Source organism: Notolepis coatsorum (assembly GCF_963971535.1).
Source record: "Notolepis coatsorum genome assembly, chromosome: 2".
NCBI lineage: Eukaryota > Metazoa > Chordata > Actinopteri > Aulopiformes > Paralepididae > Notolepis > Notolepis coatsorum.
In genome coordinates this window covers 142,014,875-142,084,453 of record NC_140166.1, presented here as the reverse complement: position 1 = coordinate 142,084,453, position 69,579 = coordinate 142,014,875, and the positions used below count along the sequence as shown (strand labels likewise).

Sequence of the window (69,579 nt, the reverse complement as noted above, 5' to 3'; positions counted from 1 at the left end):
AGACAGATGTGGATACACAGTCAATTTTGCAGAGACAATTTTACTCAAAATGTCAGTTTGAGTAAAATGTGAGTAAAATATATATATATATACAGTAATAATAAATACGGTATATGCATTATTGTACATGCTATATGTTGAACTATAATCAGTTATAATACAGCAGTCAGTGTGGCCAGAACCCTGGGGGAGCCTCAAGTCACAAAAAGTATAGATTTGAGGGGAAGTGAGCTATATTCATTATTATTCACACAGGCAGTTTGAATACCATAACCCATTATGAATGGGAATAATAAAACAGTTCAACTCTAATATTTACATGATGATCCTTGTAAACAAACCTTTTACATCCACAAACTTCATGATAGTAGTATGTGTGCATACCTTATGTTTCGTCAATAATCCAATGTACAGTTACCCCCCACCCCGCCTATACCCAACCTCCTCCAATGTACAGTTTCTTCCCCCTCAAATACTCTCTTTTCAGACTCCTTTTGTACACATAAACAGTACTGTATATTTGTAGATCTGGTATGTCATAAATGTCTAGATGCAACAGTACTGTCTACCTGTATGTCATGTATGAATATGTTATGGTGAATTCAAAATGGGGGACCCTGATGTAAACAAGACGAAAGTCTTTCTCTGGTCTGCATCCTTTTAACAATTGTGTGTATTGAGCCGTACTGTATTGTACCCATTCTGCAATCTGTTAAATAAAGTTTTCAATCAATCAATCAATCAAACTACAATTCCCGACAGTCAGTAGTGCGACAATGTTGATGACGTCACACGCAGGGGCTCCCGTGTCCGCATCCTGTCATCACGTATGTATGGGCTGCCTTTGTGTTTTTGAGAAATCGATCACTCACTGACTGTCCGATTAGCGATTGCATATTTATTTTTCAGATAATCATCTGCTCGATTGTTGGGGGAACATCTAGTGATGGCGTCACCATTGAACGTGTGCATAGTGGTGGGCTCTGGCAAGTGGCGAGCTGTCAAACTCAAATGATGTCAAATGATGTGCATACTGGCATCACGCAATCCGCTAGAGGTGCTAATTATGCTTATTAATAACGTTTGTCTGTGTACATGTCTCTTTCTAGAGGGTTGTCTGTCCTGCTGTACCTATCTGTCTGTGTAAATAGATGTATTTATTGAAAATTGTATTAACAGATTGCAGAATGGGTACAATACAGTACTGTAACGTTCTGGGTTCTCGGGTCTGGTTGACCTGAGATCCCGGCTACCATCCTGTCACCTGTCACTTTCGGCTGCCGGGACGGGGGCTACAGGAAGTCTTTCGTCGGAGGATGTGGCTTCCAACAGCGAAGGAGGGCGATCGTTTCCAGAGGAGGTTCGGGAGCCGAGGCTGACGCCGCCTGAGCGCTACGGGGGAGCCCCGGAGGGGTGTCGAGAGTTTGTCACCCAGTGTTCGCTTGTCTTCCAGCTCCAGCCACGGTCATTCCCTTCCGCCATGTCCCGGTTGGCCTACATCATCACCCTTCTCACCGGCCGGGCCCTCTCCTGGGCTATGGCAGAACGGGAAAGCAGGTCGATGATCTGCCACGATGCGGACGCCTTTACCGGGGAGTTAAGACGTGTGTTCGACACTTCCTGTGTAATTTCCATTTATGAAGCCGGTGGGTGGCTTATCGCTTGCCGGCAAGGCCTCCGCACCGTGGCAGATTATGCCATTGATTTCCGCATTCTGGCCCGGGAGGCGGCCTGGCCCGAAATACCCTGCAGTGTTCTGTTTGTCCAGGGGCTCTCGGTTTGCATGAAGGATGAGCTGTCAGTTCGCGAGTTGCCGGAGCACCTGGATGGCATCATAAAACTAGCCATTAAGATGGACAATCGGCATCGGGAGAGAGGACAGGAGAGAGGATCAACAGCGTCTCAGCCTCAGGTACGATTCCCTTTCTCTTCCGGTGCCGATCCCATTCCGCGATACACAGGCGAACCACTGGGTGACGAACCAATGCAGTTGGGAGCGCTGTCGCTCTCCGACGCCGAGAGGAGGAGGTACGTGGAGCAGAAGCGTTGCTTCCGGTGTGGGCGGACCGGTCACTGCTTCGGCAGTTGTCGGGCTGAGTCGGGAAACGGGAGGGCTCGCTAGGCTCCGGAGAGGCTTTAGCAGGTGGGCTCCTTTCTCCTTTCACGCGGGATTTGCGCACATTTTTTGAGGTTACTGTGGGTTGTGGGGAGACTTTCAAAAGTACCAGAGCATTGGTGGATTCGGGGGCAGCGGGGAATTTGATTCATGTGGGGTTGGCTGAACAGTGGGGTTTAGCCTTAGAGACATTGCAGGTACCTATTCCGGTCTAGGCGTTGGATGGACAGCCACTGGGTGATGGGATCATTACCCAGAGGACGGCGCGATTACACATCCAAGTGGCCGGTGGGGGTGGGAATGGGTACAGTTTTATGTCATCAGATCTCCCCAGTGTGTTGTTGTTTTGGGTCATCCGTGGTTAGCCGAACGTAATCCTGTCATTAATTGGGCAACGGGTGAACTTTTGGTGGGGAGCGGCGTCGAGTCGTCCGCCCGGCGAGGGTTTACCCACCCCTTCTTCCTTATTGTCTCCCTCTTCTCTCTCCAGGATGGTGGTGAGCGTTGCAGATTCTGTCATACCTCCTAATCCTGATTTAATGGGTGTGCCCGAGATCTATTGCGACCTTGCGGACGTTTTTAGTAAAGCGTGTGCTAAAGCACTACCGCCTCATAGGTCATACGACTGCCCCATTGATCTTCTACCCGGCGCCTCTCCACCCTGTGGGCGTATGTTCTCCCTCTCTTGCCCTGAGACTGTGTCTATGAACGATTACATTCAGGAGGCATTGCTCGCCCGTCCACATCCCCTGCCGGCGCTGGCTTCTTTTTCGTTGCTAAAAAGGATGGGGGCCAGCGACCGTGCATTGATTATAGGGGATTGAACAATGTTTCCATTAAAAACCGTTATCCCCTACCTCTCATGGACACCGCCTTTGAGTGCTTACAGGGGGCACAGGTCTTCTCTAAACTTGACTTACATAATGCATACAATCTGGTCAGGATTAGAGAAGGGGACGAGTGGAAGACTGCGTTTAATACTCCTAATGGGCATTATGAGTATTTAGTCATGCCCTTTGGTTTGGCTAATGCTCCAGCAGTCTTCCAAGCCCTGGTCAACGACGTGCTGCGGGACTTAATTGGGGTGTCAGTTTTTGTTTACCTAGATGACATCCTGATTTTCTCTCGCGATATGGTGCAACACCAACTGCATGTTCGTGAGGTGCTTCGCCGTCTCCTTGAGCATCAGCTATTTGTTAAGGCAGAGAAGTGTGTGTTTCACGCTGACACTGTTTCCTTCCTGGGCTTTGTGTTGACGAAGGGTGATCTTCGCATTGGATCCAGCCAAGGTGAGTGCAGTCTTGGATTGGCCACGGCCTTCGTCGCTCAAGGAGCTGCAACGATTTTTGGACTTTGCAAATTTTTACAGGCGTTTTATTCGCAATTTTAGCGCCTTAGCCAATCCGTTAACAGCTCTCACTAAGTCCTCTCTCCCTGGCTTTGAATGGTCGCCTAGGGCAGAGTCGGCCTTCTGCGACCTCAAACGTCGATTTACCTCTGCCCCTGTACTGATCCGCCACGATGCAGAGGCTCAGTCTATTGTGGAGGTGGATGCCTCTGACATCGCGGTGGGGGGGGGGGGGGGGGGGGTGATCTCTCAGAGATGTTTAAAGGACGGTAAAGTGCATCCTTGCGCTTTTTTTTCTCGCCGGCTGTCTTCGGCCGAGCGTAACTACGACGTGGGTAATCGGGAGTTATTGGCAATCAAATTGGCACTACAGGAGTGGAGACATTGGTTGGAGGGGGCGGCACATCCCTTCATTGTTTGGACTGATCATAAGAACTTGGCTTACATTATCCTTTTTTTTGTATTTAATTTTTTTATTATTTTTTAAACATAACATCAAATTAGACACACAAGCATTAACAGTAAACATCCAATGAAATCACCATTTGAATCATTATAAATGTAGTATACGAGATATATACTTGGCTTACATCCAAGGGGCTAAACGCCTTAACTCTCGCCAGGCCAGGTGGGCGTTATTATTCACTCGATTTCGATTTACCATCTCCTATCGACCCGGTTCCAAAAACGTTAAGCCTGACGTGTTGTTGCGCCAATTCGATCCTCCGGGTCGAGAGAAGAGCCCCCATCCCATTATTCCACAGGCCTTGATTTTGGCACCCGTGTCTTGGGGCATAGATAAGGTGGTAAGATCGGCTCTGGCACGGGAGCCTGATCCTGGTGGGGGTCCTCCGAGACGGCTGTATGTGCCCAAGGCTGCACGCTCACGCCTGCTGCAGTGGGCACATACTTCTTCACTCACCGGCCACCCTGGGGCCACTAGAACCCTGGAGTTTATCCGTAGGAGGTTCTGGTGGTCGACAGTGGAGGGGGATACGCGTTCCTTTGTGGCGGCCTGCCCGGTGTGTGCGCGCAGTAAGACCTCTCGCCGTGCACCAGCAGGTCTCCTCCGGCCTCTTCCTATTCCCAAACGTCCCTGGTCGCACATATCCCTGGACTTTATTTCAGGCCTACCCTTGTCAGATGAGTTCACTGCCATTTTGGTGGTGGTGGACCGTTTCTCCAAGGCGGCTCACTTCATTCCCCTTCCCAAACTTCCCTCGAGAGACGGCTGATCTGGTGGTACATCACGTCTTTCAGGTCCACAGGCTCCCAGTGGATATCGTGTCGGACCGAGGTCCTCAGTTCGCCTCCAGGTTCTGGAAGGCGTTTGCCACCAGTCTCTGCACCTCCGTCAGTCTGTCGTCTGGGTTTCACCCGCAGTCGAACGGGCAGACGGAGCGCATCAAACAGGATCTGGAGGGGATCTTGAGGTGTTACGTTTCCGGGTGTCCGGCAACGTGGAGTAGGAGGTTGGCCTGCCCGCGGTTCCTCTGCCTCGGTTGATCGGGGGTCAGCCGGCCTACACGGTGCGGAGGATCCTGGGTTGTAGACGGAGGGGTAGGGGGTTTCAGTTTTTGGTGGATTGGGAGGGGTACGGGGTAGAAGAGCGTTCTTGGGTGCCTCAAAGGGATATTTTGGATCCCAGCCTGATCGTTGATTTCCAGCAGCTGCATCCTGAGGCCCCTAGGTGAACGTCGGGTGCCGTTCATTGGGGGGAGGTACTATAAAATTCTGGGTTCTCTGGTCTGGTTGACCTGAGATCCCGGCTACCATCCTGTCACTTGTCACTTTCCTCTCCCTTGATTGTATTATTGGTTGTCACCTGGTATTGGCTGTCACTCTGTGGAACGTGTGGAATGTCTGGTATGTTGCCCTCAAATAACTCCTGTCCTCTCTGTTCCTCGTCGGCTCTTCACACAATCTCCAGAACCAGTATGCGGCGGTACCAAGAGACAAGTGCTGCAGTAACTAGCATTCTATCCTTTTGTTCTCTGTTGATCAGTACTCCTATTTACCTAAACTGCTCTACGGTTGTTCCTAATAAAGAGGATACCCGATGTAGGAGCCAATTTAGGACTTAGGAATGTCATGTGAGGAATGTCAGAATGTTAGGAATGTCATGTGCTTAGCGTCAGCTGGGTAGCAGGGAGGGGCAGTTTTGTGAATGGAACCAGGGTAGGGAGTAGCGTTATAGTTTTTTGACCATGCGAACAGCGATTTAACATGTTATGTTTTTCTTTTATTTATTAAATGGTAAACGGTACACTGTGGTCCTGTCGTGCGCGTTCAGACTCCCGTTAATGACCTACTCTGCTTCAATGGTGTGTGAAACTCAAAGACCGTCGGATATTACACCTACACCCGAATTGTGAAGAACGAACCTACTCTCCGTCTCCTTATTGCCAACCACTATTGGGACTCTACACTCTTACCTGGTGCCATCATAACACAGTACGGCTCAATACACACAATTGTTAAGGGGATGCAGACCAGAGAAAGACTTTCGTCTTGTTTACATCAGGGTCCCCCATTTTCAATTCATAATGACATTTATGACATACATGATGTAGGCCATACATTTATGTGATGCCTCGCCTTACGGCATTGGAGCGGTGTTGTCACATACATTTCCAGATGGCTCAGAGAAGCCAATAGCCTTCGCCTCAAGATCATTGACTAAAGCTGAGCGCAACTACGCTCAAATTGACCGAGAGGCCCTCAGTCTCCTATGGGGGGTCAAGAAGTTTAACCACTACCTGTATGGTCAAAGGTTCACGCTTCTGACAGACCATCAGCCTCTCATATCTATCTTCAATCCCCGGAAAGGCATTCCGATAATGACGGCGCAGCGGCTACAGCGGTGGTCACTCTTCCTGGGGGCATATCAGTATGACATCGAGTTCAAGGGGACGAAACAGCATGGGAATCCTGACGGAATGTCACATCTACCCCTGCAAACCGCAGAGACAGCCGCAGCTGTAGACCCAGCAGAGGTGTTTCACACCACAATCGTCAACCAGCTGCCAGTGACCAATGCTCTCATCCAAAGAGAGACACGCAACGACCCCACACTGTCACAGATCTATGACATCACTGTGAAGGGGTGGCCACGACACGGTAACTCAATGTATCCAGCATTCTCAGCGAGGAGAGAGCAACTGTCAGTGTGCCAGGGAATGCTGATGTGTGGTTCACAAGTAGTGATTCCGTCCAAGCTGCGCACCAGAGTGTTAGAAGCATTACATGAAGGACACCTGGGAACCTTAAAGATGAAGAGCCTGGGCCGCAGTTATATGTGGTGGCCAGGAATCGATAAGCAAATCGAGGACATGGCAAAGAGCTGCCCCCCGGATGTCAGGAGATGCAGAATGCACCACCACAGGCTGCTCTACATCCATGGGAATGGCCATCATCACCGTGGCAGCGAGTACACCTTGATTTCGCAGGACCATTCAAAGACTCAATGTTCTTGATCGCTGTAGATGCACATTCAAAATGGCCGGAAGTGATAAAAATGAAGTCAACTACATCTGAGAAGACCATTTCTGTGCTGAGGACTGTGTTCGCCAGGAATGGTTTAGCACAACAGATATGCACGGACAATGGATGCCAGTTAGTTTCGGATGAATTCCAGATGTTTGTAAAGAGAAATGGAATCAAGCACTTCACATCTGCACCATACCATCCAGCCACGAATGGCTTGGCAGAGAGATTTGTGCAGACATTCAAGAAAGCAATCAAAGCAATGGATAATGAAGATCTACCGATCCAGCACAAAATCGACAAATTCCTCTTTGCATATCGCAATGCCACACACGTTACTACCAACCAGACGCCAGCGATGCTGTTTTTCAAAAGAAGCCTGAGATCTCACCTGGACCTTCTCAAACCAGATGTGCGACGTGACGTCAAACATCTCAACGACAAATCAACAAGGAGCTTCAAAGTAGGACAGACAGTTCTCGCTCATGATTATCGGAAGGACAAGTGGAACACCGGAACAATCACTTCACGTGATGGACCACTCATGTATACTGTGGACATGGGAGATGATTTATGGAGACGTCATGTTGACCAAATCCTGGACACTCAGGTACAGAACAGTGTGTCACCTGGCCTGGACTCACCTGAGCAGGAAATGGACAATCCAGTTTTCTCAGCACCACCCACCACAGCGCCGTCCGAAACTGAGAGCTCTAGTGCTGATACCTCACCACCTGCGATGTCTCCACAGCCTGGTTCCCCGCTCTCAAGCGAGCCAGTGAGACGCTACCCAGAGAGGCAGCGTAAACAGCCTCAGAGACTTGATCTGTAGCCTAAAGGCCATGTTGTTGTTTGTGTGTTCAGACATAGTGTCATAATGTCATAGTTAATAGACATTTGGTTAAGGGTTGATGTAGGCCATACATTTATTGTGGAAACATTTATTGTTATTACTTGTGTTTATATAGGCCTACTGTTAAGCTAAAGGGGGAGGATGTGTAATGTATGGAGTTAGTACAGGGACTACTTAACGTTAGTCTACATACGCCCCTCTTGTCATGCATGCTTACGTTATGCACAGGTCATATGAATGTACTGCCGGGTTGGGGGTTAGGGTGACCAGGTGTCCCCCTTTTGGTTGTACTGTCCCACCATTTGACCAAATGTCCCGCGTCCCTCATATTGAGAGGATGTCCCTCTTTTCGAAGCCAAAAAAAAACATGCGTCTAAAAGCCCCTCCCTACAGACAGTAAACGTAGCAACCCGCCTCTTGTCCACACACATTGCTCTGATTGGTTATAGTACTTTAGCGCGCTGCTTGCCTGCTTGTGACGTGACTGAGTCGTGACGCTACCTCATATCGCAGATCTGATTGGTTATAGTAATTTAGCGCACTGCTCTGCTCGTGAGAGTTGAACTTGTGACGCTACCTCATATCGCAAATCTGATTGGTCAAAAAAAACACAACAACATTACAAGCGAACTAGTTCAAGATGAAAAGCAGTAAAAAGAAACGGACCTGCAGTTACAAAAAAGACTGGCAAACGACACATGACTGGGTGAGGCAGATGGCAGGCAATCCGCAGCAGGCTTTCTGTGTTTTGTGTCATAGTTCGTTTTCAATTGCGCATGGAGGAGAATACGACTTGAAGCGCCACAGTGGACGTGAGTCTCACTTGAAAGTGGTTCACCAAAAAGAAACATCCAGATCTATGGATACGTTTATTTTTAAACCAAACAATGATAGCCAGACGGACAAGGTCACTGCAGCGGAGATAACAAGTGTCTATCACACAGTACAGCACTCCCATTCATACAGGTCAGCCGACTGTGGTATGAAACTAGCTCCTGTCATTTTGCCAGACTCAGTTATTCTAATAAAAAAATTTACATTATCTATCTGTCCCACTTTGTCCCACCAAAATCTTACTGTTGTCCCACTTTGTCCCACCAAAATCTTACTGTTGTCCCACTTTTGGACTTTTTGCATCTGGTCACCCTATTGGGGGTACGTCATTAAAGCCATGGGTTCAACGCTATCTCCATCTCCGTGATTCTTGTAGTTGTGTAATTAGACAACATACACGACAACATGACATACAGATATACAAATACAGTACTGTTTGTGATACAAAAATACTTTAAAAAAGAAAAAAAGAAGAAGAGAGTATACATTTGACGAAGAAACTGTACATTGGATGAGGTGGGGTGGGTGGGGGTGGGTAGGCGGGGGGGGGGTAACTGTACATTGGATTATCGACAAAACTTTACTTGGTCCAAGAAGAGAGTCTAGATTCATCTAGATTAATTACAGAAAATTGTGAGATTAATTAGTTAATTTTTTTTTAATCTATTGACAGCACTAGTTTATATATATAGCGTGTTGGACACTCTCTGGGACACAGACAGGATGTGTATATATATATAGCGTGTTGGACACTCTCTGGGCTCACAGACAGGATGTATATATATATATATATATATATATATATATATATATATATATATATATATATATATATATATATATATATATATATATATATATAGCGTGTTGGACACTCTCTGGGCTCACAGACATGATGTGTATATATATAGTGTGTTGGACACTCTCTGGGACACAGACAGGATGTGTATATATATATAGTGTGTTGGAAACTCTCTGGGACACAGACAGGATGTGTATATATATATATAGTGTGTTGGACACTGGGCTCACAGACAGGATGTGTATATAATAAATATAGCATGTTGGACACTCTCTGGGACACAGACGGGATGTGTATATATAGCGTGTTGGACACTCTCTGGGCTCACAGACAGGATGTATATATATATATATATATATATATATATATATATATATATATATATATATATATATATATATATATATATATATATATAGTGTGTTGGACACTCTCTGGGACACAGACAGGATGTGTATATATATATATAGCGTGTTGGACACTCTCTGGGACACAGACAGGATGTGTATATATATATAGTGTGTTGGACACTCTCTGGGACACAGACAGGATGTGTATATATATATATAGTGTGTTGGACACTCTCTGGGACACAGACAGGATGTGTATATATATATAGTGTGTTGGACTCTCTCTGGGACACAGACAGGATGTGTATATATTATATATATAGTGTGTTGGACTCTCTCTCCCTGCGGGGGGAGGCAGCCGTCAGCTGCTCCTTATGGGCCCATCGGTGCGTGAGGCTGTTCTCCACAGTTTTAATGTGATTATGTGATTTCAAGTGGACCAAAAAATTGCCAAATAGGTTTGTTGTTGTTTTTTTTAGTTTTGTTGATTGATTGATTGATTGATTGATTGATTGAAAAGTTTATTAACAGATTGCAGAATGGGTACAGTACAGTACAGCTCAATACATACAATTGTTAAGGGGATGCAGACCAGAGAAAGACTTTCGTCTTGTTTACATCAGGGTCCCCCATTTTCAATTCATCATAACATATATGACATACATGACATACAGATAGACAGTACTGCTACATCTATACATTTATGACATATCAGATTTGCAAATACAGTACTGTTTGTGATACGAAAAGAGTCCAGAAAAAGAGTGTATACATTTGACGTAGAAACTGTACATTGGAGGAGGTTGGGTGGGTGGGGGCTGTACATTGGAGGGGGGGGGGGGGGGGTTGGGGTAGGGGGGAATTGTGATTACAGTAGTATTCCCCTCTCCCACTCCTCTGCTGCCCTCTCCTCCCCCTCTCCTCTCCACCCTCCTCCCCTCTCCTCTCCTCCCCTCCCCCTCTCCTCTCCTCCCCCTCTCCTCCATCTGGCCATGTTTTCTTCCCTCAGGTAAAGAGTTACTATGACCTGCATTTTTATCCAAGAATTAGGTCTATACACACACACACACACGCGCACACACACACTATCTCTAATCCTCTCTCTCTTTCCATACATATCTTTCTCCCTCCCTATCACTCTTTTTCTCCCTCACTTTTTCTCTTTCTCTTCCTCCCTACCTCTCTTTTGCTCTCCCTGTTTCTGGCCTTACTTCCCTTCCTATCGCTTTCTCCCTCTCTCTCCTTCCCTACTGTACCTCTCTACCCCCCCCCCCCCCCCTCTCTCCATCTGTGTCTCTCTCTCTCTGTCTCTCGCCTCTATCTCTCTCTGTCTATCTCTCACTCTCTCTATCTCTCTTCTGTCTCTCTCTGTCTGTCTCTCTCTGTCTGTCAATTAAATTAAATTAAATTCAAATGGGGTTTATTGACATGGGAAACATACGTTTACATTGCCAAAGCCAAACAAAACAATCAAACAGAGAAATCAGAAGAAATCAGTACATTACAGAAGGATTCTTTTTTTGTATGCTTGACAGTCTTTATGGTGGTTGTATTCCATTGGACGTCCTTTTCTTTCACAGCAGCTCACAAATCTTGCTGCTGTGTTTGCACATTGTTGTATTTCACCCAGTAGGTATGGGAGTTTTGAGTTATTTTTAGGGCTGTCAGTTTATCGCGTTAATTAGATTAATTAATTACACAGCAAATTATCACGTTATGAAAATGTACTCAAAATTGATTAAAATAAATAAATAAATAAAAATGTAATACTATTTTTTTTGTATCTCATTTCATTCCATAAGAACGTAGAATACACATTTACAGACTTTTTTTAATATGGTCCATTTGCATGTTCTTGGTATCTGATTCTAGGGACATCTATGGATCTCAGGGAATGTATTCCCAGTGTCAGAAATACTGTGGGCTAGATCCACAAAGAATGGATTGCACGGTGCAGGTTGCACCCTTAGTTACAATTCATTATGAATTGAAAATGGGGGACCCTGATGTAAACAAGACGAAAGTCTTTCTCTGGTCTGCATCCCCTTAACAATTGTGTGTATTGTATTGAGCCATACTGTATTGTACCCATTCTGCAATCTGTTAATACATTTTCATTCAATCAATCAATCAATCAATCTGCGTGGTGATTGAATGACATTTTTATTTTGAGTAAATTGTAGGCTAATCTTTGAATGTGAATAACACCATGCTCAAAAATCTAAGCAAATTAATAGATGGAAAGATGATTAAACAGAAGGTTTTGTAGATACAGTACTGAATTCTGCCATCCGGACACATGCAATTTGAAATATGATTATAGAATATAGAATATCAGGCATAAAATGGTTATGCGATTAAAATGCGATTAATTAGATTAATTAATTACAAATCCTGTAATTAATTAGAAGAAAAAAATGAATCGCCTGACAGCACTAGTTATTTTCCATGTTTTCAAAGTCTCTTTGTGTGTTTGCAATTTGTGGGAAGTATATGTCTCTGATGTCTTGGTATAGTGGGCAGGTTGTTAAGAAGTGGAGCTCGGTTTCCACCTCTTCTTGTGAGCAGTGGGTGCACAGTCTGTCTTCTCTTGGGAGCCAGGTCTGCCTATGGCGGCCTTTCTCGATGGCTAGGCTGTGCTCGCTGAGTCTGTACCTAGTCAAGGATCTCCTTAGTTTTGGGTCAGTCACAGTGCTCAGGTATTCTGCCACTGTGTACTCTCTGTTTAGGGCCAAATAGCATTTCAATTTGCTCTGGTTTTGGGTTGATTATTTCCAATGTGTCAAATAGTTTTCTTTTTGTTTTCTTATAATTTGGTTTAGTCCAGTGTGGTTTCTGTCTGGTGGCTCTGCTTGTGTTTGTGAGCAGATTTCCCAGAACCAACTGGCTGAGTGGGCATCTCTCAAGGGTCTCTCTGTAGGTGAGGGCTTTGTTATGGAGTGTGTCTGGGTCACTTTCTTTTAGGTGATTATAGAATTTAAATGCTCTTTTTTGGATTTTGATAATTAGTGGGTATCTTCCTAGTTCTGCTCTGCATGCATTATTTGGTGTTTTCCGCTGGGTGCGGAGAATGGATTAGCAAAATTCTGCATGCAGTCTCAATTTGGTGTTTGTCCCATTTTGTGAAATCTTGGTTTGCAAGTGGGCCCCAGACCTTGCAACCATACAGGGAAATGGGTTCTATGACGGAGTCTAATATTTTTAACAAGATTTAAATTAGAATGTGTAGCTTGATGTTCATTTTGATAGCATAAAAAGCACTTCTTGCTTTGTCTCTCAGGTCATTCACAGCTTGGTTGAAGTTCCCTGTAGCACTGATGTTTAGGCCGAGATAGGTGTAGTTTTTTGTGTGTTCTAGGGCAATTGTGTCTAGGAGGAATTTGTGTTGTTGTAGGCTGGGTCTTTTTTGGAATATCATAACTTGTGTTTACTTATTAACTGTTTAATTTTATAAACTGGTCAACACTGCTCAAAACGGCTTTATTTCCGGCGTTGGGTGTCTGATTAGCATGCGCTGTGATCACAGCGCAGGCGCATCAGGCAGCCAGAGCCGGAAATAAAGCTGTTTGTCTGTCCGAAACCCTTGTGCAACTGTGACTACCTTTGACATTTCTCTGCAATACTAAAGATAAAGATAAAGATAAAATAAAGACAGACTTAATTGTAGGAATTTTACATGGTGGGATAAGGGACTGTGTATTCACTCAGTGCATCACAGTCACGAAAGGGGCTACTGCTACGGATGACGCAACCGCAGGGTGGGAGAGGCCTTCGCCAAGGCGGGGAAGGTGACGACGTGTTGTTCTCATTCATATCCATATCTGTCTGAATATCCCTACTTATACACCTGCATTCATACGTATATTATGCCGTCTCCTCTTCTCCTGGTGCCCTCTGTGTACAGCTGTGTATCGGATCTGTTTGGAGGGGAGACCAGAGCCACCCAGAGCACATGTGAGCCAGGAGGCCCACAGGGTGGGGGCAGACCTGGGGGAGCTTGTTTTAACCTACTGGCAGCGAGAGATGGGTGGGGTTTGCGATATAGGACAACACAATGAGTACCAGAAAATGCAAACGGTTTGAAAGTCAGCTGAACTGACACTGCCTGAACTGTCCTGATGAGACCCCACCCATCTGGAGCGCCAAGCGGCATAAAACAAATGCTAAGAATATCAGCAAATGCTATTTGACCGGCGGTTTTGACAGGAACCATCCCAACCCTATAGTCTTCATTCACAACTGGCGCAAGACTGCCACCTTGTGGCATCTGGCAGTATATCATATAAAACACACTCACTTTAAATAAACAACTCACTGTAGCACCCACTTTATATTTATTGGTAAAGAGATTTGCACTACAACTCATACCTCATTGCACCTTACCCTAAGTTGTACCTCATCCCATTTCTGCAATCCGTATATTGTATTGTAACTCAGTTACTTTTTTTTCTACTCTGCATTGTATATTGTATATTTTGTTTACATACTTTTGACTTTCTATTTTATACTTATCTATTTTTATCTATCACACTCAGGAGCTAAACAGAAAAAAGCATTTTATATAAAAGTATTCTGTATTTTTGTATGACAACTAATAAAGAAACTTGAAATTAAAAGGTAGAATGTCTAGGTATCCCCTTTAAAAAGGTAGAATGTCTAGGTATCCCTTTTAAAACGGTAAAATGTCTAGGTATCCCTTTTTAAAAAGGTAGAATGTCTAGGTATCGCCTTTTTTGTGTGCAAAAGGGACAGTGCATATTAATCAACATTAAAAATGTAAATACGCCAGAAGGCTAGATTTCATTCCACTTTATTACACATGACTTTATTTACATATGGACTTTAATGTTTAGATTTCTTGTCTGGATTTCTTGAGTTAATACATTTTCATTTACATTTAGTCATTTAGCTGACGCTTTTATCCAAAGCAACTTACAAGTTCTGTACGACAAGACAGCAAGAAGGGTACAACTCTATCAGCTGAGTAACAATGTTCATCAAAGTGTTGCGTGTTACAGTGTAGGTTAGTTTATTAGGACAAGTGCATGACAGTAAGGTTAGTCAGGGTTAGATTTTTTATTATTTTTTTATTATTATTAATCATTTCAGATAATGGTTGAAGAAGTGAGTCTTTAGTCGACGGCGAAAGATTGGACGGGATTCGGCTGTCCTAAAACAGCCTCTCCATAAAACAGGGACACGTCCCCAAGGACTTCAAAATTGCGAGGGTGACCCCTCTGCACAAAAAGGGCAGCAAATTAGACCCAGGCAACTACCGCCCTGTTTCTATTCTCACCTCCATCTCGAAAGTCATGGAAAAAATAGTCTACGAACAGGTCGAAAAGTACCTAGCGGAAAAAAATCTAATCTACGAATTCCAATCTGGCTTCAGAACATCCCACTCCACTGACACATGCCTTCTCTATTTGAATGACCACATCAAACAAGAGGTGGACGCAGGCAAATACTGCGGCATGGTCATGCTGGACCTACAAAAGGCCTTTGACACGGTCAATCACTCCATTCTGATTGACAAGCTAAAAGCAATTGGTTTTGATAGTCTATCAGTGAGCTGGATGCAATCCTACCTTGAGGGGAGGGAACAGATGGTGGAGGTAAACGGTACCCTATCCCCCCCCCTCACAGTGAGCTGTGGTGTTCCACAAGGAAGCATACTAGGACCGCTACTGTTCCTAATTTATGCAAATGACATGTCGTCAGCTTGTGACTGCAACTTGTTCCTGTTTGCGGACGACTCAGCCCTGCTGGTCTCTGACAAGAACAAGTTACAGGTTGAAAAAACCCTCAGCTCGGAACTAGGCAGAATCTGCATATGGCTCGCTGATAACAAACTATCATTACACATGGGCAAAACAGAGTCCATTCTCTTCGGTTCAAATAACAAACTCAGCAAGACCGACGGCTTCTCAGTTACAGTGGGTGACAATATTGTCACAAGGAAAGATGAAATTACCTACCTGGGGTCCATCCTAGAGGCTAATCTCTCCTGTGACAAAATGGCATCCAATGTAATAAAAAAAGTCAACCAACGAACTCGATTCTTGTACCGGATCTCCTCTCTGGTAAACAAGAACACCCTGAAGACTCTGGCAGGAGCACTCATTCAGGGGTACTACGACTATGCTTGCACCTCATGGTACCAAAGCACCTCAAAGGCGCTAAAAACAAAATTACAAACATCTCAAAACAAACTGGTCAGACTACTGCTTGACCTTACTCCTAGAACCCACCTCACCCCTGCCCACTTCGACAACCTAGGATGGCTTAGAGTAGACGACAGAGTACAACAACTTGCAATGGGCCTGGTCTACAAGATACACTACACGACCAAGGTACCCATGTACATGTTAAAATACTTCCCAAAGGTCAGTGAATACCACGATCACAACACCAGAGGGAGCTCCACAAATCATGTCAAACCCAGATTCGGCTCAAATAAGGGACTAAACACGTTTCGCAATTATGCCACATCAATGTGGAACGCCCTACCCAAAGCTGTAAAGGAATGTGGATCACTACCCACTTTCAAAACCTCTCTCAAGGGACACCTACGGGAGACTGCAATTCAACACTGGCCCCTGTAAATATCCTAACCCAATCATTCCAACCCCCTCCAATGTACAGTCATTTACCTAGTATGGTTTTGTCAATAGTTCAATGTACAATTGTGTTTGTTTGTACAGTGTCTCCTCCCCCCCCCCCTCAATGTACAGTGTTACTTGTTTATACAGTATGCCCCCCGCCCCCCCCCCCCCCCCAACCACCTCCAATGTAAATTACCCAGTATGGTTGTCAATATCCCAATGTACCCAACCCCCCCCACCCAACCTCCAATGTACAGTTTCTACGTCAAATGTATATACTCCCTTTTCTTGACTCCTTCTGTATCACAAACAGTACTGTATTTGCAAATCTGGTATGTCATAAATGTATAGATGTAGCAGTACTGACTATCTGTATGTCATGTATGTCATATATGTCTATATGAATTGAAAATGGGGGACCCTGATGGAAACAAGACAAACGTCTTTCTCAGGTCTGCATCCCCTTAACAATTGTATGTATTGAGCCGTACTGTATTGTACCCATTCTGCAATCTGTTAAATAAAGTTTTCATTCATTCATTCATTAACTGGGATGGGTAGTTCATTCCACCATTGTGGGGCAAGGACTGAGAATAGGCGGCTTCTCTTTGATGACCCTCCGGGAGCTTGGATAGGAGTAGGTCTGAGGCGGCCAGAAGATGCAGAGCGTAGGGGTCTTGAGGGTGTGTAGTTAGAGACCATTGACCGGAGGTAGGCGGGAGCGGTTCCCTTTGCCGCACGGTATGCTAGGTCGAGGGCCTTGAAGCGGATACGTGCAGCAATGGGGAGCCAGTGTAGGTCCCTAAGAAGTGGGGTGACATGGGCCGACTTCGGTAGGTTTGAGATCAGGCGGGCCGCTGCGTTTTGAATGAGTTGAAGAGGCTTGGTGGCAGTGGCCGGGAGGCCAGCTAGCAGTGCGTTGCAGTAGTCGAGGCGGGAGATGACTGTTGATTGGACGAGGAGTTGGGTGGCTTCTTTTGTCAGGAAGGGGCGTATCCTTCTGACGTTGCTCAGGAGGAATCTGCAGGTTCTGGTTGTCGCTGCGATGTGAGCAGAGAAGTTCAACTGGTCGTCGAGGGCAACACCAAGGTTCTTGGCGGTCGGGGACGCGGTCACAGCTGCATTCTCGACTGTGATGGAGAGGTCGGTCAGGGGGGAGGATTTGGCCGGCAGGTGGAGCAATTCTGTTTTGCTTAGGTTCAGTTTGAGGTGGTTGGTCGTCATCCAGGCGGAGATGTCGGACAGACAGGCCGAGATCCGCTCAGAGACGTGGATATCTGAGGGAGGGAAGGAGAGGAAGAGTTGAGTATCATCGGCATAACAATGATATGAGAAGCCATGAGACGTGATAATGTTACCCAGTGATTTAGTGTAGAGGGAGAAGAGAAGGGGTCCTAGGACCGAGCCCTGGGGGACACCCGTCCGGAGGGGGCGGGTGGCCGACAGAGTCCCTCTCCATGACACTTGGTAGGAGCGGTCGTTGAGGTATGATGTCAGCCATGTCAGCACAGATCCAGCCACTCCCATTCCTGCGAGGGCCGCAAGGAGGATCTGATGGTTGACTGTGTCGAAGGCTGCAGATAGATCTAGGAGAATCAGGACAGAGGAGATACAAACGTCTGGTGCAAATTTCGCTTGAATACGCTCATTGGAAATACATTTACTGAACAAAATGTTGATGTGTTCAATACTTATTTCCCCCATTGTATATAACAACGCTGCTTCAGTTGTCAGGTAGGGACGGATTAATCTAAAGTTACAAAGACCAAACTTCACAGTATGGATTACCTTCTTAGTGTGCTTTTTAAATGATAAGTTGGCAGTCTAAAATGAAACCAAGGTACTTAAAATCAGAAACAACCTTAAGTTTTTCGCCATTGCACAGTACATCCGGCAACTGGGCGTTTGGAATCGTGTTGGTTTTAGAGAAAAACATACAAACGGTCTCGTTTACATTTAGGTGTAGGCATGACTGGGTCAGCCAGACTGATACATCATACATTGCTGCGGATAGCTTGCAGGCAGCCTCTTGGTGCCGTTTTGTGTGGACATAAAGAACCGTATCATCTGCGTACGTTTGAAGACTGGCCGACGGACATGCAGATGGGAGATAATTTATATATAGGCTGAAGAGAAGCGGGCCCAGTATGGATCCCTGAGGAACCCCTGTTTCCACTGTAAGTGCCGGTGATAACGTATCTCCTATGCGAACAACTTGTGTCCTGTTGGCTAGATATGAGGCTATCCAATTGATAGCGGAATTGGAGAAATTGAAGTTAATAATAATGCAGACACCAGCACAGAAACCATGTTGGAGAAAATGTGGACAAGAAGTAGCGAACCACACACACATATTCTGGGGATGTCAGAAAATAAGAAATTATTGGGAAGAGATAGGAGAGATAATAAATGAAATGGTAGGATATGAAATACCCCAGACAGGTCAAGTACTATATCTAGCGAACTTATCACAGAAAGGAATTCAGGGGGAAGACAAATACCCGATTAAGATATATTAGAATTTTCAAATATTCTGTCTTAACACATTGTTTGCCAAAAACGTAGATCTACATGTCTGTCGCTGTATTTCTTTTATTAGCTATTGCCATTCATAATTCAGCGGGGCACCTTGTGCATACTGTTCTGAGTGTCTGAGCTGGCAGACGGTCTTATACCGCCCTCCGGCATTATTGCACCCCTTTAGAAATGAGAAATGGGTTAGTTTATTTTCCCTACCGAGCTGCGGCGTGGGGCGGGTCCTAAACACTCCGGCAAAGCACACGCTTGTAGGGATGGTTTGGACTACTGAACCCGCCCGCCCGTTGAAGTGCAATGCCCAACAACGTCCGACAGGATCGCTGTGGATAACTGGAATGGCAATGAGATTATTGGAGTCTTTTTTTTGCATTACTTCAGAGACCAGGTAAGGACACCATATATGATCTGATATTTATTTCTACAGCTATTGAAGCTATCTGTGTTTTATGTATATGGCCGTTTGCCGTTGGGTTGCAGGAGGGGGGGGGGGGGGGGGGGGGGGGCGGTCTAAATCACATTGGATGCGTGCACGACGAAGGATAATAATGATGATCTATCGTTGATTTCAGGAAGATCCGATAATCAGGCGAAAAATTGCGTGTTTATTGAATTACACAAAAACGCTAATTTCGTGTCTTTTCCCTGGAATTGCTCAGAAGTGGCCGGACTATGTTCATATTCAAAACGGTATAAAACGGAAATGTACGGATGAAAAAAGAATCTGTTTTTTTGCACGTTGACCAGAAGCAGCTCACTGAGACTCGAGGGAGTTATTAGACCCATAGCTATACTATAAAATATAGGTTTAGCTCTACAAACTACAACTATGTTTACATGGGTTTAATGGGCGGCACGGAAGGGGTCACTTCCCGGAAGGGGCGTGGCACTCAATGTGTTAAGAACAGTAGACTATTCGAAAATGATTCGTCAGTCATGCACATCCCTAGTTATAAGGACAGATCATATGGACACATACAAAAAAAATATTACCACGACACCAAACAATCCAGGATGTTTTCTCTTTTTAATCTTCGGGCAGGTTTAATTTCTTATTTTTTTGCATTTCATTTCATATTGTATCGTATTTCAATAAAATAAAAAAAAATCCTGTACAAATCCAATACGACGACAACAAAAAATTACAACATTATTGACATTAAAAGAGAAAACGTACAATGGCATTGACAGGAAGGTAAACATCAAAGGCTCCACGGAGGAAGCTAGAATATTATATTCATACATTCGATGACCTGCTGAATGTATTGGTTCACGTATAAAACAGGGTTCCGGCAGATTCTCGAATGCCTACGTTTAATCAGAATTCTAGGCCTTAACCCTTTCACTACCACACTACCAAAGGGTTAACCCTTTCACTGCGACGATACAGAAGGTTTAACCCTTTCACTACCAAAGGGTTAACCCTTTCACTGCGACGATACAGAAGGTTTAACCCTTTCACTACCAAAGGGTTAACCCTTTCACTGCGACGATACAGAAGGTTTGACCATTTCACTACCAAAGGGTTAACCCTTTCACTGTGACGATACAGAAGGTTTGACCCTTTCACTACCACACTACCAAAGGGTTAACCCTTTCACTGCGACGATACAGAAGGTTTAACCCTTTCACTACCAAAGGGTTAACCCTTTCACTGCGACGATACAGAAGGTTTGACCCTTTCACTACCATACTACCAAAGGGTTAACCCTTTCACTGTGACGATACAGAAGGTTTGACCCTTTCACTACCACACTACCAAAGGGTTAACCCTTTCACTACCACACTACCAAAGGGTTAACCCTTTCACTGCAACGATACAGAAGTTTGAACCCTTTCACTACCAAAGGGTTAACCCTTTCACTGCGACGATACAGAAGGTTTAACCCTTTCACTACCACAAGACAAATGGCTAACCCTTTCACAACCACACTACAGAAGGTTTAACCGTTTCACTACCACAAGACAAATGGCTAACCCTTTCACAACCACACTACAGAAAGGGTTAACCTTCTGTAGTGTGGTAGTGAACGGGTTGAAAAAGTATGCTTTTGATAGGTCTTAAGCGTGTATTGGATTAGGAGGTTCTACGTTGCGACAACCTGTCTGTATCACATTTGAATGTGTTGGGGGAACGTCTAGGCTGCAAACAGTACAGTAATAGCCTGAACCCATAATCAAACTTAAAAAGTCTTAAATTTAACTTGTTGAAACCTGCAGGAACCCTGACAGTCACACACTACCATTCCAACGAGGTGCTTACAGTAGTGTTGTAGATCTGGGATGGGATGTACTGTATAGCGTCAGTCACATTCTACACCACACCCTGGCATAGATATATATATATAACTAGATGGTGCAAGGCGGAGTCTCCAGCGTAGTTCACCAGCGGCCATCTTGATCTCGTCACAGGCAGCACGCCCACTCATAACACGAATGTCTATAGTGAGTGTACTATTTAAATATTGATTGATTGAATAGTTTATTGATTTAGAATGGATAATCACACATATACATTTGATCACAATTATGAACAGGTATACATTTCTCCATTTACCAATAGGTAAATGACCATAGCTTGCTAAATCTTCAAAATGATTCACAAAGGGTTTGGTTTATTACAAACGTTATTAACGTGGCTATGATTCAGGACGCTTGGTCATGTTGAAATTATTTTCATATGAAAGTCCATTATATAAGTATGCAGTATGATAACAGCATCTCTGAAGTTTATAACAAACCGTTTGAAAATCGGTTGAAAATGTAGCAAGCTATGGTTATTTCAATAGTACTACATGCACCATAGACATTCATGTTATGAGTGGGCGTGCTGCCTGTGGCAAGATGGCCACCGTGTGGCAACGTCGGTCTCCATTGGCCAGCAGCGCGGGTGAGTCATCTAGCCTTTATAACATGTCTATGCACCCTGGTGGCAGAAGAATTATTTTCAACATAAGAGCCGTTTGGTGAACGTGAGTCTTTCCAAATCCTTCCACCGAATCAGTCCAGACGTCTGAGGTGATATGACAAATACTGTTCCCTCCACTTGAAAAACTAAACTAAACTTTTTGTTCCAAAGCGAAAGCAGCTATTGGTTGAAAGGTTGCTCAGATTATTATGGGTATCATAGTAGCAGGGGTGTGAAGTACTTGAGTAATTGTACTTCGTTACAATACTTAAGTACCGTTTTTGGGGATTTGTACTTTACTCTAGTATTATTAGGTTTGTATACTTGTACTTTTACTCAATTACATTTCAGAGAGAAAAAAACACTTTTTACTCCTTAACATTTAAATGCAGACCTACAAAGTACAAATCTCACAGGTCCAACAATTTAAATTAGTATATTTGTTTCTCTGGCCGAACTAACGTTAACATTATTAATCCTGCTGCACTTTATTTAAAAACAGCCAATCAAATCCCCATCAATGGAAAATTAACCCGCCCATACCCATGCTGATTGGTCCTTGTGCAAGACTAGAAAGCGGGGATCTTTGAAAAAAAGTTTTAACTTTTACTTTTTAGTAATTAAGTACATTTAAAAGTAGAAACTTTTAAACTTTTACTCAAGTGTGTTTTTAGCCAGATACTCTGACTTTTACTTGAGACGGTACCCATACTTTCACTTAAGTATAATTTCTGTGTACTTTTTACACCCCTGCATAGTAGTTGTCATGGAAATGTCACAAGCAGAAAGTAAGGGCTCAAACATTTCACAACCGATGACCATTAATTACAGGAAGTTACTAAATCGTTCTTTCTACTCGGGAGAGGAAAGTGACAGGAAGGAACATTGTTTTGTAAATTATGAGGAGCTTATTGTGAATGAATGGTGTCGTGTTGTCGGACAGACTGTGAGAAACGGAGAGGAAAGACTTCCAGCACCAGAGTTATCGTGTGACTGACATGCCCTATTGACCTATCTCTCAAACCCCTGCCCTCTTCTCTTGATCCTCCAATCGCAACCGTTGCTTTTCCTGAGGAAAGCAGCGGTCGTGATTGGAGGATCAGGAGAAGAGGGCGGAGCTTGAGAGATAGGTCACTAAAGAAGAAGAAACAACAGGAAGGGAAACCTGCGCCTTCGTTTACAAATGGATGTCAAGTCGTGTGTTCAAAAAGAAAACAAACATTATAAAGTAGGAACATTTCCCCATAATATGACAAATGCTTGGCTTAGATAAGAGGGGAAAAAAACGACTAAAAATGCTAAATGTGGAGATGTCCCTTCGACAGAGTCTATGTGGTGAAGTACAGGAAGTACAGACCATCAGGTTGGATCAGCGCTCACCCTTGTGTTTTCACAGTGCGCCGCAAGAGACACTCAGTCCTCGTCTTCGTCATCGTCTCCGAACGAGAGGAGGCTATTGCTTTTCACCTTCTTTAGAGACTTCTCCTCCCTCTTCTCCTCCTTCTTCTCCTTCTCCTCCTTCTTCTCCTTCTCCTCGCCCTTCTCTTCCTTCTCCTCCCCCTTCTCCTTCTCCTCCCTCTTCTCCTTCTCCTCACCTCCCTCGCTCTTCTTCTTTTTGCTGGAGCTGGCGGTGATGCCCTGGAACTTGTCCGAGGAGGAGCGTTTGGCCGGTTTCTTGAACAGGATCTTGCCGTCAGTCGGAGGTTCATCCCCTGTGGAGAAGATGAGAACAATGTGTCACACAGGAAGGAAGCAGTGAGATGTGTCACACGGTGTTGTGAAGCAGTGAGATGTGTCACACAGGAAGGAAGCAGTGAGATGTGTCACACAGGAAGGAAGCAGTGAGATGTGTCACACAGGAAGGAAGGAGTGAGATGTGTCACACAGGAAGGAAGGAGTGAGATGTGTCACACAGGAAGGAAGCAGTGAGATGTGTCACACAGGAAGGAAGGAGTGAGATGTGTCACACAGGAAGCAGTGAGATGTGTCACACAGGAAGGAGTGAGATGTGTCACAGGAAGGAAGGAGTGAGATGTGTCACACAGGAAGGAGTGAGATGTGTCACACAGGAAGGAAGGAGTGAGATGTGTCACACAGGAAGCAGTGAGATGTGTCACACAGGAAGGAAGGAGTGAGATGTGTCACACAGGAAGGAAGCAGTGAGATGTGTCACACAGGAATGAAGGAGTGAGATGTGTCACACAGGAAGGAAGCAGTGAGATGTGTCACACAGGAAGGAGTGAGATGTGTCACACAGGAAGGAAGCAGTGAGATGTGTCACACAGGAAGGAAGCAGTGAGATGTGTCACAGGAAGGAGGGAGTGAGATGTGTCACACAGGAAGGAAGGAGTGAGATGTGTCACACAGGAAGGAAGGAGTGAGATGTGTCACACAGGAAGGAAGGAGTGAGATGTGTCACACAGGAAGGAGTGAGATGTGTCACACAGGAAGGAAGGAGTGAGATGTGTCACACAGGAAGGAGTGAGATGTGTCACACAGGAAGGAAGGAGTGAGATGTGTCACACAGGAAGGAGTGAGATGTGTCACACAGGAAGGAGTGAGATGTGTCACACAGGAAGGAAGCAGTGAGATGTGTCACACAGGAAGGAAGCAGTGAGATGTGTCACACAGGAAGGAAGGAGTGAGATGTGTCACACAGGAAGGAAGGAGTGCGATGTGTCACACAGGAAGGAAGGAGTGAGATGTGTCACACAGGAAGGAAGCAGTGAGATGTGTCACACAGGAAGGAAGGAGTGAGATGTGTCACACAGGAAGGAAGGAGTGAGATGTGTCACACAGGAAGGAAGCAGTGAGATGTGTCACACAGGAAGGAAGGAGTGAGATGTGTCACACAGGAAGGAAGCAGTGAGATGTGTCACACAGGAAGGAAGGAGTGAGATGTGTCACACAGGAAGGAAGCAGTGAGATGTGTCACACAGGAAGGAGTGAGATGTGTCACACAGGAAGGAGGAGTGAGATGTGTCACACAGGAAGGAGTGAGATGTGTCACACAGGAAGGAAGGAGTGAGATGTGTCACACAGGAAGGAAGGAGTGAGATGTGTCACACAGGAAGGAAGGAGTGAGATGTGTCACACAGGAAGGAAGCAGTGAGATGTGTCACACAGGAAGGAAGGAGTGAGATGTGTCACACAGGAAGGAAGGAGTGAGATGTGTCACACAGGAAGGAAGGAGTGAGATGTGTCACACAGGAAGGAAGGAGTGAGATGTGTCACACAGGAAGGAAGGAGTGAGATGTGTCACACAGGAAGGAAGGAGTGAGATGTGTCACACAGGAAGGAAGGAGTGAGATGTGTCACACAGGAAGGAGTGAGATGTGTCACACAGGAAGGAAGGAGTGAGATGTGTCACACAGGAAGGAAGGAGTGAGATGTGTCACACAGGAAGGAAGCAGTGAGATGTGTCACACAGGAAGGAGTGAGATGTGTCACACAGGAAGGAAGCAGTGATATGTGTCACACAGGAAGGAAGCAGTGAGATGTGTCACACAGGAAGGAGTGAGATGTGTCACACAGGAAGGAAGGAGTGAGATGTGTCACACAGGAAGGAAGAAGTGAGATGTGTCACACAGGAAGGAAGGAGTGAGATGTGTCACACAGGAAGGAAGCAGTGAGATGTGTCACACAGGAAGGAAGCAGTGAGATGTGTCACACAGGAAGGAAGGAGTGAGATGTGTCACACAGGAAGGAAGGAGTGAGATGTGTCACACAGGAAGGAGTGAGATGTGTCACACAGGAAGGAAGGAGTGAGATGTGTCACACAGGAAGGAAGGAGTGAGATGTGTCACACAGGAAGGAAGAAGTGAGATGTGTCACACAGGAAGGAAGGAGTGAGATGTGTCACACAGGAAGGAAGGAGTGAGATGTGTCACACAGGAAGGAAGGAGTGAGATGTGTCACACAGGAAGGAAGCAGTGAGATGTGTCACACAGGAAGGAGTGAGATGTGTCACACAGGAAGGAAGGAGTGAGATGTGTCACACAGGAAGGAAGGAGTGAGATGTGTCACACAGGAAGGAAGCAGTGAGATGTGTCACACAGGAAGGAAGCAGTGAGATGTGTCACACAGGAAGGAAGCAGTGAGATGTGTCACACAGGAAGGAGTGAGATGTGTCACACAGGAAGGAAGGAGTGAGATGTGTCACACAGGAAGGAAGGAGTGAGATGTGTCACACAGGAAGGAAGAAGTGAGATGTGTCACACAGGAAGGAGTGAGATGTGTCACACAGGAAGCAGTGAGATGTGTCACACAGGAAGCAGTGAGATGTGTCACACAGGAAGCAGTGAGATGTGTCACACAGGAAGCAGTGAGATGTGTCACACAGGAAGCAGTGAGATGTGTCACACAGGAAGGAAGCAGTGAGATGTGTCACACAGGAAGGAGTGAGATGTGTCACACAGGAAGGAAGCAGTGAGATGTGTCACACAGGAAGGAAGGAGTGAGATGTGTCACACAGGAAGGAGTGAGATGTGTCACACAGGAAGGAAGGAGTGAGATGTGTCACACAGGAAGGAAGGAGTGAGATGTGTCACACAGGAAGGAAGGAGTGAGATGTGTCACACATGAAGGAAGCAGTGAGATGTGTCACACAGGAAGCAGTGAGATGTGTCACACAGGAAGCAGTGAGATGTGTCACACAGGAAGGAGTGAGATGTGTCACACAGGAAGCAGTGAGATGTGTCACACAGGAAGGAGTGAGATGTGTCACACAGGAAGGAAGCAGTGAGATGTGTCACACAGGAAGGAAGGAGTGAGATGTGTCACAGGAAGGAAGCAGTGAGATGTGTCACACAGGAAGGAAGCAGTGAGATGTGTCACACAGGAAGGAAGGAGTGAGATGTGTCACACAGGAAGGAAGCAGTGAGATGTGTCACACAGGAAGGAAGGAGTGAGATGTGTCACACAGGAAGGAAGGAGTGAGATGTGTCACACAGGAAGCAGTGAGATGTGTCACACAGGAAGGAAGCAGTGAGATGTGTCACACAGGAAGGAAGGAGTGAGATGTGTCACACAGGAAGGAGTGAGATGTGTCACACAGGAAGGAAGGAGTGAGATGTGTCACACAGGAAGGAAGCAGTGAGATGTGTCACACAGGAAGGAAGGAGTGAGATGTGTCACACAGGAAGGAAGCAGTGAGATGTGTCACACAGGAAGGAAGGAGTGAGATGTGTCACACAGGAAGGAAGGAGTGAGATGTGTCACACAGGAAGGAAGCAGTGAGATGTGTCACACAGGAAGGAGTGAGATGTGTCACACAGGAAGGAGTGAGATGTGTCACACAGGAAGGAAGCAGTGAGATGTGTCACACAGGAAGGAAGCAGTGAGATGTGTCACACAGGAAGGAAGGAGTGAGATGTGTCACACAGGAAGGAAGGAGTGAGATGTGTCACACAGGAAGCAGTGAGATGTGTCACACAGGAAGGAAGCAGTGAGATGTGTCACACAGGAAGGAAGGAGTGAGATGTGTCACACAGGAAGGAGTGAGATGTGTCACACAGGAAGGAAGGAGTGAGATGTGTCACACAGGAAGGAAGCAGTGAGATGTGTCACACAGGAAGGAAGGAGTGAGATGTGTCACACAGGAAGGAAGCAGTGAGATGTGTCACACAGGAAGGAAGGAGTGAGATGTGTCACACAGGAAGGAAGGAGTGAGATGTGTCACACAGGAAGGAAGCAGTGAGATGTGTCACACAGGAAGGAGTGAGATGTGTCACACAGGAAGGAGTGAGATGTGTCACACAGGAAGGAAGCAGTGAGATGTGTCACACAGGAAGGAAGGAGTGAGATGTGTCACACAGGAAGGAGTGAGATGTGTCACACAGGAAGGAAGCAGTGAGATGTGTCACACAGGAAGGAAGCAGTGAGATGTGTCACACAGGAAGGAGTGAGATGTGTCACACAGGAAGGAAGGAGTGAGATGTGTCACACAGGAAGGAGTGAGATGTGTCACACAGGAAGGAAGGAGTGAGATGTGTCACACAGGAAGGAAGCAGTGAGATGTGTCACACAGGAAGGAGTGAGATGTGTCACACAGGAAGGAGTGAGATGTGTCACACAGGAAGGATTGAGATGTGTCACACAGGAAGGAGTGAGATGTGTCACACAGGAAGGAGTGAGATGTGTCACACAGGAAGGAAGGAGTGAGATGTGTCACACAGGAAGGAAGGAGTGAGATGTGTCACACAGGAAGGAAGCAGTGAGATGTGTCACACAGGAAGGAAGCAGTGAGATGTGTCACACAGGAAGGAAGGAGTGAGATGTGTCACACAGGAAGGAAGCAGTGAGATGTGTCACACAGGAAGGAAGGAGTGAGATGTGTCACACAGGAAGGAAGCAGTGAGATGTATCACACAGGAAGGAAGCAGTGAGATGTGTCACACAGGAAGGAAGGAGTGAGATGTGTCACACAGGAAGGAAGCAGTGAGATGTGTCAGACAGGAAGGAAGGAGTGAGATGTGTCACACAGGAAGGAAGCAGTGAGATGTGTCACACAGGAAGGAAGGAGTGAGATGTGTCACACAGGAAGGAAGCAGTGAGATGTGTCACACAGGAAGGAGTGAGATGTGTCACACAGGAAGGAAGGAGTGAGATGTGTCACACAGGAAGGAAGCAGTGAGATGTGTCACACAGGAAGGAAGGAGTGAGATGTGTCACACAGGAAGGAGTGAGATGTGTCACACAGGAAGGAAGCAGTGAGATGTGTCACACAGGAAGGAGTGAGATGTGTCACACAGGAAGGAAGCAGTGAGATGTGTCACACAGGAAGCAGTGAGATGTGTCACACAGGAAGCAGTGAGATGTGTCACACAGGAAGGAAGCAGTGAGATGTGTCACACAGGAAGGAAGGAGTGAGATGTGTCACACAGGAAGGAGTGAGATGTGTCACACAGGAAGGAAGGAGTGAGATGTGTCACACAGGAAGGAAGGAGTGAGATGTGTCACACAGGAAGGAGTGAGATGTGTCACACAGGAAGGAAGCAGTGAGATGTGTCACACAGGAAGGAAGGAGTGAGATGTGTCACACAGGAAGGAAGGAGTGAGATGTGTCACACAGGAAGGAAGGAGTGAGATGTGTCACACAGGAAGGAAGGAGTGAGATGTGTCACACAGGAAGGAGTGAGATGTGTCACACAGGAAGGAAGGAGTGAGATGTGTCACACAGGAAGGAAGCAGTGAGATGTGTCACACAGGAAGGAAGGAGTGAGATGTGTCACACAGGAAGGAAGGAGTGAGATGTGTCACACAGGAAGCAGTGAGATGTGTCACACAGGAAGGAAGCAGTGAGATGTGTCACACAGGAAGGAAGCAGTGAGATGTGTCACACAGGAAGGAAGGAGTGAGATGTGTCACACAGGAAGGAAGCAGTGAGATGTGTCACACAGGAAGGAAGGAGTGAGATGTGTCACACAGGAAGGAAGGAGTGAGATGTGTCACACAGGAAGGAAGGAGTGAGATGTGTCACACAGGAAGCAGTGAGATGTGTCACACAGGAAGGAGTGAGATGTGTCACACAGGAAGGAAGGAGTGAGATGTGTCACACAGGAAGGAAGGAGTGAGATGTGTCACACAGGAAGGAAGGAGTGAGATGTGTCACACAGGAAGGAAGGAGTGAGATGTGTCACACAGGAAGGAAGGAGTGAGATGTGTCACACAGGAAGGAAGGAGTGAGATGTGTCACACAGGAAGCAGTGAGATGTGTCACACAGGAAGGAAGGAGTGAGATAGCTTAGCACAAATTAACAGAAGCGGATATGGACCAGCTAGACTAGCTGTTGATAGGCTAGTGGTCATCATCCGTGCCCATTCATTTGTGCTAAGCTAGGCTAGCTTGCAGCCGGATAGCTTTCTACTGAGACCACAGACAAGAACATGGTGTCTATCTTCTTGTCTGAATCTGGAGAACATGGCGTCTATCTTCTTGTCTGAATCTGAAGAACATGGCGTCTATCTTCTTGTCTGAATCTGGAGAACATGGCGTCTATCTTCTTGTCTGAATCTGGAGAACATGGCGTCTATCTTCTTGTCTGAATCTGGAGAACATGGTGTCTATCTTCTTGTCTGAATCTGGAGAACATGGCGTCTATCTTCTTGTCTGAATCTGGAGAACATGGCGTCTATCTTCTTGTCTGAATCTGGAGAACATGGCGTCTATCTTCTTGTCTGAATCTGGAGAACATGGCGTCTATCTTCTTGTCTGAATCTGGAGAACATGGCGTCTATCTTCTTGTCTGAATCTGGAGAACATGGTGTCTATCTTCTTGTCTGAATCTGGAGAAGACGGTAAGCCCATAATGTTAGGGCGTTGCTCTACTGAAAAAGCAGCCCTAATCCCAAGACGTGAGGGGTTTGCTCTTACCTTTCTCCACACCTCCATCTTTCTCTGTTCCTCCATCTTTCTCTCCATCAGTTCCACCTTTCATCTTCTTGACTTGTTCTGCGCTCAGGTCTCCTTTCTTCAGGACCACAACTTGTGGCAACTCGTCCTCGCGGTCGCTGCCACTGTCGTCGTCCAATTCTGGCATCACCTGGCGCTAAAATAAGGAAAGCAGTACGTTCATTTTAGTCACGGAACTATAACCCGGGTCGCCTCTTGGATGTACAGGGGAAATATGACATACAAAGTGGGTGGGGGGGGGGGCTGAGTGAATGAACCATTTCACTACCACACCACCAAATGGTTAACCCTTTCACCGCAACAATACAGTCACTGCCACACGACAAAGGGTGACCGTCTGTAGTGTGGTAGTGAAAGGGTTAACCGTCTGTTAGGCCTGCCGCGATAAGCAATAAATCGATTAATTGCCGCGATAATTAAAATGAATGCAATGATTTTGACGGGCGCGATTAATTGCTATTTGCGCGTTTGTTTTAATGAGGCGGACCCAGTGCCCCTTGTCAGTCACTGTCCGTGTTGGGAGGCGGGCCGCTGGCTTTACTACAGAGCACAGCACAGGAGCTCCGTGGGGCTAACGTGGTGTCTATTCTACTAGCATTAACGTTACTCATACAAACAGAGTAAACACAGTTTTCAATCAATCAATAACAACATTAACGAGACCCTCGTTGTGTCTATTCTGCTAACGCTAACGTTACCTCTCATTGTGTCTATTCTACAAGCGTTAACGTTAGCTAGGCTGTCTGCTAACGTTAACGAGCATTAGGCTAACAAGCTGTAACGTTACCAGTCGCGTCTATTTGCTAACGTTAGCATTAGGTAATAACCGGTTTAAAATGGATGGTGATTACCTCACGTTGTGTCTATTCTACTAGCATTAACGTTACTCATACAAACAATCAATAGCGAGTTATATTGATCACGCTATGTACGATAGCCATGCTAAAACGCTAGCACAACATTAGCACCTAACCTAACAACAAGCCTTAACAAGTCAGCGATCTTTTTGCGAGACTAAACTCTCCGCTCGGTGGCAAATTGTGTTGATGTCGGTTTTGTTTAATCAATAAATGAGGCAGAATACACAGTGACTGTATCCTTTGTTTATTGCACTTGTGCCTGCTGCAAACATAATGATTATGAAATCCTAGAGACGCGTCTCTATTCAGTGGTCTGCAGTGTTTCACAACAATACTTCCGGTCCGGTCGGTGGGCTTCAAAATAAAAGTCTTAAACACCGGAAAAGACGGAGCGGTGGGCTTCAAAATAAAAGTTTTGGGAAATAAATGTATCCAAAAAAAAAATTCTCTAACCGGTCGCAATAATATCGCTTATCGCGATATTTTCGGGGGCAATTAATCGCCCAGCAAAATGTGTTATCGTGGCAGGCCTACCGTCTGTAGTGTGGTAGTGAAAGGGTTAACCTTCTGTAGTGTGGTAGTGAAAGGGTTAACCTTCTGTAGTGTTGTAGTGTGGTAGTGAAAGGGTTAACCGTCTGTTGTGTGGTAGTGAAAGGTTATCCGTCTGTAGTGTGGTAGTGAAAGGGTTAACCTTCTGTAGTGTGGTAGTGAAAGGTTATCCTTCTGTAGTGTGGTAGTGAAAGGTTAACCGTCTGTAGTGTGGTAGTGAAAAGGTTAACTGTCTGTAGTGTGGTAGTGAAAGGTTAACTGTCTGTAGTGTGGTAGTGAAAGGTTATCCTTCTGTAGTGTGGTAGTGAAAGGTTAACCGTCTGTAGTGTGGTAGTGAAAGGGTTAACCGTCTGTAGTGTGGTAGTGAAATGGTTAAGGTATGTTCCTGCACCAGGACACAAAGTGCTTTACAATGGACTGCATAATTTTTTTTCAGAATTGGTGTCTCGATTGGGAATCGAACCCCTGATCCTGACGGCGTTAAAGCAATGCTCAGAGGGCCAAGCTCTGCACCCAGTCAGTGTGCTACACCGGACCATAACAATTATTGTCATTTTCAGTTTTCAGGCCAACCACCTAAAGATAAGGTAAGGTAACACGAATCCTAACTACCATTATTTAGAGACACGGACACATTGATACTCCTATTACTATAATACAATGCTAGACACTGAAAAAAGACATTTATAATGCATGTCACCTTTAAAAGAAACACTGGAAATTACAAAAAGAGGAGACATGTTCAAATTGTTCATGCTGTTGAACAAGGAGATAGAACAGCTAGTGACTCCTCAGATGAAGAGGCGAGGATAAATCTCCTCCTCTGGTCATTATTTGGGTAGAACACACATTCTTCTGCAGATTTTTTTTTTAAATTAATCTAAGCCGGTTAACCCTTTCACTGCCACACGACAGCCGGTTAATTAAAAAAAAGACGTATATATATAATAATGAATATAATATACATAGAGCTGGCCAACTAAGCAACACTTTTCTTACACACGACATGGGTACATTAGTTAACGTTAGCAACGAGGTAGAGGAGCGATGCTAACACGTTAGCTTCGCTACTAACATTAATATCATCAACAAAAGGCGCGCAGCGAATATACCTTGGTGTCAACATTCGGACCTTCCTTGAATCCAACATCACTCTTGAATTTCTTCAGGAAAGATGGTTCTGCCGGTTTCACCCACGACACGTCACTTTTCTTGTTATTCTTGTTCATCGTTGTGCAGCAGATAATAATTCAAAATATTATTATGTTCAAATTCAAAATACCAGCTCTGTGCGACGACGAGACCTCAAAATGTACGTCATCAGTTTGCGACAAGCGACTTCTTCTTCTTCTTCTTTTGATGTCCAAAGCCTTGGCTGCTGCCCCCCACCGGTTAAAAAAGGAATAGCATTTTAGAATAGTAACTGAATTAGGTTTATTATAAGACTTCTGACCATCTTGTTCTGGCGTTTTAGACAGGGTCAATTTTCAGAAAATCATAACCCTGAAGGCATTTCGTGTTTATTTTAGGTACACAACATTTCTAGGGGTATTAAGGGGTGCTGAATCCAAATCTGCTGTATACCAAGCTCAAAAATGTCAAACAACGCCTCAAAATTGAGAAATCCAACATGGCCGCCAGCACCAGGCCCTCTCTCCACAAAAACAGGTGCTAAACCCACATTTCTTATTCTACTGACATGAAACTTTGCACAGAACATCTGCACATATGGAGGAAGAAGGTAGGAATATAGCTGTGGTGCAACCATGAGAGTAACAGGGTGTTTTGACTGTCTAACTGTAATCTTTGTATAGGCGAGGATACAAAAATGACATTTCTTCAGTGTTTGCAGGAATACTGCAGCAATTTGGTAATAACTATACAGTGTGGGACACCAGCATTGGAATCCCCCAAGTCTTAGCTTTCTTCAGGTACCAAGTTTATGCAAGTAGCTCTTATAAATCTGGATATATAAGCATTTTAATGTAAGCATGCTGTTTTAGGCGAATTTTCAAAAAATAAATGGTGGGGCTTAATGAGTTAAGTGTGACTACACAAGGTACAAACCTGAATTAAATGTGCTTTTGTAAGTTTTCTTACATGGGGGATCCAATGCCATATATATTTATATCTCTGCTGTATACCAGGCTCAACATTTTCAAATAAGGCCTCAAAATTGAGAAACCCAACATGGCCGCCAGCGCCAGTCTGAAATCTATTTAAGTGCATATCTTTTTGACTAAACAAGGTAGAAACATGAATGAAATGTGTTTTTATATGTTTGCATACATGAGGAATTTAAAATCATATCCTGATTTTAGATCAGTTGTGAAAATGTTGCTTGAAACTCATATTTATAGCAGAAACGGTGGTCGTTATTGATGCATAACTCATCAACCAAATAAGAAAGAAAAGCAGGATGATCCCAGGCCATGGATTTATTCATCAAACTCTTTTCTCTTGCATTATTTTAATTAACATGCCATTTATGCAAATGATATAGTCCTTAATATTCGTACAGTAGCTTATGTACAGTAATTTATTGTCAGTCATCAATCGTATTCAGGCAGGTGTCGCAGGTGTCTTGCAGTTGCATGATTCATCCAATGCCACTTTTCCTGAATAGAATAGAATAAAATAAAAAGGTTATTTTACCATATCAATATAAGTGAATGTACGTTTGAATACTTGTTACAGTAATCCTTACAGTGACAGCTTATTCACGCAGTGTTCCGGCAGGTGTTGACTTTCTTACAATTGCATGCTTCGATACATGCCATGTGACTCTTCCTGAATAGAATAGAGTAGAAGAGAATTGAAAGATTATAGCCATCTCTCGTACAAGTATATTCGAACACATGATACAATTGTCCTTACAGTGATTTATTCTGTTCCTTCATTCCTTTTTTTCTCTCTGTTATAGGCATATGTTCACAATTCTGTTAACAACAAACAGTCTAGAGTATACAGTCTTGCAGGTGGATATGCTCTACCACATCATAGTTTTACAATCTAATAACATTGATCACTATCAGCTAATCCTTCATACATACCTGCAGCTGCAGCGTTGGCTGAGGCACTCCTTGGTACACCCACATGAAGTGAACTCCCTGCAGGCTTTAGGCATGGGTGGCAGAGAGAGTAGCTGTGGCACTAGCTGTCCTTCCTTGTGTATCCACCCCATTTCATCAACAGGAGGAAGATCAGGGTGTGGCAGGTGAGCTTGGTTCCAGATGCTTGCTTGATAGTGTGAGCGCATGATGTGGAACTTCACTGCATCCGAGGTTGGTGGCAGAGTCTCTTGTGGACGGCCTTTGCAGAATAACTTGACTCTTGCTTTGTTGCACGTATCCACCTCAGGCACACCATAGATCTTGCAGATGAATCTCTCTGTTGATGTCACAAGATCTTCTGTGAAAGGGCCCTTCCCAAGGCCAGCAAGATCAGTGTGATGGTGCTCGAACACCTGCCAGGCTGTTTTCTTTCCATGACCACTGAACTGGGACACACTGTCACATCCGGTGAGGGCATGGAAGGCAAGGATTGTGTCCAGTTGATCATCAGATAGTAGCTTTCTAATGTCATGTACTGGAAAATATTTTGGATCCTTTGATGTCCCAGCTTTCATGTAGAGATGCGTACATCGGATCCTGTCATAGTGAGCCAAGAGTAGAAGCAGCACATCTGTGTCACGCGCTGACACGACGATTGTTTCCATTGGAGCCTGGATGCAGTGTAAAATCAGTCGCATATCAGCTTCCTCATGGTCAGCACTCAGAGAGGAGACTTCAAGATCTGGATCTGTTGACTTGACGGTTGTCGCTTCAGCAAACCCCCCTGATACTACAACTACAGGTTCATCATCCGGGCTGTGTTCTATCAGGTGGTTTGAGAGTAGTTGAGCGAGATCTGATTTGTTGTCTTCAAGGGCCATGAAGCTCGACCAATCGGCAGGAAGTGGAACAGACTTGTTTTTGATTTCACGACGTACTGGTCTGTGGCGCTGTTTGCGTTTCACCCTTGTGCCTGTTTTGATGGATTGGTCATGGTATCTGTCAAAGACGACATCTACCCTCTGGTATTTTGCTCCCATCTTCAACACTGTGTCAGTGAACTTGTTGGCATAGTCTCCAAATGTTGTAGTGTCAGGTGGCTTTCCGAGTGCCATTACCAGAGCTTGGCCATCAATGACCAGGCAGCTGGGTCCCTGAAGGGTAAGATCTGCAGGGATTTTAACTTGTTTCGTCAGTATATTTGCTAACACAGACTTGTTGGTGGAATGTAGACTCCCGTTAGTTGTGGCCAGAGATGGCGGGATGGGCATGAGCTCATGCTGGAGAATATTGTCAAGGTCTACCTTACGACCTGCTCTGTAAGCTGTGATGAGCCTTTGTAGAATCTGCCTGTCCACTTTGATGGTGTTTTGCTTGTTCTTAGAAAGTTGCACAACTTCATACAAAGAGGCAAATGTCTTGGCTTTGTTCTTTCGAATGGGTGATTTCAGGTTCAGGTGCTGGTCACTATCTGGAGGTTCACACAAACGTTTGTCCACAAACATGTTCAGTTGTGCCTGTCCAAGGTGTTCTGCGCCAAGTAGGGATTCTTGAATCTCCGGTGTGACTACGTCCTTGTTGATTATGTTTCTCAGTGTGTCACCCCCATCTTGAAACACTCCGTGCTCTTTCAATGACACACAGAGTCTGCTTTCATCAGTGTCGTCTCTCTCCATTCTACTCTTTGTGCACTCGGTGTGTGTGTACACATCGTCTTCTTCGTCTGTTGTCAGTCTCAGCATTGTTGTTGTTGTCTGAGAAGCTATGACTGTTCTCAGATTATATGACAGTGTCCATCTCCTGAGGGATGTTTCTATTCTGGTGATTCCTACCAAGCCTCCACTCTTTTTTCCTGTAGCATTGAGCCACTCTGTACTTTGATCCGCTGAAACCTGATTGAAGTGTCGATCACTGCGTTTTACAACGAAGTTGCCTCTCTGAAACTCGAGGATTTCTGGTGGGAGAGCAGACATCTCAGCCAGGTACACAGTACCCCACCGGGCGTAGTTGATATGATTGTACCTGAAGAAGAAGGGCAGCATACGTTTGAAAGCATACAGGTGGAGATCCCACAATCCATCACGTTGTGCTCGTGTAAAGTAGAGTAGGATGCTGACCATAGTCATGTAGTCCCACCAGAATGCAGCGTTCGGGTCATCAACTACAAGCAATGCAGCAAACTCCTTCATGGGCTGCTGGAATCTGTCTGTAGAAAGTAAGTCGACCATCTGTGCGATGTCATCAGCAACTGTTGATTGGCAGAGATCTGTGAGCTCAGCTCTCAGGGTGACATCAACTCCATCCAGATATGCATAAAGCCGTGGGAGTAGTAGCTGCCAAAGAGCCTGCAGGGTAAGTTTGTGGGTCCTCATGGCACGTGCATACCCCTTTCCTGCCATGACATGCTGAGCAGCATTTGCTCCCAGAAGATCACACTTGACCCATAGCTCGCTCAGGCCAGAATCAGCCATGTGTTGTCCGATCACACCCAGGAAGTTCATGGAAATGTGAAGGCCTCCGAGGCAAGGGATAAGCACATCCTTGTATTCTTCTACTGACCACTTCAGTTCCAATAACTTCGGATAAAGTGCCTCGTCCACTGTGAGAATGACATGTTGTTGTTCCATTGATTTGGCGACATGGAGCACTCGCTTGACGACTGTGTTCAGTGTATCGAGTTCCGATGCAGGAGCCTGGATGATAGGTAGGTACCCTACTGTAGTTTTCTCTGGGTTGACTGTGCTTGCCTTTTCATTGAACAATGTCCAGGAAGGCATTGGTTTCTGAGATGTCCTGGACATGTGGAAAGCCATATCAGTAGCTTGTGCTTTCTGTGCTACGGGACATTGCTCAGATGACTGTGTGAAACAGTCTGCTGCTATTACACCACTGAATGGGCGCTCTGTGATTCCTCTTTTTGGTGCAGGTATGATATCAGTCATTGCCTGGGGGATGTTGAGGGTTTCTGACTTGGAATGAAGATAAATCCCTTCCAGGAGATCACCTACAGGAGGACCACGTTGCCAGGCAGCCACTTGAGTGGCATGGAATGTCCCTTTTCCATCCAGAGTGTACTCGTTGATGTCGACATTGTCTGTTGAGAAATGAACAAAGCGCCCCCTTACTAGATTTAGTGGAACAACAGCACCGTCATCATCCATGGTCTCCAAGGTCTTCTTAGCCAATGCAGTATCAAGTTTGAGTACATCACGGTAACTCATAACATGACCTGCCTGGTGAAACATGTTTACCAACTCCTTCGAACATGTGGCTTGATGAAGGGTACTGGCCAGTTCTATGTGCTTCGGAGTGAGGAACTTGTCTCCACTGGCTGTGTACATAAGATCCTGTGCAATGCTGCGGACTCTAAACTGTCGTTTGGCTGTGTTCTTATCATCATCAATATTGTCATCCTCCAGAAGGTGCTGACCACCTAGTAACAAGTTGAGGAACATGTAAAGGCTGTTGGGTATGCTGTCTATTGCTCTGTTTTCACTGATGTCTATCCCTTCTTGTTTGGGATGAGAGAGCATGTCCCTTCGGATCTGCAATGCTACATGCACCATGTTTAGGAACATATCTTGATCCTCATGTTGGAATGTAGGAATGACTCTCTCAATGTCTGCAGAGTCGTTTTTCACCATTGCTGATACTGGAATATGCCGGTATTTGGATGGAACCAAGACAGTACGAGGTTCATTTCGGGGCTGATCATGCAGTACAACAAAGTCGTATATGCCCTCAAGATGATCAGCTATTTGTTCCTTGAATGTGTTCCTTCTGCTCAGAAATCTAGATGGTATATCCAGTTGAGCCTCATTAGCGAGTGTATAGTACCGGTCCCACACATGTACAAGATCCAGAATATCCTCTTGCTTTGCTGATTGTTCAAGTTCTTGGCAAAGCCACTCCAATGGCATGTCTGTGCTCGTTAGTGACATTTCTTCCAGGCGTTTGGTCCTACGTTCGAACTTGGTCTTGCAAGTCTGGTGATAGCTCCCTTCTGCAGCAGTAAGATCATTTACACAAGCTAGTCGCACTATTAAGAATGAGTCATACTTTGCTGCTTGTAGTATTCTGCTACTGACTCTCAAATCTTGTATGTCATGTAGTGCTTCTTTACGAACTTCTTGGCAAAAGATACATTGCTTCCAATCCATTGGAGGGATTTTGCTGCGTAGCCTAACATTTTGCATAGTTGCTGTGGATGCACAATTTTGAGAATTTTCTTCGATCCAGCCTTCAACCTTTCAATTTTACCTTTATCCATGTATGGCGCTCGGCAATCCCTATGCCATAAGAAATGGTGAGGCAAGTCTCCTTGAAATATCTCTGTAAGTCGACTAGTTGCATCTCGAAAATTGTCATTATGTAATTTTGACCGGAGTTCTCTGATAGTGTTTGCTGACTGGAGGCCATCCTTACTAACTTCCATGAGCTTTTGCTTTTTGTCTTTCTGACAGATGATGCACAACTGCAGCTCCATTGACACTACACTTTCTGTCGCTTCAGCCATGGTTTCAGTCACCAATTGACTAATTCAAACCTATAAGAAGATTTGAACAATCTTAGGATAAGAATGCAAACTGTAAGACATATGTATTGATTTAGCTTGCTCATTAAGACAGAAACGTTAGCCTGTCGTAGTCTGGCCTCTAAGGCTGAGCCCGAATGTTCGAACGTCCGAACATATTAAAAAAAAGAAAAAAAAAGAAAATGTTTTTTTCCTTTATTTTTTTTATTTATTATTATTAAAAACGAAGGTTCAAACATTTGTTTGAAAAACCCTGACGAAGTTCGAATCCCAAAAACAGGGTTCGGGGACAGCCTTACTGGCCTTGTGAGATCACAGTAACATTAGCTAGTGACTAGCTAATCCCAGCTAAAAACTTGCTGACTAATGTTAGCAGCTAACAGGTAAAGCCAGCCAGCCTCAGCCTCTTCTGTGAGAAGTGTAAGGCTAGGCTTCTTTCTGAGATCTAAATATGATAAAAAGCTACAATTATTTACACATCAGACACTACAATCACTTAACAACATAAAATGTCAAATTATCACATCAAAACAATAGCCATGACTTTACCTAGGTAACAGCTGTTATCTGTCCCATAGCAGAGAGGGACATGTGGATGGAGAAGGGGGCAGGGGTTGATAGTGGGGATGCAAAGGTTCCATCACAGCACATCTGCCAAATTATTTGGGAAATAATAACAATAGCTGAGAAATTATTCATAGTTACAATTATTTTTTCACTATCTATATCATAATGAGATATAAATCTGAATATGGCATCGGATCCCCCATGTAAGAAAACTTACAAAAGCACATTTAATTCAGGTTTGTACCTTGTGTAGTCACACTTAACTCATTAAGCCCCACCATTTATTTTTTGAAAATTCGCCTAAAACAGCATGCTTACATTAAAATGCTTATATATCCAGATTTATAAGAGCTACTTGCATAAACTTGGTACCTGAAGAAAGCTAAGACTTGGGGGATTCCAATGCTGGTGTCCCACACTGTATAGTTATTACCAAATTGCTGCAGTATTCCTGCAAACACTGAAGAAATGTCATTTTTGTATCCTCGCCTATACAAAGATTACAGTTAGACAGTCAAAAACACCCTGTTACTCTCATGGTTGCACCACAGCTATATTCCTACCTTCTTCCTCCATAGGTGCAGATGTTCTGTGCAAAGTTTCATGTCAGTAGAATAAGAAATGTGGGTTTAGCACCTGTTTTTGTGGAGAGAGGGCCTGGTGCTGGCGGCCATGTTGGATTTCTCAATTTTCAGGCCTTGTTTGAAATTTTTGAGCTTGGTATACAGCAGATTTGGATTCAGCACCCCTTAATACCCCTAGAAATGTTGTGTACCTAAAATAAACACGAAATGCCTTCAGCACTTTATACAAGCACATTTTCTGAAATTCTGCCTAGTCTATTTACCCTCCTCTAATTAATAATAATAATAATAATAATAATAATAATAATAATAATAATAATAATAATAATAATAATAATAATAATAATAATAATAATAATAATAATAATCATCATCATCATCATCATCATCATCATCATAAGGGAGTCAACAAGGTTTTAATTGCCAGCTTAATTTCCCCCACAAATAACTTATTCCCAACCCTCCCAAACGACAAGGGACTTTATTGGACAACATTTCAGAAGGGAATTATTGATTGATTGATTGATTGATTGATTGATTAATTGATTGATGAAAAATGTATTAACAGATTGCAGAATGGGTACAGTACAGTACGGCTCAATACACACAATTGTTAAGGGGATGCAGACCAGAGAAAGACTTTCGTCTTGTTTACATCAGCGTCCCCCATTTTCAATTCATCATAACACAATTTTTGTATTTGTATTTATTGGTTTAAAATACAGAGACCGTGCATATTAAGGAACATTTGACTGTAAATATGCCAGTTTAGCCAGGTTGGCTAATTTAAGTCTCTGGGGCAGGTGACATGAGCACTACAATAATTAAGACATAGTACAATAATAACACAGTAGGAATCAGTATACTGTAGGTTACAATACACTAAAATACATACAAATAAATACATTAAAATACATTACAATACATCACAACCCCTCAGTTAAAATGGTCGCACACTTGACCATCTCTCAACCATGATTTTAAGTTAGTTTTAAATTAAATGTAGCTTTGATACTCCCTGAGCCGTGTTGGCAGACTGTTCCAGGTGTGGGCTGCTCTCACGGAAAAGGCTGCCTGACTAAAAGCAGACCTCCTGTTTGGGACTACACAGTCCCCTCTGACTACAGACCTGGTATATCTGTCAGCAGATGCTTTCTGTTTTATGAAAGTACAGAGGGGGGGGAGGAGCCAAGCCATGTAGGATTTTATAGGTAAGGCAGGCATCTTTGAATTTGACGAGATTGTCCCAGCTCAGTAGGTTCTGGTTTGCTATGCTATGACAATGGTGGTGGCTGTTTGTTTTCCTGTCCAGAACTTTCACAGCCTGATGGTAAACTACCTGTACAGATCATAGTGTTGTACAGGAGGCTTGTGTCCACTAGTCAGACAGTATGTTAAATGTGACATAATAATGGCATTAAAATACAGTGCTGCTGCTTTTGTTGACAAAGAGTTTCTGATGTGACCGAAGTTTGATAAGTGAAACTTTGTTGTTTACTACTGATTTGATTTGTTTTTTTAAATGTAAGATTGGAGTCCATTTTTATCCCAAGGTATCTATATTCGGACACAACTGTCAACCTTTCTCCTCTGACATAAACATCAGGTGAGACAGTATTCATCAGCCTCTTTGTAAAAAACATGCAAACAGTTTTTTTGGTGTTTAAATGAGCTAGTCAACCATTCAGTGACCGATGTCATTACCGCTGTTAACTTGTTTGCAGCTTGCTGCTTGGTTTCTGCATGGACATAAATGACCGTATCATCTGCATACATCTGGATGTCAGACTTATTGCATACAGCTGGAAGATCATTAATGTATAAACTAAACAACAGCGGTCCCAATATAGATCCTTGGGGGACACCAAAACCACAGCTAAGGGCAGAGGATAGCTCACCATTTGCCCTTACTCTCCCTGAGTTCTACCTTCAAGATAAGACTTCATGTATGTGATGGTATTAGGGGAGAAGTTGTACCGAGAAAGCTTGGTGAGCAGGACACCATGATCCACAGTGTCAAAGGCTTTCTTTAGATCTAGAAATGCGGCTGCAACAACTCCCCCCTTATCAAGCTTATTTAATATTCTCCAGGAGGAAGCAGATTGCAGTCTCAGTTGAATGTTTTGCCCTAAAACCAAACTGCATGGGGTGCAATCCAACGGAGCTGGTGCTAAGGTGACTTGTTAGTTGTTCTGCTATTTGTTTCTCTGCTATTTTGGAAATAACAGGTAGTTAGCTACCTCAGAGGATTTACCTGCTTTGTAGATGGGGCTTATTATAGCCTCATTCCATGCTCCTGGAAAAACGCCTTCACTATAGGATCTATTTATGATAGTTGATATTGGTCCAGATAAGCATTCATTACATGTTTTTAGTAGCATAGTGTTTAGACCATACACATCCTTGGCTTTGGAGTTCCTCAAGGAATTCATAATTGTTGTCACTTTTGTTAGTGATTTCACACAGCTCAAAGATTTTGATCCACTGGAGACATAGTCAGATTAGTAGGGGAGCTGTTGCAGAGTCTGCACCGACTCTACAAAATAGGAATGACATACAGATAGACAGTACTGCTACATCTATACATTTATGACATACCAGATCTACAAATACAGTACTGTTTGTGATACAAAAGAGTCTAAAAAAGAGAGTATATACATTTGAGGGGGAAGAAACTGTACATTGGAGGGGGTGGGGAAACTGTACATTGGAGGTGGTTGGGTGGGGGGGACTGTACATTGGAGGGGGTTGGGTATTTTTATTTTATTTACAGGGGCCAGTTTCGGATTGCAGTCTCCCGTAGGTGCTCTTTTAGAGAGGTTTTGAAGGTGGGTAGTGATTCACATTCCTTTACGGCTGTGGGTAGGGCGTTCCACATTGATGTGGCATAATTGCGAAACGTGTTTAGTCCCTTGTTTGAGCGGAATCTGGGTTTAACATGATTTATGGAGCTCCCTCTGGTGTTGTGGTATTCACTGACCTTTGGGAAGTATTTTGACGTGTACATGGGTACCTTGGTCGTGTAGTGTATCTTGTAGACCAGGCCCATTGCAAGTTGCTGTACTCTTGTCGTCTACTCTAAGCCGTCCTAGGTTATCAAAGTGGGCAGGGGTGAGGTGGGTTCTAGGAGTAAGGTCAAGCAGTAGTCTGACCAGTTTGTTTTGTGATGTTTGTAATTTAGTTTTTAGCGCCTTTGAGGTGCTTTGGTACCATGAGGTGCAAGCATAGTCGTAGTACCCTTGAATGAGTGCTCCTGCTAGAGTCTTCAGGGTATTCTTGTTTACCAGAGGAGATCCGGTACAAAAATCTATTTCGTTGGTTGACTTTTTTGATTACATTGGATGCCATTTTGTCACAGGAAAGATTTGCCTATAGGATGGAACCCAGGTATGTAATTTCATCTTTCCTTGTGACAATATTGTCACCCACTGTAACTGAGAAGCCGTCGGTCTTGCTGAGTTTGTTATTTGATCCGAAGAGAATGGACTCTGTTTTACCCAGGTGTAATGAGTTTGTTATCGGCAAGCCAGGTGCAGATTCTGCCGAGTTCTGAGCCGACAGTTTTTTCAACCTGTAACTTGTTCTTGTCAGAGACCATCAGGGCTATTTTGGCCGAGTGAATTCTCTAGAATCAGAATCAGGTGTATTATCAAGTATATTTGCACAGTACAAGACAGTTGTATACAATTACGGTATGTATCTGAAACTCTTATCTTTGAAAGAATTTAACTGAACGCTTTAATGAATGCTGACTATGATGCAGGCTCTGCTCTGGTATCGCTAATACAAATACAAATACTACAAAGTAGTCAAAATGCATGTACAAAAAAATACCCCAAATATACAGTAGTTCGCAAAACAAGGTTTTATTGACTGTGTGTTGCCTCCGTTTATGGCATTTCATTCATAATGACACTGTGACGATGGACAGATTAGTTGTGTGAAGCTATAGAATAAAGATGGTCCTCCTTCCTTCTGTGCCACCCGACCTATCTCAAAGACTGCCCTCTTCCCTTGATCCTCCGAGGGCGGAGCTTGAGATACAGGTAAAATCCATCACGTCCTTCTTTCGTCTCTTCTTTTCCATCCTGGGACCATTATTCACAAAGCTGCTCCGAGTGGGAGGACTGATCCAGAGTCAGTTTCAGTCTGTTTAGTTTGAATACAACCTCGTTCCCAGTTTTATCTCCTCCATGAGATAAAGCCTGGTAAAGAACTATGGCCGAAAGTGTGTATGGGGTAGAATTTCCGGTGTATGTACTTCCCCTGGAAGCTGCTTCCGAACGGACCAAACTTTTCCCGAATCCTGTCGGCAAAACAAGCTAGAACGTCCCGGTCATGTAGTCAATTCTTCAGGCAAAGCCGTTGCAGTGGCTTAAACGAGGAACTATTGTGCAGCTCACACGTTTCTATAATTGTTTTGTCGAAACCGGAAAGCCTGTAGCAGCCTGTACTTCCGTTTACACACTTTAGGAGGCATATCTTTACCAGCCTAGTTTGAATACGGTCATGATAAGTGTTCCAGGTCACTGATCCAGAGTCAGTTTCAGTCTGTTTAGTTTGAATAAGGTCATGATGATAAGTATTCCTGGTCACTGATCCCAGATCAGCACTGCTCTTACTCTGGGGAGTAAATATGGGCCCTGTTACTACATGTGGATAAACCAAAGCAACATTACAACTACTCTTAATGGTATATGATGCAATAGTATTGTGACATGTTGTCAGATCAACACACATGCTACAACTTCAGTATAGTCCAGTTCCAGACATTTATAGAGTACACACAAACACACACTGGACAATAGTAATAACTGACACTCGTACATTCTGAGAAACTCACATGCTATGTGAGAAAATACATCTCTATAATATGATGAATATCAGATCAGATGTGGATATTATGGCCCGAATGACCCTTTGTTCATTTCAAACAAGGACTATTATGGTTATTTTCAACCCAGACCGCGTGTCTCCATCAAGCATACAAGTAAGAGTGTCCTTGATCGCCCTAATGTTGTATTATGCATGCCTTTTTTGTCCTCCCGCCAGGCCGTCATTGTAAATACGATTATTTCTTAATTGACCTGCCTGGATAGGTTAAATTAATACAATTTAAAATCCTCTGGCATCATACTGATCGGGGGTTGGACAAAAAGTATCCAACAATGCAAAGCATCTATTCCACAAATACAAAGCATATTTTGCTGTGTGAGCAAGCATTAATATTTGCTACAAAGAATTAGAGCGAATGTCAACTATAAAACGTTACAGCTTACACTGGTTGGTGTTAATCAAAGCTGGTCTCTCTCTGGTACTAGTAGGTACCTAGTAGGGGTGTAACGGTACACGTATCTGTACCGAACCGTTTCAGTACTGGACCTTCGGTTCAGTATGCGCTGTGTACAGAACAAATACAACAGTACGTTAACCACTAACGGAACGCACATGCAGAACTTTTTTTTTGCGTGCAGAATTTTATTCAAAACTCCAAGTTCACGCGCAGCGGACTAAGCGGCTGTCTACCACCGCAGAGACAGTGGGATCGAATCCAGCTGCGGTACCTCCGGCTTGGTCGGCCATCCATACTGACACAATTGGCAGTGTCAGCGGGTAGGGAAGCCGGTGGGTGGGTCCGGGTCGTTGTAAACAGCGACTCCTACAGTTCGGTCGGGGCGCCTGCACAGCGAGGGAAGGATCTGGAGGGAGGTAGTGTGACCTTCCACACCCAGTGAGAGTCCGCGCTGCCAGGTGAAAAGAAGCGGCGGGCTGGCTACACATGTGTCGGAGGAAGCATGTGATAGTCTCCCCCCTCCCAGACCGACGGTAGGGGGTAGAGTGTGCAACGACCAGGAAGGGGATTGGGAATAGGCATAACGACTAACATTGAGAGGGGAGAAAAACGGAAAAAGAAGGGGGGGACCGAACCGTGGTTTTTGTGTACCGTTACACCCCTAGTAACTAGAGTTAGCTGCAACATTTGGTCGCTGACATTAACTCCATTTTCTTTTAGCAGGCAATGTTTGCATTAATGTTAGCCAACAGTCAAAGAGGACATGTTAAAGACGCTTTGCATTGTGGAGGAGATTGGGAGGACTGAGTGACATCACTAATGGTGGCAGCCATACTTAAAAGGTGCTGTAAATTGTATTATTTTGTTATAATAAGTGTTAAATAGCTCTACATTCCAACAGCCATCACTGATATAGAGTGTCTGGTCAGTAACATGGGTCTCCCAGTCCCTCCACTCTGCAGTAAACAGACATCACATCACTGATAAAGAATGTTGGAGATGCACTGAATATGTAAATTCTAAACCTAACTCTACCACAATGAAATACTCATCATCACAGGTGTGCGCAAATATAATAATTTCCATCCCTGATCAGGATACTTCCAGCAGCTCGTTTGTCCCCATGAAGTCAAATCAATACAATCCGTCTCTCATCTTCCTCTCTCAGGGTCGCTGGTCATTGTCGTCGTGTCGCTCGCCTCCCAGGACGGCCTCCTCCGCTCTCTTGTGTTTCTGGAGGGTGGCCTGCAGCCGCCAGTATCTGAGATACAGCCACATCAGGCTGCCGTTCTTCCTCCCGTCCGCGTTCATCAGATCCGCGCAGTGCTTATCGCGCTTAAAGATGTCCTTCAGGTCCGACTCCAGGTCCACGATGGGTCCTTCTTCTCTGACCGCCCGGAGGAGCATGTTTGTCTCCAGCTGCAGCCTCCGGTGTCGAGGCAGCAGCACGGAGCAGTAGGCGCCCTGCCGCTCCACCAGCTGAGCCTCCAGAGCCTCCAGGGCGGCCCGCGTCGCCCGCTGCCGCACCCCGTCCTCCTCCTCCCGCTGCAGGGCCTGGCGCAGGACGAGCCCCGCCGCGCCGGACTCCACCAGCTGCCGCTTCTCCTGCTCCAGGGCCTGGCGCTCCTGACGAGGGAGAGGGAGGAGTTTATTTATTCATCCTTTGTGAGGCTGGCCGAGACAATATGCCATTTTGGAAGAATCGATAAATCGGGTCAAAATTATCGATAAATATTAGGGATGTCTGATATTATCGGCCTACCGATAATTTACCGATTTTTTACATAAAACCAGACACACAATACATAAACAGTAGAAATCCACAATAAATCACAGGACTATTATTGACATAATAATAACAATAATGACAGTCCAGTACTTAAATCAAAATAAATGTAGATTAAAATATTTACCCATAATAAATGCAATACAATACATATGCTCTTGCTCGTTCTCCCCCCCCCCCCCCCCCTCAGGACCCCCTCTTGGACAATCCATCCATTATTCCGTTTGACACCAGGAATTACAAATTCATATGCTAACCTTTATCCTCTCCACCACCTCTAACCAGATTGCTATGCTGGCTTCATTAACACCTAAAAATCTTGCGGTAGATATCTCTAGATAAATCACATCGAGATAGGTAAGAACCCATACCTTCCGGCACATTTTATCCGGTTGAATCCAGCGTGATGCTATCAGCTTTTTAGCAGCCGTAAGACCGGACAAAATTAGTCTCTTTACCTGTATAGAGGCTGCTAACTGAGAAACATCATTCAACAACAATACAGAAGGCAGTACAGGTATGGTCAGAAATAAAAATTCTGATAATTGCGTGGTTACTTCTTCCCAGAATATCTTAACCGGAGGGCATTCCCAATACATATGCATAAATGTACCAATATCACCGTTTAAACATAAGGAGCATCGAGAGTCTTGTTTAAGCCCCATTATGTACAAACGTCTAGGAGTTAAGTAAGTCCTATGAATAAAATTAAGATGAATCTGTTGATGATCCGGGTTGCGTGATGAAAGCCATACGTTTGCCCAAACTTCATCCCAATCAAAATCTAATGTAATGTTAATTACCTGAAATTATTCAGTTTTTTGGGGGGGGAAACCCTGCATACCGTAAATCCTCAAATATAAGACGGGTCTTCTATTTACCTCAGCTGCAAAGAGCACCAGGCCTTTTTTAGAGAGAGGCTTATATAAGAGGCAGGCCTTAATTTCTAAAAATGACACTCATGGACATAATCCCTTCATTTTCAGACTTTTATTGCATTATTATTATTATTTTTTAATACGTACATTGTCTGTCTACATTTATTTAGACTAGCATTGGTATTTAAATATTGAGTGCAGTTGAGTAATTGTGGGATTAACGTAATTCACACACTGAAGTTGGAACTGTCTATACTAGGTTGTGGGGTCCGGGGGCGCGAATATTAAAGGCAACCAACTTGTGTTCGGCTTTTCTCCGATTGGCCGCGCCCCCCCGCCCCCACGCGCAGGCAAGCGCAGTCGTCCCACGTCCCAAATGAAATCCAAGGAGCGCGCGCGAGCGGCAGCGCGGGCAACCAACTTGTGGCTGCTGTTCCAACGCACTTGTGTTGGGCTGCGGTAGCAGTGGAGCGCTATGAAATGCGCTGAACTAGAAAGCGTAACGTTATTATGTTTTCGCGTTTTTAACAACCAACTACCAGATTCACTCGTGTATAAACAAAGCCCATACAGTTATGAAATGCGCTGAACTAGAGCGCGTAACGTTATTATGTTTCGCGTTCCATTGATTAACGCCATTACCTGCTGTGCTGTAGGAAGCAGAGGTACAGTAAGTTACAGTAGGTGTAGGTTACATGTTTAATCAAAGCCCATACAATTTTTTAGATGAATGATTGTGGATATAATATAGAAAACACATCATTATGATATTGTCAGAGGGAGAGGCATGACTTCGCGACAGCCATATTAGACACTCACTGTACATCAGTGTGGAACTGTAACGTTATATGTTATTTCGCCCGTGGAGGCTGCTGAGCCTGAAGCGGCAGCGGGGCGACGCGGTGGTTTATCCCCGGCTTTCGTGCGCCACCGCCGGCTTGATACAGCTTCAGCAGCAGCAGCGGCGGTGCTCTGTTGTAGGAAGCCCTTCAATGACAGCGGCTCTCATATTTTGCGAATGCATAAACTATATCTTAAATTATGGCTATGTGTCTAATATGGCTGTCGCTTATCAATGACTTCGCGACAGCCATATTAGACACATCGCCATAATTTAAGATATAGTTTATGCATTCGCAAATATGAGAGCTCTGTCATTGAAGTGGGTGGTGGCAGCATTACTAACAGTAGCGATTTTTATTGTTTTGTCATGATCAAACATAATCCCAACATAGATAGGAGGTGTACTGTATGTCAAATGTCGGTCATGTGGTGGAAGAGTTTAGTACAGTCACACAACAGAACACCGCTGTAGTACAGTCACACAACAGAACACCGCTGGTTCGACCAGCGCTTCTGCCGCGCCGCAAGGGCGTGTGCTAGTGGATTGATTGGCCGTGTGGCCAATCAGAGAAACGCTGAACGAAAAGCTGAACACAAGTTGGTTGCCTTTAATATTCACGCGGTCCGGGGACGGTTTAACGTGTGGTACTTTCTCGACTTCCTCAGTTGAATCGAGTTGTTTACATGCAGTAGCTTTAGCTACTAACGTTATCATAGCATCATGGTCTGTAATGTGTCAACTGGACAACGCCAGCCTCGTCTGCCAAGATAGCGAACGTTAACGTTTGCAAACGAAGTCAACGTCATCCAGCTGACACCACAGATCTAGATATTATGACAACGTTAGCTAGCGGCTAGCGCTAAAGCTAACCAGAGGGAAACGTGAATGTACGGTAGTCAGTGTAGCGGGAGGCAGCACTTGATTTCCATTGGCAAGAGTTTATCTCATTCTATATCACGGCACGAAATTTTTTAAAAATACTTTTTTTTGCGACCTTATATTAGAGACCGGCCTGTGTTTGTCTAGATGCATCAACACCCTTTATCGGAGGTCCCTCCTCTATTTGAGGATTTATGGTATATCGGTATCGGTATCGGAAATTAAGAGTTGGACAATATCGGTATATCGGTAAAAAAGCCAATATCGAACATCCCTAATAAATATCGATATTTTTATTAGTATTAAAAAAAAATGAATTATTTTTTATTTAACAAATTTATGTTTATTTTGCAGCAATTCTTTGTCATTGCCGCCATCTTTAGTGTTACAGATTTTCCCCATTCAAAACTACCACAGTGATCCTTCTCATGTTATAGTCGGTGGTCTCTGGATGTGATGGAGGAGTGCACTGCATATTGAATGCACAGTGCAGAGTTGCAATTCAACTGAATTTACATGAAATGGGGATGTTTTTAACTAAAACATGCCACAAGACCTAGTATTTTAGTGTATAGTATAAAGAAATGTTTCTTTCTACGCATGCAAAAAAAACGACAAGTGACGCCACTTATCGATTTCCTGCAGTTATGGATAATTATCGGTAAATCGATAAGTGGTCTCAGCCTTAACACATTAACTGCCACGCTTATATCCATCGATGTTTGATCTCTGCCAGCACTGTAAGTCTATGGAGATGTTCACCTTCTTTGCAGGGCTATAACTTTTTAAATTGTATTGCTAAATTGACATTACTATGGCCCATTCAACATCGATTATCTATCGTTCAGGATGTAGGAACGTTTTACTTTTTCATTCACACATTCATACGAAAATACCGTCTAGAGTATAAATATGTTTTTATCATTTTCTGCAGTATTTCCTAGAACGTGAGATATAGACATAAATGCATATATTCGATTATCAAATGCCGTTTGATACCGATGCACGCTATAATAAAAATTTCAACTGTACATGGTCCTAAACGTTATGACTGATCATGCGCGGGTGAACGGAGGGGGGGGGGGGGGGTCGTTTATAATTCCGTGATTGACGTTAAATGATTTATGTAGTATGGGTGATATATTGATCAGAGCAGTTTGTATCAATAATGATAAACACTCACGCTGAAACTCACGGCATCCTCCTCTTAGCGTTGGGCGATGATACTGGAGCAAACAGATCCCAGTTATGTGATGGGGATCGAGGCGATCTATTTCCGGTTTGTATAATACGAATACACGCCCAAATCATGTTGTTTATTATGGCAACGATCCATATCCACGGTGTGTGTATTGAGTCCCGCGACGATATACGAGTGGCCGGACAGAATAGGGAGACGCACCGGGATCACAAGAGATCCACTTCCGGTTGCAACTCGCCGATCAGCCACCAGGTGGCAGTATTGAAGCGTTGCAGAGTTGTGCTGGCTCAGACAGCATCAGACCAGCCTCCGTGATGGAAATATGAATACCATGGCAAAAATATGAAATATGTAAGGGATAATGTATAGCTACGAGGTCATTGTCGCAAAATAATTGACCGACACGTAGTTTAAAATACCGAGCCGCTTCGGCGAGGTGTTTTAAACGTCAGTGAAGGTCAATTATTTTGCGACAATGACAGAGTAAAGCTATACATTATCCCGCTTATTACATGGCTAACTTACTAACAATATACCTAATTCATTTGACAAATCGCAGTTGTTCTGTGGCTCTGTCAGCCCAAATAAAGTGATTATTATTATCGCGGGCAGCCTCTGTTCTGGCTCCACTGTAATCTACACAAGCGGCTCGGTATTTTAAACTCCGTGTCGGTCAATTATTTTGCGACAATGACCGAGTATAGCTATACATTATCCCGCTTATTACAAGGCTAACTTACTAACAATATACCTAATTCATTTTACATCGACTCGCAACACTGGTTCTGGCTGCGTTCTGGCTCCGCTCGTCGCTCCGCCCCCTGTCATCGCCGGCAGCAGAACACCGGCAGTGTCTAATTGCACTGAAACAGTGTGTGTCAGTGGGCTTGATTGCGAACAGCTGCGCACAGCAGTCATTATTGAAAAAATGGGGGGGCTATTGACCAATCACAAGCAAGCATTTCGGCGAATGTGAAAACGCCATGTAATAAAATCAGAATAACGTTGTACGCCGTGATCTGGCAGAATTCGCATGAACTTGAAACACGTCGTAAGCCGTTTCCGGCGGAGAAAGGGAAAATCTAAGGGCTGGCGATTCTTGCTAAAAAATTTGAATGACGATTTTTCTCCTTTACCTGCTGCAGCTGCTTGCGTTCCACCATCAGCTGCTGGCTCTGGGACACCAGGGCCTGTTTGTAACCTTTGACCCTCTGCCTCTCCTTCTCCAGCTCCAGCTCCAGCCGCGCCGCCGCCCGCCGCCCCTCCGTCAGCGTCTGCCGGTACCGGATCTCCATCTCACCGCTCACCGCGGACACGTCTTGGTTGTACTGCGTCTTGATGGCCCAGATCTCCCTCTGAGACTCCCGAGTCCAGATCCAGCCTTGGAGGAGGAGGAAGAATGGAATTAGCCAGGGATGCACCGAAATTTCGGCCACCGAAAGTTTTCGGCCGAAAATGGCAAAAAATTGCCTTTCGGCTTTTGGCCGAAAGAGTTTTTTCACCGAAAATATATCACCGAAACAGAAACAACCTGTAACCTAACGCGTGTTGTTGTGATGATGTCGCGCTGTCGGGAGTCGCGCTGTTTCTATGTAAACTCTGCGCGCAACGCGTCCAATAAATGCGTCTTTAACATGCTTTTATATCCTTATTTACTATATGCCCGTTGCGGTTAATCACTGAGTGATCTAATATGCATATTATTCAGAGCGAGAGGGGGGGGGGGATTGTGTTTCTCACATTGACGCTGTCTGTCTGTCGCGCGTCTACTGTGCCAAAGTCAAGTCTGGGGACTAGAAAGGTGCGCTCAGTAGAGCACAGATGTCCGCTGTGGCAGCCAGAGAAAAGATGGAATTCATGTACTGTATGCATTCAGAAGTGCTGAATAAATGTTTTATGGACCCATAAGTGATTATTTATTATTTAAGTTAAGTTTAGCCATAATCATATATTTTTCCATAATCATAATGTTCCACAACATTGGTAAAAAAATATCTATTCCTAGAATTAGGGCTAAAGGTCACAGGGTCACGACGTCACAGGGTCCCGGGGAGGGCTGTAGTTCCAAGCTTCGTTCATAACGTTGACGTTCGAATTCTAAATCAACATTTGAATTTTTTTTGTATGTGTCTATTCATTCTGTTTAAAACCAATGGGGTTTTTCTTCACAGTTGCGGATAAAGATTAGGCTACACTAATATTATAGTATTATAGTATATGACTCATCATAAAAACTTAAATAAAACATTGATCATAAAGGATGTAGCCCATCTGCATCCGCTCGGCGCTCCATCAAGAGGTCACCATCACTTCCGTACCAACCATCACTTTCGTACCAAAGGCTACACTAATATTATAGTATTATACTATAAGACGTAATCACTTTTGTACCAACCGTGCCCTTATTGGATTATTTATGTTGACGAAACTGATTAGTTATATTCATTTAAGGTGAGACACCCCAGGTGAATAGGCAAAATAAATATTTGAATAGATATCACTATGAAACTTTCCCAGTTTGTTATGTATATAAACTAAGAAAAAATATATTGCAAGTTTTCTGAATCGTATGTTTATATATGCAAATGAGGCACTTCCCCATTAAATATGTGCACATTTATGGATGCAATAAGGCTAAATGAAGTAAAATAAACAACTAAATGTGTGTTATTGACGTTTTATTGTCACTAGTTTCATAGAAGACATGTTTAGGAAGCAAAATATAACAAAATCAACAAAAAAAAGTATATTTGCCTATTCACCTGGGGTGTCTCGTCTTAATTTTTTTTTAAAGACTAATTTAATCAGATTAATCAGTATATTCAAATTGAGGATTTCTTTTTCTTTTCTTCATGATTACATCATAAAATACGACAGACATTCAAAGAAGAGAAAACTTCAATAAAGTTTCGAATGTAAAAAAGAATTACATTCGGTACAGCCCTACTTTAATCCCGGTACAGCCCTACTTTAATCCCGGTACAGCCCTACTTTAATCCCGAGGGAAATTGTGCACTACAAATCGCTCACAGTAAACAATAAACATTTAGGTAGACAAAAACAAAAGTCACGAATAAGAATAAAAATAAGCCTAAGAATAAAATACAGTCCGTGATATTTCCTATGTTATGTATATACATTCTAATATAAAATATACAGTAAAAATATACAGTAAGTGTACGGTAAATCGGTAATTAAAGTGTAATATTGTACAATGTTGGTTTAAAAGTAAGAGTCCAAGAAGATGGTACTGTCACCCTGTGCTCAGTGATACAGTGAAGCACAGTGATGCATTATAAAGTCTGATCATGTCGGAATGAAGGACTTCAAAGAGAGAGAGAGGAAGAGACAGAAATGAGGAGCATTCAGTGAAAAGTAAAACAAAAAAAAAGCATACTTTTTAGCCTAATCTGTATAATACCAACAATAGCAATTATAAAATGATTGTCATGACATGACATCAAACTCACGGAAGGCAGCCAGTCCCAACATAGGGACCAACAGGGCATAATTCCACTGGCTCCCACTCCCGCCACTCGCTGCAGGACCCGCCCCCCCTGCTCTGGCATCTGGCTGAATATTCCATCTGGGAGGGTCATTCAGGTTGTTCATGGGGGCTACAGGTTCATACATGCACACATACACACTCACTACATCGGCACACAGACACAGATATACACACTCACTACACAGGCAGACAGACACAGATATACACACAAAACAGACAAGAAACACAAGAGTTAAGAATAGCATCACAAAGGGCTACAGGTGTGAGACTTACTGTATTTTAAGTTACTATGGTACACTACACTATAATGCACACGCTCACCACACACTTAATATTATTGCACTCGCAAGGACCTTCTTGTTGACCTTACATTTACTCCCTAACCCTAAGACTGATCAGATTCAGATAAGCAACCATCACAGTAAGTAGGAACTACCTACTGACCTTTGGTTAGAAGAAGTCTGTGGCTTTGTCTTACAAGACTAAATGGACATGGCCACCTCATTGTGACCTTGGGTTTTTTATTCTTATGTCTCAGACAAAATGTTCTATTCCTGCTATCTTGAAATTACCAATTTGAAACAACTTTACACAAAACAGGTAATCAGTTGCAATACTGGTGACAGGATTTCAGCTTCATTGACTTGACGACCCGCATGTCAGCTAGTTACTGACAAACTAAGGGGGACTAACGTTAGGGGATGCATGATGACTATGTGCACAGCGTATATTCTCTCCCCACTGTATGTATATTTCTCTCCCACCCGCCTACCCCCTCCTAATGTAGAGTCTCCTACCCCTCATATGTATATGTTAGGATCTATGGGTAACAGTACTGTATATTTGCATGTAGTAGTAGTAGTAGTAGTAGTAGTAGTAGTAGTAGTAGTAGTAGTAGTTTATTCAGTCATCTCACACAATACAATATACACCATCATTTAACAATATTTGATTTTACAGTGACTGAAAAGGTACAGACTGAAGCATAATGCTTATACATGCCTGTCCTATATTCTTAACAAAATTAAGACTCCAAAACAATATTCTAAAAGAAAATAGCAATTTTATTATTCACCCTTGTAGTTTTCAAAAATTACTTTACAAACCATTTTCTTAAAAACCAAAACAAAAGCGAATGACTCATTCTTAACTGTATATCAGCATTGTTCCACAAGTTAACCCCAATAATAGAAATACACCTCCTTTTAATCCCTTTTTGAACAGTAAATTTACAAATATCTCTCAAATCATATTTTCTTTCATGTATTGAAAAAAACCTTTGCACCCCGTCTGGGAGTAACTTTATATGTCACAAATGTAACAGTACTATATACCTGTATATGTCATGTATGTCCGTCCCTATGTCATGATGTCATGTAGTGTGTATGACTGTCATAATAAATGTCACTATGAATTGATGTAAACAAGACAAAAGTCTTTCTCTGGTCTGCTTCCCCTTAACAATTGTATGTATTGAGCTGTACTGTATTGTACCCATTCTGCAATCTGTTAAAAAAGTTTTCAATCAATCAATCAAACCACACACACACACAAGCGAAGCTAGCAAGCTAGCCAACATGAACGTTAGCTTCGCAGACTAGTAAGTTAGCCAAATACCTAAATAACACGTTAAAGCATCGCAGTCAATAGTCTCTTAACAATATGGTGGTAACTCTCACCTTGAATTAAACGTCTAGGTCACTAACAACAACAACAACAACAACAACATAAGACTGAGGTCACTAGACTCCATTTGTCTGATACTTCTTCTTCTTCTTCTTCTTCTTCTTCTCTTCTTCTTCTTCTTCTTCTTCTTCTTTTGAGTTAATAGCGGGTCGCGACCACAGAAAGGCGCATACCGCCACCTACTGTACAGCCCGGCAACTGGAGCGGATAAGGCAAGCGCCGAGTAGGGTAAATCTGCAGTGCCGTAGCCCCATACATAGTGTAAGAGCCAAACCTTGAAAAGTCATATTTTGAATATATTTGTATTTTATATATTTAGTTATTGCATAGAAAACGAGCAGTAGTTTAATTTGTAATGCTGTGGTATGTTATAAGCCATATTAAGCATATATAAGCCAAATAACTCGAAAAAACTACATGATTTGGACGTATATACTATTATACAACCTGGAAATGGATCGGGCATTTCTCCATCCCATAATAGAAAAAATTCTGTTCCACGCTCATCTGCCAGCGGCGCGAGGAAGCCACGGTAAGATTCAGCGTTATATTCTAACGTGTTCCATATAAACTGCTATGATGAACATATGACCCACTCTGGATGAATCATCTAACGCTGCCCACGGAATTATAAACGATCCCCCGCCCATCCGGTCATCATCAGATGATATGTAGTAACTCCTAGAAGCACATCCAGTTGACATTTTTTATCTCGCACAGATTCCTACCAAACTGTATTTGATCATCAATATAATGCATTTAGGGCTATAAATCACGTTCTGAAGAAAGCTGCAGAAAACGATAAAAACATACTTATACTTTAGACCATATTTTAGTATGAATATGTGAATGAAAAAGTTTAACGTTGCTACACCCTGAACAATACATATAGGACATTGAATGGGCCATAATAATGGCAATTTAGCAATAGAATTTAAAAAGTTATAGCCCTGCAAAGAAGGGGAACTTCTCCATAGACAAATAGAGATGGCGAGGGATGGTAAATTATGAATTTAACCCATGGCGATCAAAGTGTTAAGCAATCGAAAAAATTATATACATAATGTTTCAGTCTTCTCATAAAAAAAAATTAGATTTTGGGGTATTTTCCTGCCTTTGGTCCGTTTTGCATTCACATCTCAAATGAACGGCAGCAGGGTTCACTTGCAAGAGTGAATGAGCTTTCACACCACCCCAAACCAACCGGACTATCCGAGGAAATGAACCAGGGTTGGATTAAAGCTTATTATAGTTTATCACAGTATCATGAGCATGTCTTTGTCAGTGGACACTATCTGTACTATTTAAAAGCACAGTGTAGGACACACTCAAAGGTTATCGCACCTCAGAGATGGCAGTGGACATGTATGACAGGACAAAGGCCATATGTAATGGCCTTGGGATTGAGGAACATACTACCAGCCAAAGGAGGAAGCAGAAAAGGATGGACGAGTATGTAGTTGAGTCATCTTGTGGCACAAGCTCAGACCTCATGGAGATCAGTTGAGACAGAGACTGTTCTATCCAGTCCTTGACAGAATGCTGCAAGAGCTTGAGAGCAGGTTCTCATGAGTTGGAGAAAAACGTATGAGAGGCATACAGGCATGTTATCCAGCGTCAGACCAGTTTCTCTCAGTGGAATTGCTGCAACCCCTCGCCACACATTACAATATCCATATATATATATATAATATACAACTACTGCCAGAGGAGATCACAGTTGCAAAGTGTTTCCTGGCCAGGACAGGCAGAGATGCAGTCCCTACTATCCAAAGTGTCTTTTCCCTCCTGGATGATAATAATAATAATAATGCATTTTATTTATAATGCGCCTTTCAAGACACTAAAAAAAAAGTCCACAAATCGGTGAATGAAAAAATTATATAGGATCAAATGAAAACTACTACTTGCTAAAAATTTATGTTTAAAAGTACTAAAAACCAAAGAAAAATACCAAACACTAACAAACATTCAGCACAGACAATGGGGATGCTGCCATAAAAAAAACACCTCTGGAGTTTGGATCAAGTCTCTGTCTTTCAAGTGTATAGCTGCCAACCGGCTTCTGGTGTGGTTTGTGATGTCAAGGCGCTTAGTGGTTAGAGATACCATGTTTCGTCACCAGGTGGCAGCGACACGCTTTGGCAAACATTTGAGAGTCTGATTTGGCCCTATTGCAAGGTCGATTACATCACTTGGTCATAGTTCAGATAGGGGTACTAAGTGATGTATGCTTTGGTTGGAATTTCATTTTATTTAGGGTTTAGAGTGAATAGGCTAAGTGATTTTGGAGTACTGGCCTTGCTATCAAGAGGTACTATATTAGGGATATTGTGCCCCCCCCCCCCTCTCCCCTTTTCTCCCTCCTTCCCCCCCCTCTCTCCCTCCTTCCTCCCCCCTTCCTTCTCTCCCTGTCCCTCTCTCTCTCTCTCTCTCTCTCTCTCTCTCTCTCTCTCTCTCTCTCTCTCTCTCTCTCTCTCTCTCTCTCTCTCTCTCTCTCTCTCTCTCTCTCTCTCGCTCTCTCTATCTCCAGTATAAAGTGTTGTTCTATCTGCTAGTCCTGCCCTCGTGAGAATCTAGGAAGAACAATGCTGCATTCTCGTTACCTTGAGGCTTTAAACAGAACACCTGTCCCGTAATTCTACAAGAGAACAGTGTGTGAGTCCAGACCGGTAGTGAAAGTCTGACAAGTACTTCTGAGAAGTGGTATGAGTATAATGTGCACTTTGGATACAACCTGCATTTCCTAAGGCCTTGCTATGAATAGATGGTCTTTTTAGAATTGGAATTGGACAGATGTCCCTTTGGGCATTTTGTTTTTTTGTTAAAATGCAGAAATATGACCTCTTCCATTGTAATTATGAAAATGATTCAGGCCAACACTCAGCATCATAATTCACCCATCGCCTTTAAATATATGAGGCCAAAAGCAGTATAAATTCATCTTGGAAGAGTTATTACCTGATTTTACTCAAGGCATGTAATGTTTAAAAAAAATATTAAATTTAAAGGACGATAGCATCCTCAAATTATTATATATATAATATTATTTGTATTCAATGTTTTAACACATACAGACAAAATAGACCGAATCAGTACCCCCCCCCCCCCCCACACACACACACACAAACTCCCCACTAGACATCAGACATGCACAACAACAACAACAACAATGACAACCAGAACAACAAGGACAGGAAAAGGCATTTCATATAAAAGTATTCTGTATTTTTGTATGACAACTAATAAAGAAACTTGAAACAACAACAGAGAGGAGAGGGAGGAGAGAGAGAGAGAGACAGAGAAAGGAGAGAGAGAGGAACACTGGAGATCTATAAACACTCTCTCTTCTCTCTCATTTCTCTGTCTCTCTCTATCCCTATATCTCTCTCTCTCTCTCTCTCTCTTCTCATCCCTCTTTCTCTCTTTCTCTCTCTCTCTCTCTCTCTCTCTCTCTCTCTCTCTCTCTCTCTCTCTCTCTCTCTCTCTCTCTCTCTCTCTCTCTCTCTCTCTCTCTCTCTCCTCTCTCTCTCTCTCTCTCCTCTCTCTCTCTCTCTCTCTCTCTCTCTCTCTCTCTCTCTCTCTCTCTCTCTCTCTCTCTCTCTCTCTCTCTCTCTCTCTCTCTCTCTCTCTCTCTCTCTCTCTATTCAGCACACAAACATGCACATGCAAATACACAAGAAGCACAAATGCCTGTCAACACCCAAGTGTGCATGCACACACACACACACACACACACACACACACACACACACACACACCACACACACACACACACACACACACACACACACACACACACACACACACACACACACACACACACACTGTACACACACACTGTACACACACACACACACATACTGTACACACACACTGTACACACACACACACACACACACACACACACACACACACACACACACACACACACACACACACATACATACTGTACATGCACACATACTAGCGCACACACACACAATGCAATTAGAGTGAAGCGAAGCACACGGAAACAGCAGCTCTAATTTGTTTTCCACATGCCCATTCCTTTGAGGGAGAGGGGGAGATGGAGAGATACAGAGAGACAGAGACAGAGACAGAGAAAGGAGAGAGACAGAGAAAGGAGTGAGAGAGAGAGAGAGGTAGAGTGAGAGACAGAGAGACAGAGAAAGGAGAGAGAGAGGGGGGAGACAGAGAGAGAGACAGAGAGACAGAGAAGGATTGATTGATTGATTGATTGATTGAAAAGTTTATTAACAGATTGCAGAATGGGTACAGTACAGTACAGCTCAATACATACAATTGTTAAGGGGATGCAGACCAGAGAAAGACTTTCGTCTTGTTTACATCAGGGTCCCCCATTTTCAGGAGAGAGACAGAGAGAGAGAGAGAGAGAGAGAGAGAGAGAGAGAGAGAGAGAGAGAGAGAGAGAGAGAGACAGATAAAGGAGAGAGAGAGAGGGAGACAGATAGAGAGACAGATAAAGGAGAGAGAGGGAGACAGATAGAGAGAGACAGAGAGAGACAGAGAAATGAGAGCTAGGGAGACATATAGAGAGATAGACAGATAAAGGAGAGAGCGAGGGAGGAAGGGAGAGAGAGAGGGGGGGGAGGGGAGGATGAGGGGTGCCACTTCCAGAGCATTCTCTTCATAATGTTGTCTTTCCTTTGAAGTGCTGTGGCTAAATGAGTTTTCAAACCTTGCTGGGGTTCAGGACCAGAGAGAGAAAGAACCACCACTGAGGCTGATAGACACCACTTACCTTCAATCATCTGTGTTCCGCAAACTCACTCACACAGACAGACAGGCCGACGCAACACACATAATACACACGTCTTTTCTCCTGGAGAGAGAATTGTGACTCTCATTACCGAACCGCTGTGAGCGGCCCTATCTAAAAATAATGCAGAGGCGAGGCTGCCCTTCATGTACATAGAATAATACAATATACCGTATGTAAATGATGTACATTTACATACGGTATGTAATGTTGATGTAGCAATAAAAACAAGTAATACTATTGAATGCAGATATAAACAGGAATTCTTGGACAAGTATAAGTTAGAGGAGCTTGAAAATAACATGAACTAGTATTTTTGTAATTATTTATTTATCTTTTGCTGTAGTTGATGGGTATATTATTTGTTGATATTGATAGATAATTTATTACATATTCATATGATATTGTAAGGAAGAGGCAGGACCAGATAAGCTTTGCTTCTTTCTGTCCCTTCTCGAACAAAACCATTTTGTCTTGAGCTATTTTGATTATTGCTTCCATGTCTACGAAGATATGTTTAATTTAATTTAATTTGTATTTTATTTTATTTTCGTTTTTCTTTTTCTTTATTATTATACTTTTTTTTTGTTATTACACATTTTGCGTGTTTATTGTTGAAAATGTTTGAGATAAATAAAGATCAAATCAAATCAAATCAAATGCTATGGGGGAAATGATAATGGAGAATGTAAATGCTTCATTAGACCCACAGCGACAGCTCTTGTTTTGCCAGGCGACTGATGGAATTCGGGAGACGACGAGATCACAGGGCAGAGAAACCGAGAGCAGAATACTGATGTTAAAACGTCGGGTTCTGTTGTTTTACATATCCGTACAAACTTAGACGAAGAAACAGACCAATAGACAGACAAGCACAACTTAACATGAAAGACGTGCTGCTTGCTTTTCATTAAACCAGTCCTTCTTGGTCTCAGTGTGCTGCAAAATCCCAAGCTTTTACAGTAATCAAGTGTGTGTGTGTGTGCATGCCTGCATGTGTGTGCGTGTGTGTGTGTGTGTGTGTGTGTGTGTGTGTGTGTGTGCGTGTGCGTGCGTGCGTGCGCTAAGGCTGCCTCGCTATGCCGTTTATTTATTTATATCTATATATCCACTATGGTTGGATGGTGTATTGTACTTGTGCTGTATAATAACAATACATTTGAATCTAATCTCATTTTGAGATCAGTCGCAAATCGCTTCCTGTTGAATGGATCAGATGCCGAACCTCTGCTCTGCTATTTTGCACACGCCTCATTCGCCTTATAAGGAGCGTGTCCGACTGTCCGGGCGTGTCTGTATGCAAATGAATTGAGCGCGAACACGCATTTCAGTTTAAGAAGGAGTGGGATTCATCATTCAACACACCTGGGTAAGAACCGATTTGGACGTTAAGAACGAGTTGATGAATGCGCGGTGGCTTTTCTTATTTTTCTCTTAACAGACGGTTAAGAAAAAATATAAGAAAAATAATAAGAGAGTATTGGTAAATGAGGCCCAATGTTACTGTCAATGGTTATAACTGGAAACATGTTTTGCTAAGCATGTTAGGCCTGGCATATTTAGACTAGTTTTTCCGGCAAGTGAACATGACCTGTCTGATGGGAAAGTGCTTTTTAGATTCATAGAAATGTATTGTCATCATACAGCAAAAATACAGTACAACAAAAATAAGTTTGGCATCCAACCAGAGTGCAAATGTAACAGTAAAGTGCAATAGTAATGTACAATGTACAGGTGTTTCAACTGGGTAAACCATATATGAATTAGTACTACTGAGTAATAGTGCTGTCAGATGTCTGTACAGAGTTGTAATATTAATATGTACAATGATACATGTATAAAGACACTATCGTAGTAAGTCATACTGGCCAGCAGCATAACTAGTAAGAGTAGGTAAGGGATATGTACAGATATAGTATCTACAGATATGTAAAAAGTATTGCAGGTATGGACAGACACATATGGATAGATATATACGGTATATACAGCACTATTGTACATGCTATCATACAGAGTTATATGCAGGTGTATAAGTAGGTATCTAGAAGGATTATATGCAGGTATATTCAGAGAGATATGGATATTGCCTAATGCCTCTTCTGCCAGGCCACAATGTCAGATTCAACATCCACTGAACAACTACTAGAGGACTTCTGAGCACCTGCAAAGCACCACTATCATTTACAAGAGTAATGTCCTGCTCTTATTCCCTCCTGATAAACAAGCCCCCCCCCACCCCCCCCCTAGATACGTGACCTATTACATGAGGTTTCTGTACAATGGGCCTAAATATTCAGCATGTAACAAATACAATATAGTCTGTATGGTTCTCTCCTCAATATTACCTCAAGGTGATATACGAGCAGGGGTATAAAAAGTACCCAGAAATTATACTTAAGTGAAAGTATGGGTATACCTTCTCAAAATCTGACTCAAGTAAAAGTATCTGGCTAAAAACACACTTGAGTAAAAGTAAAAAAGTCCTACTTTTAAATGTACTAAAAAGTTAAAGTAAATTTTTTTTTGAAAGGGATAGACCTGTCTCAAACTCATTCCATCGTGGGCCAAGTTTTCATTTGAACTATACATTGCACCAGGTGAGTTAGTTGAAGAGGTGAGCCAATTAGTGAAATCATTAGCTGGTGTTTAGGCAAGGCTGGAATGAAACCAAGCATACACTCTGCCCACAATGGAATGTGTTCTGCGATAGACAATGCTGAAATGAAAGAACAGAGGACACTTTTTTTGCATTAAAATTATTTAATGCACTTCTCCATTGAAGTTAAACTATATGGACGGCATTCACATCACAGCATGAATAATATCACAATATTAAAAACAGAATGGTGTATCCTGAATAATATCACAATATTAACCACAGCATACTGGATTATCCTGAATAATATCACAATATTAAAAGCAGAATACTGGAGTACCCTGAATAATATCACAATATTAAAGACAGAATACTGGAGTACCCTGAATAATATCACAATATTAACCACAGCATAATGCGGATCTGGCTGTCTATTTTTCTGATAGCAGGTGCTTAATCAAAGATCCCCGCTTTCTAGTGTTGCACAAGGACCAATCAGCATGGGTATGGGCAGGTTCATTTTCCATTGATGGGGATTTGATTGGCTGTTTACCTGCGGTCGCAGGATTAATAACGTTAACGTTAGTTTGGCCAGATAAACAATTAAAATATACTCATTAAAATCGTTGGACCTGTGAGAATTGTACTTTGTACTTTGCATTTTAAATGTAAGGAGTAAAAAGTATGTATTTTTTCTCTGAAATGTAATGGAGTAAAAGTACAAAGTATACAAACCTAATAATACTCGAGTAAAGTACAAATCCCCCAAAACAGTACTTAAGTATTGTAACGAAGTACAATTACTGAAGTACTTTACACCCCTGTATACGAGCAAGCACAGGCACGTGCACACATAGAGCCCAAGGGGTGCTTGAGCACCTGCCTTTTTGAGCCTCATAAAAAAGTGCCCTTTTTTACCGTTACGCATATAGACTGCCCTTCCGACTGAATAATGTCAGGATAGAATCAAAATATTAGGTAAAGAGAGAGAGATGCCCCATATTCCATTGCAGTTTGCACGGCCTCCTCAGCGTGCCTCTCCGCGGACCTATATATTTTATGCATAGTGTGGGTGGTGATGATGATGATGATGATAGAAACCGCTGTGGCGCATACAGTTGAATGCTGGTATTACACTCATTGAGGGACACGAAGAAGTCAAGTCCGATGGGATTTGGGAATCTCAAATATAAATCGGGATTGGAATAAAAAATGCATTTATATTAAACAATACAGAATATACAGCACTTCTTGGGGTCTGTAGGGTAAGCACTTATTCCCTCCCCCCTGAACATTTATGGAGATGTATGGGCCTTTTAAGTCAGTGATAAAAGTGTCTTTCAAGGATAAGTGAGCTCCTGCACTGATTATTATAGTTCAATATTCAATATTTGATCACCAAAACTCCCCAAAAAACATAAAAAGGGGGCCCCCCAGCCCGAAAAGGGCCCTTAAAAATCGGGCTTGCACGCTACGCACGCTCGGTTAAAACACACACAGGTATAGTGCCCTTTTCAGCCTTTGAGCACCTGCCCCTCTAAAGTCCTGTGCACGTCTCTGAGCAAGCATGCCTGTGACCCGACAAGCAGAGGCTTAGAATGTCGACACAGTAGTAGACAAAGAGGTTGTCTTCTTGTGTCACTATCACCACTCGTGTGTGTGTGTGTGTGTGTGTGTGTGTGTGTGTGTGTGTGTGTGTGTGTGTGTGTGTGTGTGTGTGTGTGTGACAGGTCTGCTCTGAGGGGTAATTCCACTGATAGAGAGAAGACAGAGGCCAGAGAGGGAAATTCCACTGCAGCTGACCCCCCCCCCCCCCCCCCCACCCCCACACACACACACACACACACACACACACACACACACACACACACACACACACACACACACACACACACACACACACACACACACACACACACACACACACACACACACACACACACACACACACACACACACACACATAGCAGGTCTCTGAGGCATGCTTTGTTTTTCCGAGTCTGAGTCATTTCTGCTTGGAAACAAACCACAGAGAAATAAACAGGCAAACTGGATAGCAACTGCCCCCACGTCTGTTTACTCTCTCTCACACACACACACTCACACACACACACACTCACACTCACACACACACACACACACACACACACACACACACACACACACACACACACACACACACACACACACACACACACACACACACACACACACACACACACACACACACACACACACACACACACACACACACACACACACACACACACACACACACACACACTCATAATCAAGGGAGTGTGTGAGAATGAGCTGTCATACACACACACAGGCAGCAGAGAGTGCAAGTGAGCAGGATCTCACACTCAGACAGACTCACAGACAAACACTCCTGTGAAACCAGAGCCATTCTCAGGACAAGGACTCTCTGTTTAAAGGCCTGATCAGCATGACACAGCTTGTTAGGTGCTAATTGAATTGCATTTAGTCTCAGAAGGCCACAACAAATAGATCCAGAATTACCTTCCATTGGCTTTCACACCACCATATTCTATTCAGAAATTACACACATAATTGCGAAACGTGTTTAGTCCCTTGTTTGAGCCGAATCTGGGTTTCACATGATTTGTGGAACCCCCTCTGTGTCATAATCATGGCGAGAGCCTTCTTCACTCCTCCTCCTCCTCCCCCACATTCACCACGGAAGCCCCACACCTTCTTCACTCCTCCTCATCCTCCCCCACATTCACCACGGAAGCCTCACACCCATATATGGGCAGCACCCCTTCCCCTGATTCACACGCTGCCAAGTTCTTCACTCAACACGGCTGTACCTCATCTCCTGATCAGCAAGACAGTACATCTACCTGTGTTCATCTAGCTACCTAGGTACAATGACTCAACCTAAAGCCTTGCTAACCTGCTTGTGTTATTTATTCCTTGCTCTAACCTTGTTTCTCTCTGTGCCCAGGACCTCCGCTCCAGTGCACCCCCCTGCCTGGACATCTCGTGCTCCTGTTTCCACGACACAGACCTGTGTCTTCTGCCCACAGCTGCACTGGGAGTGCACCTGTCCTCACCCCCCAAGAGACATTCCCAATACCTGTCTGTTGCACATTTACTCTGTCTGCTTGGGGAATACCATTAAAACACCCTAAAACGCTCCATTCTCTCTTCTCCTGTGTTCAGCTATTGGGCTCTGCCTAACCCATTCTCACACTCTGGTGTTGTGGTCGTGGAATTCACTGACCTTTGGGAAGTATTTCGACATGTACATGGGTACCTTAGTGGTGTAGTGTATCTTGTAGACCAGGCCCATTGCAAGTTGCTGTACTCTGTCGTCTACTCTAAGCCATCCTAGGTAGTAAAAGTGGGCAGGGGTGAGGTGGGTTTTAGGAGTAAGGTCGAGCAGTATTCTGACCAGTTTGTTTTGTGATGTTTGTAATCTTGTTTTTAACACCTTTGAGGTGCTTTGGTACCATGAGGTGCAAGCATAGTCGTAGTACCCTTGAATGAGTGCTCCTGCCAGAGTCTTCAAGGTATTCTTGTTTACCAGAGATGAGATCCGGTACAAGAATCTTGTTCGTTGGTTGACTTTTTTGATTACATTGGATGCCATTTTGTCACAGGAAATATTTGCCTCTAGGATGGAACCCAGGTATGTAATTTAATCTTTCCTTGTGACAATATTGTCACCCACTGTAACTGAGTTTGTTATTTGATCCGAAGAGAATGGACTCTGTTTTACCCAGGTGTAATGATAGTTTGTTATCAGCGAGCCAGGTGCAGATTCTAATAGATTTCTTATTGATTCTGACATTAAAATATATAAAGGACTATTAGCAGGTCTCTGACTAAATGCACCTTTTTTTCTGTGGTCGATTAGTACTTTATTTACATGCTGTTCAACCAACAGTGAATCACTCATGATGATGACGATGATTGAGGTAGAGTAGAGTAGGATCAGGTGGAGGCTGATTGGCTTGTATGTATCAGCCTTGAGATCAATAGGTATGATTGGCTTGTATGCAGCAGCTTGTATGTATCAGCCCTGAGATCAATAGTTATGATTGGCTTGTATGCAGCAGCTTGTATGTATCAGCCCTGATATCAATAGTTATGATTGGCTTGTATGCAGCAGCTTGTATGTATCAGCCCTGAGATCAATAGTTATGATTGGCTTGTATGTATCAACCCTGAGATCAATAGTTATGATTGGCTTGTATGTATCAACCCTGAGATCAATAGTTAAACAGCTCAGAAAATTTGCTCACATTCCTGATGGAGATAACAAAAGGCTTTTGGTGTTTTAGTCTGTAATGTAGTGGTGGTGGTGGTGTGTGTGTGTGTGTGTGTGTGTGTGTGTGTGTGTGTGTGCGCATGTGTGTGTGTGTGTGTGCGTGTGTGTGTGTGTGTGTGTGTGTGTGTGTGTGTGTGTGTGTGCGTGCGTGCGTGCATGTTTGTATGTGTGTGTGTGTGTGTTGTGTGTTGTGTGTGTGTGTGTGTGTGTGTGTGTGTGTGTGTGTGTGTGTGTGCGTGCGTGCGTGTGTGTGTGTGCGTGCGTGCGTGTGTGTGTGTGCGCGCATGTAGCTTTACATTACCAGGATGAATATTTTCTTGATATTATTTTTATTCAGTGTTTTAACAGGTAAACAAAGCAGGACAGACAAAATCAAGACACTACAGCGACAAAAACATATATATATATACCCTCCCCCCTCTCAAAAGAAATAAATAAAAAATAAATAAAAAAACAAGACAACCAGTCACTCCTTCGTGTCTCTTACCAGTGTTAGACATAGACATATCAAATCAGATATTGAGAATATATATCTATAATAGACATTCAGTCCACATAGTCCAGTTATAGTCTTTGTACAGAATACCATCAGGTCATCAAGAGTCCCTTTAGTTGATGCCTATAGAGGAATGAGCCGAGGGAAGAAACATCACACAACAATCACATAGCAAAAACAAAACACAGAAAAATAGTGCTCTATGAGTTCACATTGTTTTAGATATCTACAGTATATGTCATGGACTACAAACTTAACACCCCTCCCAGCACTGTCACTCTCCTCTTTTGAATATCATGCAGTATCTGTCTCTAATCCTTTCAATCTCACCATTGTTACACTCTACCGCCCTCCAGGTCCGCTCGATCACTTCACAGATGAGCTGGACATGCTTCTAAGCTCCTTACCGGAAGATGGTACCCCTCTCCTTCTATTGGGCGACTTCAACCTCCCTGACTCATCTCAGTCAGTCATAGTAGTCTCCCTCCTACAATCATTTGACCTGACTCCCACTGCCATGCCTCCTACCCACAAAGCAGGCAACTCCTTGGATCTCATATTTTCCCGTAACTCCAGCATCATTAACACCACGGTAACTCCCCTACATGTATCTGACCATTCCTTCATATCCTTCTCACTAACTCTCATGCTTAACCGAAAGGTCTTCACCCCAACTCAAACCGTCTCACTCAGACGCAACCTGCCCTCCCTATCCCCCTCCACCCTCTCCTCTGACATACTATCCACTCTACCTTTGAGTGACACCTTCTCTGCTCTCTCCACAGAGATGGCAACCTCCACCCTCCTCTCAGCCCTTGCAACCTCCTTCGACAAGCTCTGTCCCCTCGTTGAGAAACCTGCCCGCCGTTCCCCACCCAGTCCATGGCTGACAGATCCAGTGAGAGAACAAAGACAGGTCCTGAGAGCAGCTG

General features: G+C 43.7%; 2 protein-coding genes across 2 annotated transcripts; both read right to left on the bottom strand.

The window, feature by feature from the left end:
- Positions 1 to 19,937: 19,937 nt before the first annotated feature.
- kiaa1143 (KIAA1143 ortholog) lies at positions 19,938 to 32,965 on the bottom strand. The gene is made up of 3 exons (XM_084307371.1): positions 32,772 to 32,965; positions 30,212 to 30,386; positions 19,938 to 23,549 (listed from the first exon to the last, which is right to left on the bottom strand). The coding sequence occupies exons 1-3, from the start codon at positions 32,886 to 32,888 to the stop codon at positions 23,251 to 23,253; spliced, it is 591 nt and encodes a 196-aa protein (XP_084163497.1). The 5' UTR covers positions 32,889 to 32,965; the 3' UTR covers positions 19,938 to 23,250.
- Positions 32,966 to 44,276: 11,311 nt separating this feature from the next.
- On the bottom strand, positions 44,277 to 56,591 carry ccdc127a (coiled-coil domain containing 127a). Its single transcript, XM_084308794.1, has 4 exons — positions 56,466 to 56,591; positions 54,749 to 54,963; positions 52,415 to 52,659; positions 44,277 to 47,316 (listed from the first exon to the last, which is right to left on the bottom strand). Exons 2-4 carry the CDS (start codon positions 54,909 to 54,911, stop codon positions 46,855 to 46,857), a joined length of 870 nt encoding a protein of 289 aa, XP_084164920.1. The 5' UTR covers positions 54,912 to 54,963; positions 56,466 to 56,591; the 3' UTR covers positions 44,277 to 46,854.
- Positions 56,592 to 69,579: the final 12,988 nt, after the last annotated feature.

Coding starts and splice junctions, on each gene's coding strand:
- kiaa1143 (XM_084307371.1), bottom strand. CDS start 32,888: ATGAACAAGAATAACAAGAAAAGTGACGTGTCGTGGGTGAAACCGGCA. Junction 30,387..32,771: donor GTCCGAATGTTGACACCAAG/GTATATTCGCTG, acceptor TCCTTATTTTAG/CGCCAGGTGATGCCAGAATT. Junction 23,550..30,211: donor AGATGGAGGTGTGGAGAAAG/GTAAGAGCAAAC, acceptor TCTTCTCCACAG/GGGATGAACCTCCGACTGAC.
- ccdc127a (XM_084308794.1), bottom strand. CDS start 54,911: ATGTATGAACCTGTAGCCCCCATGAACAACCTGAATGACCCTCCCAGA. Junction 52,660..54,748: donor GTTGGGACTGGCTGCCTTCC/GTGAGTTTGATG, acceptor TCCTCCTCCAAG/GCTGGATCTGGACTCGGGAG. Junction 47,317..52,414: donor AACGCAAGCAGCTGCAGCAG/GTAAAGGAGAAA, acceptor CTCCCTCGTCAG/GAGCGCCAGGCCCTGGAGCA.